We start from the raw sequence: 72089 nt of genomic DNA, 5'->3' as shown, positions 1-72089 counted from the left end.
AGATTCAAGCAACACTTAGGGCCGAATTCAATGTTTTGGACCCTTTCTTCAACAAACAACACTTTAGAGCTCTTTTTTCACATATTTTTCAACTCTTTTCACAACTTTTCTTCTTTTCATTCTATTTTCCACGAATGTTTCTTTTTTTCCTTTTCTTTTCTACCCGTGCCTTATTAAGGACTTTGGCACACACACACACACACACACAAGAATCACTTCCCCCACACTTGTTTTTCTGCAAAAGTTCAACAAAAGGAATTCCTTTTAAATTATGTTTTACTATGCTTCAAGAACAAGGGTATGGATGGTCCTAATCTAGGCTAGGTGAGGATAGTGTGGGTTAACAAAGAACATAGGCTACAAAAGGCTCAACGGGGTTAAACTTAAACACATAATGAAATAGGGCGCAGCAATTTGGCTGTGGTGGTCACTACACAACTTCATCTTGAATATGTGTTATGCAAATCAATAACATGTTTTGAATGAAATAGGCATGAGTTCTAGCATTTGGAACTAAATGATGAAACGCCTTCTAAGTAGCAACCAAGCAAAGAATAATGAGATCATGCAACAACTTTAGAAAACAATAGTGCACAAATTATTAACTCTCCAAATAAAGGTTTAGGCTCAAGTCTCACAAGGTTGTAGGGTTCATTTGAGTTCCTTCCTTCAAGCATGTTACAAAAATTGATTTTTCCTTTATGATTGCATGTGAATTCATAAATTATAACCACAACCAAGCATACACCAAAAAGTAAATCAAATTGTCATCCATGTTTATAACTCTCTTTAATAGTCATGTAATTAAAAACCAAATCCTCATCATTGTGTTGGAAGGTACCCTAAGACACAAATAAACATACAAAAACAACTCTTTTTGGGTTTTTCAAAACAATTTTTCAAATTTTTATGAGATTTTCGGATTTTTATGTCAAAACACACTGAAACACTCCAAAACAGCTTAAAAACACTTAAAACAGCAAGGAACAACACTAGAAGTAAGGGGTGATAAACTCCTACGAATTTCATGCAAAACAACTCCAAAACAGCTTAAAAACACTTAAAACAGCAAGGAACAACATTAGAAGTAATGGATGATAAACTCCTACGAATTTCATGCAAAACAATGGTTACCCCCCCACACTTAAATCAAACATTGTCCTCAATGTTTCAAGCATAAACTCACACAAAAACAAGCAAATAAACAAATAACGAATAAACATGAAAAGTATAGCAAAGTAAAAAAAAAACAGATAGAGTAGAGTTTAAGAACGCAAATCTGGTTTTGGAGATAGATGATCTTGTTGACTTTCCACAGCTTTGATCTTGAACTGGTTTGGAATTCTGAGCGAGGAATATCAGAGTTCCTTGGTATCAAATCAGACTCCTTCTGCTGGGTTGATTTGATTGTGCAGTCTGCATTCTTCTCTGCTTGTTTCTTCTGCACGGCAGGCAGGCACGAGGTAGAGGTGTTGGTCTGTTTCTTTCTTCAATCTTTCCAAGTGCCCACCTCTTGCTTTCTTTCTCCTTGTCCCTAGCTGAGGATGAATTGGCAAATTGTCTCCACATGCTTCGGGGTATCATTTTCACTTCCCTTATCTGTTCCCCAAGCAGATGTGGTAGACGAAGAGGAAGCATAAAATGATGAAGATGAGTACTCGAGAGCAAGGCTAGGTAAGCAATCAGGAAGGGGTTCCAGGCAATCGGTTCCAGATCGGAAGATTGATACCAAGTGCTGGCTGATTGCTCTCTTTCTCCTTGTCCCAAAACAACGACAAGGAGAAGGACAGGGAGAAAACATGATATGAGATACTCTTGCTTTCAACCTTCATGATATGAAATACTTTTGCTTTGGATGAGTTGTTTGCAGAGGTACCCCAAGGAATAAGGAACACTGAGTGACTCGAGAGGGTTTGTTGGAAAGGCATTCTCGGAGAAGAAGAAGGGTTATGTATGTCTGCCTTGCAATGGAGGGTGATGGGTGACAGTTATAGGAATTAATAACCGGTACTATTCCTTCACTCTTGTCAGCAACCGTTGGATGATTTAATAGTAAACTTCATGTGCTTTCTACTTCACAAGAGATCTTCGACAGATTGCCCATAATTTCTACAAGGCTGAGTGTGCATGTGATGGGCGCTGACACGTTTGGAAAAACAAGTGCCTCTTCGATATCTGGAATCGGCGCTTCAATAAACTGCCCGTGATTTCTGCAAAGCTGACTCTGCATGTGACAGATACTGACACGTCTGGAAAAGCGCTTCGACAAACTGCGCGTGATTTCCGTAAAGCTGACTCTACATGTGACAGATGCTGACACGTCTGGAAAAGCAGATGCCTCTCCGATTTCTGAGCTTGCCCTTTAGATCTCTGAAATCCCATCGAGTGCAGAGGTTGCATGCGACAAGTGCGGACAAATCTGGAAAAGAAGATTGGTCGTGTTTTCTGAGCAAGCCCAGCTTTTGAGAAAGCTAGCTCTTCTTTGATTTTTGAGTTGGCCTCTTCAATTTCTGAGCTCGCCTCTTTGATCTCTGAAATCCCATCGAGTGCTGATTTTTATAGAGGTACGCAGGATGTTCAAAGCACACTTGAATTTCTACCTGTAAAAACTCCCTTCTTGCACTTCTACGATCTTAACTTGTCCGACCTCTTCTTTCTTTAACACCTCTGAAAATGTCTGGCCCATTCGACCGTCGTTTTGACTTGAACCTTAGTGAAGAGGCAGTCCCGCCTTCTTTAGACAACATATGGCGCCCATCCTTCATATCCCCTACTGATCCCCTTACCGTTAGGGATTCGGTGATGAAGAATGATATGACAGCTGCGGTGGTGGCCAGGAACCTTGTCACTCCCAAAGATAACAGACTACTTGACAAACGGTCTGATGAGGTGGCTGTTAAGGATTCTTTGGCTCTCAGTGTGCAGTGCGCAGGTTCCGTGTGTAATATGGCTCAACGCCTATTTGCCCGAACTCGTCAAGTTGAATCATTGGCGGCTGAAGTGATGAGTCTCAAGCAGGAGATTAGAGGGATTAAGCATGAGAATAAACAGTTGCACAGGCTCACACATAATTATGCTACAAACATGAAGAGGAAGATTGACCAGATGCAGAAATCTGATGGTCAGATTTTACTTGATCATTAGAGGTTTGTGGGTTTGTTCCAACATCATTTGCCTTCGTCTTCTGGGGCTGTACTGCGTAATGAAGCTCCAAATGATCAACCTCTGATGCCTCCTCCTTCTGGGGCTCCGCCGATTGCTGAGGCTCCACCGACTACTGAGACTTCTCCTAAGCAGCCTTTGTGAAGGCTCCATTTTGTATTTATCTGCTTAATGTTCCTTTCCTTTTTTATGAATGTAAAAATACCTTGCATTACTGTCAGTGTTTCAAAAATAAACCCACACCAAAAATAATTAAACAAGCAACAGATAAAAATGAAAATCATGGCAAAATAAAACTACAGAAAAGGGAAGGTTTTTAGAAACGCAAAATTGATTGTGGAGCAATTCAAAAATCTTCCTTATTTGAATACATGGGTTACCTCCCAAGAAGCGCTTGCTTTAACGTCTTCTAGCCAGACGATACCTCCATTTAAGCTTGTACAGGGCCCACGACATGAAGGGGTACATTCTTCACGACATGCTCCTCAAAGTGCTCACACATTGAATCCTTGAACGGAACGGGACAGTAGTCCTTCCTGATTTTGGTGTGTTGCTTCCAACAATCGATGTACCCTTCCCTACTACCTTGCATTCGATTAGGTACATGCACCATAGAAGGTAACAACCTATTAGTTGAAATGGGAATTGAAATTGGGTTAGGTGACGTACCAATGTGCTGCAATGAAGTGGCAGCAGTATCAACAAATGCACAAGGATTGCTCTCGGTCAGAATTGGAGTTTTGAGAGGTGTGGTCGTGCACTCCTTATTGTTCACTCCAATTTCCTCCTTGATGTTGGTTCGAGGTACTTTCTTTTTTATTAGTGTTGAACGTTTCTGCCCTATATTTTCAATCACATCAATGGTACAACAAAAACGAACATCATTAGTATTCTCAACAGATTCAGGAATATTAAAGCTAATCATATCACCACCAAATGCCATAGTTACTGATCCTTTGGCTACATCAATCTTGGTTTGAGCCATTTTCATGAATGGCCATCCAAGGAGGATGGGCAATGTAGGGGAGTGGTCCGACTCGTCCATTTCAAGCACGTAGAAATCCGCCGGAAAGATTAAGTGATTGACCTGCACTAAAACATCTTCCAAAACTCCCTTTGGATAGGCATTAGAACGATCGGCCAATTGTATAATCACACCATCATTTTTCAATTCGCCTAAGTGCATAGATGCATAGATTGAATAAGGCATGATATTTATAGATGCACCTAAGTCTAACATGGCTGATTCAAAACGAGTATTACCAATTACACAAGGAATGGTAAAACTTCCCGAATCCTTGCATTTAGTGGGCAGTTTATGTTGTAAAACAGCTGAGACATTTTCACTTACCGTGACAACCTCCTTGCTCGAAATTCTCTTCCTAGTTGTGCAAAGTTCTTTTAAAAACTTGGCATACCTTGGAACTTGCTTAATTGCGTCCAAAAGTGGTATATTAACTTGAACTTTTCTAAACGTTTCCAAAATATCCTTTTTAGCCTCCTCCTTCTTTATTGCATAAACCTACGAGGAAAGGGTACATTTGGAGGAACAACGTTAGAATTAATCAAAATTGGAACTTCCTTACCTTTGTTGGCCGAATTGGATGGTTTAGGAGCTTTTGGGGCCTGCGGCAAAGGTGTTTCCACCCTTTCCGTGGGGGTGCTTTACTCCTCCTCTTCAATTATCAACTCTTCAACCTCATTGGAACGTGAATTAGACGGTTGGGGATCAGATCCAACTTGTTTTCCACTCGCAAACTTATGGATTTTGCAGATTCGAATCCTCCATTCGGGTTGACAACGGTTGAACTAGGCAACTTACCTTGCTCTCTGAACTGTCCTACAAACTCCGCAATCTGCCCAATCTGCTTTTCCATTTGGTCCACCCTTTTTTCTTGGTTTTGCATTGCTTTGGCTTGATTTTCTTGCCCCTGAGACAAATTGGTGAGTAACTTAAGAAGTGTCTCATTATCTAAAGATGTACTTGAGGTATTTTGGGCAGATTGTTGTGGGGCTTGTGTTGGTGTGTATTGCTTGGTATAGAAGCCCGGAGGTTGCTGCCTAAAGCCTCCTTATTGTTGGGGTTGTTGTGGCTTCCTCCACCTGAAATTTGGATGGTCTCTCCAACCTGGATTGTACGTATTAGAATATGGATCGTTCATTGGCTAGTTTTGGCCTTCAAATCCAATTGCAATGGCACTTTCCCATCCACCATTTTCAATCAATTGCGGGCACTTTTCAGAGACATGTCATTGGATAGAACACACACCACATACACTTGGTTCTTTCATCCTCATTCCTTCGGCCATCTGAGACACAATGGAAGTAAGATTAGCTAATTGTGATTGAATGTCAGATGTAGAACTTACCTCATTCACTTGCTGCCGTGGGGTGTCCCTTTGACCAACGCCTTCATATTGTTGAGCATTCAATGCTCGGTTAGCAATTAAGGTCTTGGCAGCCATGGGTGTTTTGTCCACCAAAGCTCCTCCCGCTGAGGCGTCTAGCATTTGGCGTTCAATTGGTAGAAGCCCTTCATAGAAATATTGAAGAAGAAGCTCATCCTTCATCTGGTGCTGTGGACATGAAGCAACAAGGGTTTTAAAACGCTCATAGTAAGTGGGAAATGATTCACCTTGGTTTTGCTGAATGCCACTAATCCTTTTGCGTAGTAGAATGACTCGAGAGGTTGGGAAAAACTTCTCCAAAAATGCCCGTTTCATACTCTCCCATGATGTGATAGTTCCGGGGGCTAGCTCATACAACCAATCTTTAGCCTTTTTTTAAGAGAGAAAAGGGAAAAGCCTTCATTTTCATAATGCTCCCATCAACATTCACAGGGGTCATGCTCGAGCAAACAACCTCAAACTCCTTCAAGTGTTTATTAGGATCTTCCATGGACATCCCGTGGAACTTAGGAATGTGATACAACAAACTTGATTTCAATTCGAACTCGTCCGTCTTCCCTAGAGCAGCCATGGGGTATTGGATGCATAGGGGGGTGGCATTGTCCAATCCTGAAGCGGAAAGCTCCTTGATTGTTCGATTGTCTGCTGCCATGTTGGGATCTTTCTCTACAACCTGTGTCGTGGGCTCCTCTTGCTCTTCTACTTTGTCTTCTCTAAGATCTGGTACAGGTTGAGATGGTTGGGGTTCTTGTTGATTCCTTGCTCGTCTCAAAGTTCGTTCAAAATCGTCGTCAATGTCACGGATGTGCTTATGAATAGGTTGAGAACTTCGAGTCATAAACCACCTAAAACAAGAAAACAAGTAAAGTCATCAACTAGGAACAAAAACACATGAAAATAAACAAAAAGAAATAACAAGGGATTAGCAAAATTGCTAATCCTCGGCAACGGCGCCAAAATTTGATGCGATGAAAGTTAAGCACTCAAATTAAACCCTCTTGTTGTCAAATTGTAGTATAAATGCAAGTAGGGATCGTTCTAAATCAGGGATTATGAGGGCTTGCTAAAACCTCTAAACTTACTCAAAAACACAAAAACAAAGTTAAAAACGTTTGAATAGACTCAAGGGACTCAAAACAGATTCTAAAGACGCAAAACAACTTAAATACACTCAAAATTGCCTAAAAACACTTACTGGGCAGATTTGACTCTAACACAACTTTGGATGAATTTAGTGTTTTGGTTTGAATCAAAACACTCAAAAACACTAACGAAATAGAAATTTAACACTTTGAAACAACAAAGTAAAAGGGGGATTTTGGTTTTGATGAATTCGAAATAAACAAGCAAGTTATAAAACTAGGCAGATTATAAAATGAATTTGAGAAATAAAATGATGGATGGATTAGTTAGAGGTCCGTTTTTCAAACATGACACACTTGTACATGAATCGATTTCCAATTGCTTTTCAATAAACTATGATATTCAACACCCCAGATTAACCGTGATGCACAAATTAACCCTCAGATTTTCCTTTACTCATTGAATTGGATGAATGCATGCGACAACCCAAATCATTCTCTAAAAGTCCCCCATATGAATGCATAATAGAGATACAATCAGAGATCATTACGTTCAATGAAAATCATAAGTGTTGACGAGGCAATTATAACTATGAATGCATGATACAATTGCCAAGAATTCAATTAATGTGATTGTGATAGACAACCTTCACTACTCATGAATATAAACTTGTAACGATTAGGTGAAACTCATTTATATTCTAGCATCTAATTCATGCATGAAAACTAAGTATGCATCCTTAATAAACATACAAGAATCATTTATGAATAAAATAGATAATTGAATTGCAATCACTACTTATCAAATCACAATTGGAAGAAATCAATTCAAATCTCAAGCATGTTCATGGCTTCAAACTTCGCCCTAACTAAATAGGGGTTTAGCCACTCATAATTGCAACAAAATTAGAAAATAACAAAGTAGACATTGAAAGCAAGAACGGAGTACACCTAAAACGCTCCAAAGTTCCAAGCTTGAAACTTCAAGGACCTTTGTTTTCACCACCTTGTTGTAACACAAGTGTCTAGGATGTATATGGATATATGTATGGAATGGATTTGCACGGCTAAGAGATGAAAGTGTATGGATTGGTGAGATGTAGTATGGCTAGATGAATGGATGGAGGTCACGGCAAGGAAATTGTGTTTGTGAATGAAGTTGTGAGATGTGAAATGTAGTGTCTTTGGATGATGGCCCCCTAATTATGGTGAAGGGTGGATGTATTTATAGGCTAGAGAGATGAGTGTATGGAGTTGTAATGAGTGGATGTAATGGGTGTAGTGGGTTAGTGTTATGGTAATGAGTGGATGTAATGGGTGTAGTGGGTGGATGTTTGGTAATGAGTGGATGTAATGGGTGTAGTGGGTGGATGAATGTTTGGTAATGAGTGGATGTAATAGGTGTAGTGGATGGATGTTTGGAGAATGGATGTGTTGGGTGAAATGAGTGGATGTAGTGGTAGGTGAATGTGTTCGGTGAAATGAGTGTGCTAAAATGGTTATTTATAGGGAGAGGATGATGCACAAACTTCAAATTTCATCCATTCCTTTTGCTCCAAGCATACGCCATCCACTCCATGCCCAAAAATGCTCCAAAATGCACTTCTTTGCCACATTAACCCTTTGGACCTACAAACACACGAAAATATCTTAAAATACTAAAATAACTACGAACTAACAACATAAATGCTAAGAAACAAGCTAACTAAGTCGCATAAATATGCTCCTATCACTACCCTTGTCCTACTTCGGGATACCTCGTCTGGGGCACGTTGGATCCTGATGCGTTGCAAAAGTTGATTCACCAAGGTTGTCTGTTGTGCAAGGGCGCTCGTCAACTTTATGACTTGTCGAGACAAGTGTTGCTCGCCATTTGGATTGGAAGAGCTTGGAAGGAATGCGCCCCCTTGGGCAGTGGAAGGGTGGTAGACTCTGGGCACGAGATTTGAGTCGGGAAATGTCAAATCCGTGAAAAAATGTGGTGAGAATGCCCCCGTCTCGATGGGAGGTCCGGATGGTTGAGATAGTCTTGGGTCGACTTGGGCTGCTTGGAAAGCCACGAGAGTAGGTTGGGCCGTGAGAGTGGGCTGCTCGATGGGAGCAGGCTAGGTCATGGGAGTGGGCTGCTCGTCGAGAGCAGGCTGGGTCACGAGAGCAGGCTGCTCGGCAGGAACAAGTTAGACCTTGAGAGTGGGCTGCTCGTCGGAAGCAAGCTGGGTCACGAGAGCAGGCTGCTCGGCAAGAACGAGCTGGGCTGCGAAAGCAGGTTGCTCGGCGAGAGCAGGCTGGGCCACGGGAGTGGGCTGCTCGATAGAAGCAGGCTGCTTAGTATGTGATGCATGCGAATGCGAGGCTTGGGCTCGGGCCCGTGCAAACTTGGATGGCATGGCTCGGGCCGTGCTGAAGACACCATGGACCTCACCACAGGTGGCTACCAACCGCGGTGGTTCCCGTGGTGGAAACTCATGATGGTGGTGCTGATCCACTTATTGTCGCATTTAGCCTCACGGATCTCCGCAATCCCGTTTCTTGAACATTAGAATTTTCACTTGTGGAATTTTCTAAATTTCTAGCCATTATATTTTGCTTATACGTTTTATCAAAGAACCTTTGCAAGTAAAAATTTCTAATAATAAGAACGTATGAAAAATATTCAAATGGACTAGAAAATAAAGAAAAAACCTTTTTGTGCGAGAGTCTTCTACGAGTATGGATTTCAACTCTCAATGAAAGCACCAATTTGTGGATGCAAATTTCTTCCTCCTTGATCTTGGAAAAAATTGCACCTACAAAATAAATAACACCTTTGGTTATGGCCACAAGCCTCACGCGCCCATGATGAATGGGGGGGGTTTTGGCCGAAGAACCTCCGATGCCAAAGTTAGAATTTAGAGAGAAATAGTGTTTAGAGAATTTTGGGATTTTTGCAAGAGTATTGGAATTCGTTTTTTGGTGAGAATGGGATCCCATTTATAGGGATCAAAGGTGGCCGGCCATAGCTAGGGTTTTTGGCTTGAATTTGGTTTAATTAGCCCATTTATTTGACTAATTAAACCAAAGGGGAATGTTTTTTGTGGTTATGAAAATGTTATAATGAATAATTAAATAATTGGCTTAAAAAGGGAAAAAAGGAGTAAGGAAAAGGTGGAAAAAATAAAGGAAATGGCCGGCCCCCTTTATGGAGCAGGATAACTGGCCATTAGGGTAGGTTTTTTGGTTTAATTGCTAATTTAATTGACAAATTAATGAGTTTATTAGGTGATAATCCCATTAATTTGTTAATTATCTCAATTTATGTGGAATAATTGGTAGGTTATGAAGTAACTACCTAAAATGTGAATGGATGAGATAACTATGAATTTGTTACCTACCTTTAGGCACTTTTGACTTGGTTTATGGATGATTGCCTGTTGCTCGCGCGTAGGAATCCCAGTATGCCTCAAGGGTATTTTTGTCCTCTTTTACCCAAGAATCCATGTGTTGCCTTGTGATTAATTTTGGCTCCACATAACCGTTTCAAACCCGAAGACCGGTTTTCCCGAAAAAGTTGAAACGATATGACTTATGATACCCCAGCCCTAGTTAGTTATATATACGGATTCATGATATGCATTTGATATGTAAAAGCTCCTTGGGCAGGGAGTTGTTTTTGGCATTCCTAAGACACATTAGCATGAAAAGTTTTAATCAAACATGAGAGATGGAGTTTCAAAGTTTATATGAAAATTTTAGTATTGAGTCGATTATATCATAAGAACAAAACTTGTTTATGAGCTTTAATAAAAAAAAATAAAAAAAAGAAGAGAAATAGATAAAAGTGATCCATTTTCTTAATCTTGGGACCAAAATAGGATAAACCGGTTGTTGGGGGTGTTTTAGGTTGAGGTGGACTTGGGCTTTGGGAACATCCTCTTGTCTCCCTTGGTTTGGTTTTGTACCAAGTCCCAGAATAACTCGAAAGAATTAGCACATCTTAGGAAATATCTCGATTGGATCAATGACTCGAAGATAGCATGATTTAGACAAATAATGACTTGATCAAGAGAAGTGTGGTGTGGAAGCTAGAAGGTCATCAGTTTAGCATGTTGAGAAAGAGTTGGCATGGTTGTATGGTGTTTTCTGTTGGATAATCTAGGTTTCCTAGGGTGGCAACAATGCTTACAATGGTTGGAATACTCATAGGGAGGTTATGGAGAATGCTAAGGTTGCATAGTGATGTTTCTGGGCTGAGTTCCTGGATCCCTTTTAATGGCTTCCGACTCCCCTTTTTTGTAGGTGAATGACTCACATCTGGAGTTCCTAGGGAATTTCTAATTGCGGCATGGTTCTCCTTCTTCTTTCTCCCTAGTTCTCTTGTTAACCCCTATTTTGGTGTAAGGAGGCTAGACTGTAGAACATGCATCGTGTCTTCTTCCCAAGGCGCGAGTTTCCTTGGTCAGCTTTCCGCATGCGCTAATTTTGGTAGCACCTCATGGCTTTCACGCGTTGGTTTTCTACGTGATCTAGGAAGGGAAAATCTGTTTCTCTCTTCATTAAATGCATGTCTGGTTGGCTTTCACGTGGCTCTAAGGCTCAAGGCTTGGTTCCTCCCTAACTAAGTTAGTTAACTTGCTAGGGAAAGGAGGAAACTAGGCTGGTTTTCTCTCAAGCTTACTTACGTGGAAACAAAGGTTATGGGCTTGGACTTTTGGGCTCCCAAGCAACCTAAAGTCTTCCACAATCTTGACTTCATGTAAGCCCAATGAACTACCATCCACACCACAATTCACTTGACAAGCCCCAGACATGTGACTTGGACTTATCTTAGCATGAATAATGATTATCTTAATAAATAGGCATGACGTGATCTGGTTTAATTACCGTAGCATTGCATGTTTGTAAATATATTTCTTACTCTATCCCGCACCTTTGCATGTATTTAGGCTTAAATAGAGGCTTGCATGAAAATTAGGCTTCGAGGCTTGGTTAGGCTTGCGTGTGACATTTTTGGGCCTCAACATTAGCCCTTTGATTATTTGGGTTGTGAAAGACCTTGAGCGGGTTAAATAATCAAACCCAAACCCAAGAAATTTTTGAACGTCCCCTTCATGATGAGACTTTTCCTTTTCCTACGTGGCTGCTGGGGAAATCATGATGATGTGCTTCCATGTGATTTTCTTCTTACTTTTCATGTGCATCATGTGATTACCTCATAGCCTGGTTTGATTACTTGTTGGTGCATGTTTAAGTCGAATTAGTTTTAGTGCGTTGTTTGGCTTGGCATGGTTGATTGGCTGCATATTGCTTGCTTTCGCATGAGTAGTTGAATAGCATGTTTTCCCTAGTGAGGATTCTTATGTTTTTATGGCTTGCTAGCATGACATGTGTAGGGAATATATGTGTTCTGCATGTAACATGTAGGAAAGCTAGTCCCATGTTAAAGGCTTTTATGTGATGGCATGTAGGGAAGCTAGTCCCATGTTGAAGCTGTAGGCTTTTGCGTGAAGGCACGGGCATGTAGGGAAGTTAGTCCCATGTTAAAGCTTTTGGCTTTTGTGTGAGGTGCTTGAACCCTTAGAGATTTTGCTTTCCCTGGGTACATTTGCTTGTTTTTCCAGGGTAGACTTTTACTTCCTATGTTGTCATCCTCTTTTCTTATGTCTATATACTTTGCATTGTGTGATGCGGTGGACTGTAGTGTTTATGACTTGTTGTTCACTCCATTGTAGGTGAATTATGGCCTCAGACCCTCCAAAGTATTTGGTTGTGGTGGATGGGTCATTTTAAAAAGACTACTCCTCAGCAACTTGGATATCTTAGTAGCCGTATCGCTCCTAGCAACATCAACCTCTCACGCTTCATCTACAGCTACCCCATCCTGAGCAGCACTATCGCAAGCCACCCATGCCTGGGTGGCACCATCTTCGGCCAAACTTATCTGGGCAACTTGATCCTCAACTGCTCCACCAACATCATTCCTGAAGGAAAACTTAAGTAGATCCTCGAAAGAAATAGCCAAAAGCTCGAGGTTTTTATCAAAGAACGCGTAGTCAGACGGTATGCCAATGAAATTATCTATATAGCCAATCTTGTAAAAGTCAGCTTGACCTTGGGCAAGGACAGCCTCAAGACTGGACTTCTCGCATTTCATCTGTTTATTCTCCTCAATCAAGTCAGTACGAGCATTCTGCAAATCATCTAATTCATTTTTTAGGTTCTTGTAGCAGACAACGCTTCTTCCAGCTTCATTTCCTTGGACTCAAGTGTACTGACGACCTTTTTGAGTCGAACAACTTTATTATGCATGGTAAACAACTCTACATCCTTGGCACTAGCAATGCTTGGACTTCAATCTCTTTCTCTATAACGCCATACTTCCCCTGGATTGTGCCAAGTTGAGTCTTTAAGTTACTGATCTCTTGGCGAGCGGTCTCAAGTAATTGAGCAGTGAGGGCAAAGACATTAAATCTCTTTAACAAGGCAAGTTTAGACTCTAACTCTTTAATTTATCAGCAGTCAACCAAGCTTCTGTTACCATGGTTGTCGCTATCTCCGTAGCAACCTTGGCGTCATCCTGCTCATTACGCATGTACATGGTTGCCAAGACCACAGATTTCTGCATCATAGATATCAGGGAACCCCTCCATGAGTGAGTTTCATGCTTTGCAAAGAAACTGGAGTCGACAACCTTGCTCAAGCCATCGCCATCAACAAACTTGGCACATGCTTCTATGTCCTTAAGCAGATTGGGCTTTAACAGCGCATGGATCTCAGAAAACTCCCATAAGGCTGGTTTAGCAAGCCGATCATGACTACTCATGTAGGCAAATGCTTCTTTCTTAGCAAGAGTAGCTGGCCCTAGCACTGCCTTGGCAGTGGAATCACCATCATCGCTTTTCGCTACTACACGCACCTCCGAAATTGAATCCGACTTGGGCATGGAATGTTGTCTTGGAATAAAACTAGGCACAAAGGCAATGCAGAATTCCTCTGTTGCGTAATTCTGTCAGCAACAGTTCTAGCAATTGTCGGAGCAGCAAGCTTCACAGGTTCATATCCAGTAACCTATTTCTTCCCTTTGGAAAAAGTTAAGTCAATCATGAGCTTTCCAGCAACAGGCACACCATCGCGAGTAGCAGATGAAGTCTTCAGCTTTTTTCTCCACCAACAGCTTTCAAGCAGGTGACGAAGATCTATTTCTCCCGCATTCACTTGCAACAGGCTTCACAGTGGCGATCATATTAGCAAACGCCTTCTTCCTACGAAGAAGATTAAGTAGCCAACGCCATATGTGATATTCAGCAGGGATACCCAAAGCGATGTGCACCTTTTTCATGTTTGGAGAAGTCTTGGGAGTTGAACCAAATTCTAAATCTACATAAATAGATGACAAGTCAAAAGGAAACTCAACAAAAGTATAAAGTAGCTTGGAGACTAAGTAGTCTACTTATCATTGATGAAAGCAGTTGGAATGCGCAACCGAGATGAGGAGTCGGATTCCCACTTTTGCTGATCTCTAAGGTTCTTTGGACCAATCATGATCGCTTTTGCTCGAGTGATCAAAGAGCCTGTGATGGGTCTTCAGCTGCCCAATACCATCAATAACTTATGTCAAAGAAGTACCAAAACTCGTTGGCAGTTAGGTCCAAGTCAAAGAACCTACTCAGGTTGTGGAACCCTACCATCAAGCAGACCGCATTTAGAGAACACTGAGCAGGAGCACACTTCATAGAGCAGAACACTTATCGGAAGAACCAAGGCATGAGAAAGGTTAACTCTAACACGAAGTAGTAAGGGTGAAATGTGATAGCTTTCTTAGAGCCACACAGTTCACGGTTGCTACTAACCTTGACCCGTTTCATTCGAGCCCTAGATAGAATTGTGTGCTTAAACATCTCGAGGAAGTCTTTGAACTGCTCATCAGAACCTACCTTGACATGAGCAGCCTTGAAGTAACGTAGCTTACTTGCAGATCCACCTTAGCGATACAATGGCAGAATAAATTCATCATTTTTGTGGCTCGAGGAAGTCATGTTCGAAAGAATCCTACAACGGCGCAAGAAAAAATTGTTAGAAGGCTACTTGAAGGAAAAAAAATATTGCATGGAGCAGCACGCCAAGCTGCAGCCCAGCTGGTTGCCCCACAGACCCAACACACTAGGCCATTTTCTCTCTTGACCTGGTCTTTGCGGCCCAACAGGTGGGAAGCCTGTCATCTCCTATCACCCTCGACCCAAATCGCCTTGTGACCCAATTGGAATTGAGAGGGCTGGTGCCCCGCGCCTTATTTTCTCCATTGCTGCAAGGGCCCAAGCCTAGCAGCCTAGTCAGCCACGCAAACCTAAGCCTAGTGGCCCAAACCAGCTCAGCCCGAGTCGAGCCGTACCTAGCCCCAGCCAGCAAAGCCACGCCTCCCACTTGCAACAACATGGCTGCCACTACAGCCCTACATCTGCCTCTTTTTGTCGACCTCATCGAGCCAAAATTCAAGCCTTGAGGCTCAAAAAAATAAAAAAGAAAAGAAAAATTAAAATTTTCTTACCTTGGAGAAAAAGAAAAGAAATGGAACACAATTCTTTGCATGGGCAAGCGAAGAAGATTGCTAGGGGAAAAGGAACAATTATCTTCTAACTTTCTCTCTTTCTTGTGAGGTTTTAGTTGGACTCCAAATTTATTTAATCTCCTACTTGACGTAGACTTAAATAGGTTTTGGTGGCAATTACATTCCCTTTCCTAGAAGAATTTAAATTCCAAATCAAATAGGGAATTTACAACAAATTGGGACACAAACTACATTGCAGCTTTGGATTCCTACACCTCATGCCCTTTTCCTACAAGCAGCCCAATAGGTGTGGGGACATTTGTGGAGCAAAAAATAATCCCAAAAATCATGGAGTTAACACGTGGATTATTTCCCAAGAAAGACAAGGTTGCCCTTATTAAATGAGTAGGAAGCAGTCTCATTCAGCACACGCAGCTGAGGTAGAGCAGGCAGAGATCAACGACTGCTTAAGGCAACCCTGCCCGTAGGAAAAGTCCAAGGTATTTATAATACAATAATCCCTTATTCTTATAAAAAAAATATATTCCTAATAAGAGAATACCTCTTTCAAGAAGTAATCCTAATCCTATTTATTTAGTATATTTACCTAATCACTCCAAGATATTTATTTACACAAATATCTTGGAATATTCTCACCCAAATTCCACCCTAGGGCCGGCTACCCCTAAACCCTAAAGGGTCGGCCAACTTCCTCATTTTCTCCTATAAATACTCCATTTATCTCCAAAATTTAGTAAGCTTTAGCTACCCCTAAAGAGGCTTTTTGCTAGCCACAAACATTCAAACACATTCTTTTCAGAATTCTAACTTTCACATCAGAAATTCTTTGGCCAAAGCCCCCCATTCATGGTGGGCACATGAGGGTTTTGGCCTTAATCTTATATGTTATTATTTTGCAGGTGCATTTTCATCAAAGGAAGAGACGGCGGAAATTTTCATCCACAGCATGCTCTTCCAGGTTTTCCTGGTGCTACTCTTCGCGTTAAAATTCGTTCAGTCGAGGCACCACTCCTGATAGTGTTTCTTCTGGATCTTGGAGCCATTGAATCAAGATGCAACCTGGTCCCTAGTGGAGTCTCCAATTTATGTTAGGGGACTTTTAGATCGAGGTGGACTTGGGCTTTAAGAACGTTTTCTTGTCTCCCTTGGTTTAGTTTCGTAGCAATTCCTAGAATATCTTGAAAGAATTAGCACTTCTTAGGAAATATCCCAGTTGGATAAATGACTTGAAAATAGCATGGTTTAGGCAAATCATGACTTGCCCAAGTGAGGTATGGTGTGGAAGCGAGAAGTTCATTTGTTTAACATGTTGAGAGAGAGAGTTGGCATGGTTGCATGGTGTTCTCTATTGGATAATTTGGGTTTCCTAGGGTAGCAATAAGGCTTACAAAGGCTAGAATACTCAGAGGGAGATTATGGAGAATGCTAAGGTTGTAGAGTGATGTTTTTGGCTAAGTTTTTAGATCCTCTTTAATGGCTTCTGACTCCTCTTTTTGTAGGTGAATGACTTATTTCTAGGGGTTTTAAGGAATCTTTAATTGTGGCTTGGTTCTCCCTCATATTTCTCCCTAGTTCTCCTGCAACCCCTATTCTGGTGTAAGGAGGCTAGATTGTAGAATCTACATCGTGTTTTCCTGTCAAGGCACGGGTTTCCCGGGTCAGCTTTTTGTAGACAGTACTTTTGGTAGTGTGCCTTATGGCCTTCACGCATTGGTTTTCTGTGTGAGCTAGGAAGGAAAAGTTTGCTTCTCTCTTCATTAAGTGCATGTCTAGTTGGCTTTCAAGTAACTCTATGGGTCAGGGCTTAGTTCCTTCCTAACTAAGTTGGTTAGCTTGTTAAGAAAATTAGTGTTGAAGTTCTTTTCGAGTGCAAATATAAGGATAGTATAGTGGCACAAGTAAGGATGTCAAACCACAGAGACTGAGAAACAACTTAGTAAAACCTTTGACTCTTACAAATTAGCATTAGTTAAAGACTCCTATGACTTAAAATGGGGGGTTTGAGTAATTTTGGAAAAGAAATAAAGACAGAAAGAAAAGGGAAAAATTAAAACTATCTAAAAATAAACAAAGGTCTTTATCTAAAAATAAAGACATGGAATAGGTTAGAAACGTTTTTAGGACATAAATCTTACTTCAAATAAACAAAGGTCTTCCCCTAAACATTCTTGAATCAGTGATACGATCTTTTAACTTATCCCTTTCAAATCCACAACTAAGATGTTCACATATCTAGCATGGCATATAACTAGATTGTATGAATCCTCTCTTACTTTGCATATTAGATGCATGGCATATACATAAAACTTATATTTGTAGGTGCAACCTAGCATGGCATATACTTAGATTTAGCACCTAGAAACTCATTAAGAATGAAGAGGATTATGAACATCACATGAACCCTAGAACATGGCATTTATCCTAGATTTTCACGGAATCAAGTTACATGATTAGTTTTGAACCTAACCACATTTTGCTAATGAATGAAATAAGATATGGTACTCATCCTTATCATTCTCAACAGAAAGCAAACGTAAACAAGGTAGCTAAGCTTGAAAATATGTGCTTGAAATGATTGAAACAGAAAACTGATTCTAGCTTGCAAATGAAATTGATAAACTAAAACTGCATCATAACATTAATTCAATCATGTCAAGGGCTTCAAAGCAGCCCTAAGTATCCATAAAAACAAAATACATAAAAAAAGTTAGGAAAGCGAGAACCTAGAAACTGCTCAAGGTTGAAGACTCATGCCCTTTCTCCAGATTCTGTTCCTTCTGTTGAATATTTGTCTCCTATTAAAAGGCTTAGGACTTATCTAACATTTGACACATTTACATCCATGAATTGACTCTCATTTATAACTCATAACAACCAGCTTTTAATATTAGAGTAACTGAAAACTAGCTGTTATCAGAATTTATAACTGAACAGCTCCTCTTTATTCTATCATAACTTCTTGTCAAAACCTCCAAATCACAAGTTGTAAAGACCATCAGAAAGAATACTTCCAGGGCTTTCCAACCATATATGGACCATTTTCTAATTCATTCTGAGCACTTCGGGGAAAAGATCACAAATTGGCTGTTCTGCAAGTGTTCAAAATAAGATTATTTCTTTATGTCCTTACTTTCATCCTGAAATATAATACAAACAACAAAATACCATGTGACACATAGAGATTTTAAGTCAAAAACCTAAGTAAAAGAGGGCATATAAATATAACTTTATGTTCTCAACACATACCCCAAAACTTAGATTTTGCTAGTCCTCGAGCAAACCAAAACTAAAAGAAGCAAAAACAACACAAAAGACAAACATAAGTTAATCTAAGACCAATTCCATTGGTGAGACAAATGCATTCAGCTTATGCATCAAGCCTTTAAACCTCTAGGTATCCCTAGTAGGAGGAGTTGTGTCTCCTAAGGGTTTAATAATGACGGTACCCATAAACGTGTGAAACAACCTACAAAACAACGATTAGAGCACTTTTGAAACAAGATAATAAGAATCAAAGCTCAATTATGCCTTACAATCCTAACTTTGACTTTTCCTTTCCAGCAATCAAATCTGCATCTTAGTGAGGTGCTCTAGCTCAAATTCAACCTGTTACTAAGTTACAAGCTCAAGCAAGGAAGATAAGATTCATCTTAACTCTAATCTCACATATTCACTCTTTCACTTGATTCTTAGGGCTTTCTCTCAATAAGTATATGTGAGTGAGGTTATGTAATTGAAAGCAATATATTCTCACATATAATTCAATTAGAAACAAAAGAACTTTCTGGACAGATCTCATGAAAAGAATCAAATACTAAGAGTAGGATAGCACACATACTTACTAACACCCATGAATATATCCTTAAAGATTAGCTAGGTCTTTCATAAGGTTGTAATGTAAGGTTTTTAGGGTAAGGGCTATGAAAGGATGGATAAGGAATACTAGAACTTGAGATATACCAAAGTGTCTTCCTTGCAAAACCAGCATATTTTCCTCTTGAATTGATCTTCTTTACTAGTTCTTGACGTCCAGGACCCATGGATTTAGAAATTGCATCTTCTTCTTCTTCTTCTTCTCTCTCTCTCTCTCTCTCTTTTCTTATTTTGCAATTCCAGCCCATGTTACCTCACGACATGCTCTCTCTCTCTCTCTCTCTCTCTCTCTCTCTCTCTTTTCTTATTTTGCAATTCCAGCCCATGTTACCTCACTACATGCCACTTTCTTAGCTTAAAGCTTGAGCATTATATTTGTCTTCATCACTTTGGTATTCCCCAAACTATAGGGAATGGCTATTATGGGGTAAAATGCGTAGAGTTTAGTGTGGGTGATGAAAGATATGGCTGTGTTTGGCTTCAAAATGGGTAATGGCTCACATAACAAAGGTAGAGATTTAGGCCATTTACTAGTTAAAACATGCACAGCCTAACATCGTCTCAATGAATTCATTCATGGGTGATGATAAGCACAAGTATCCACAAAAGAGAATAACTCTTAGTATTCAATCAAAAATAAATAATGATATCACTTGAAATGAATTTGAAAGAAAAGGATAGGAGGAGTAGAAACAGTTTAATCCCTCTAAAAGAAGCATTTGCTTCAAAAGGCAGTCTCCACTATCCTTCTTCTAAGGCTTGAACTAGTAACTTTTCACAAGAATTCTCAAAACTGTGAGCAGTGGTATTATATAGTAGATACCACTATTAATTGCAAATAGCTCTAATCATGACTCAATTGTTGAAGTTCTTTTTTAGTGCAAATAGCTCTAATCATGACTTAATTGTCGAACCACAGGGACTGAGAAACAACTTAGTAAAACCTTTGACTCTTACAAATAAGCATTAGTTAAAGACTCCTATGACTTAAAATGGGGGGTTTGAGTAATTTTGGAAAAGAAATAAAGACAGAAAGAAAAGGGAAAAATTTGAATTATCTAAAAACAAACCTAAGACATGGAATAGGTTAGAAACGTTTATAGGACAAAAATTTGACTTCAAATAAACAAAGGCCTTCCCCTAAACATTCCTGAATCAGTGATATGATCTTTTAACTTATCCCTTTCAAATCCACAACTAAGATGTTCACATATCTAGCATGGCATATAACTAGATTGTATGAACCCTCTCTTACTTTGCATGTTAGATGCATGTCATATACATAAAACTTATATTTGTAGGTGCAACCTAGCATGGCATATACTTATATTTCACACCTAGAAACTCATTAAGAACGAAGAGGATTATGAACATCACATGAACCCTAGAACATGGCATTTATCCTAGATTTTCATGGAATCAATTTACATGATTAGTTCTGAACCTAACCACATGTTGCTAATGAGTGAAAGAATATATGGTAGTCATCCTTATCATTCTCAATAGAAAGAAAACGTAAACAAGGTGCCTAAGCTTGAAAATATGTGCTTGAAATGATTGAAACAGAAAACTAATTCTAGCTTGTCGTTGCCCGAGGCTGCTCATGATGGCTCTGAGCTCGAAAGACCGGTTGCCCCAGGTTGCTCATGATGGCTATAAGCTCGAAAGACAAAATCTTGATGTTGCCATTGACGCCGATGAAGCTTGAAGACTTGGTCGAGCTCAGCAATTTGGACGCATGAGTAGAAGAAGGGGGATCGCGAATCGGTTGCTGCGGTGGAATGGTGTTTGGGATCGAGGAATTAGTTTTAGGCTGAAGAAGAAGAAGAATTAGATTTTTCCAGTTTGGGATCGAGGAAGCCTTGTGAAGAGCCTTCTTCTTCAAAGAGAGGGGGCTAAGGTTTGTGCAGAGGTAAAGGTTTTGGGCGAGAGACTATCGGAGAAAGGTGCAAATGCTGACTGGGAAATAACCCATTTATATACACGGGCAATTAGGTCATTTGAAGGTGTAGAAAAAATCCTATATTTGTCATATTAGTCCGAAAAATCCTATTTTAGTCCAAAGATTAAGAAAATGAGTCATCTTTGTCTATTTTCCAATTTACGTACAACACATATGTCATGGTGTAATATAATATATTTTTTTTTGTTTTTACAAGGATGCAAAATATTTATGTTTGACGAACAAAAAAATGCACCTAACATATATAATAATACATAAATAATAATTTAGCTACTAGAAGAGAAAGTATGAAGTAATGGCTTGAAATCAATGATGAAATGTCTGGTTGAGAAACGTACAAAGTAATGGCTTAGGTTAAGGATGGTTTTTTGAGAAACGGCTGATAAAATATGAGTGGCATGGGTGTATGATGTACTAGTAGGTCAACAATGTTTCAATGTGGCTACACAATTTAAATTTGGGCCTTTGTTGAACAATTAAATATACATACGTTTTTATCTATGAATAATGAGTTGTAAGGGCCAATATTTCATGCACCAAAAAAAAACTATAATACGCAAAAGAGAGAAGTTGGAGAGAACCATGAGAGAGAGAGAGAGAAAGAGAAAAAGTTGGTTTTTTTTATTTTTTATTTTTCAAATTACAGATGCAATGATGGCATGTAGTTGAGGTTTCAGAAAAACAATAAAATTTTGTTAATTACACTACTGCCCATATTTTATTTTGTAATAGAAGACGAAATTGTCTTTTTACCATTTTTTGGTTGACAAATAGAATTTTTGTTAATAGGTAGTTTAGATATTTAACAAATAACTTTTGATACAACAATATATCTACACTAAGGGGTAGGAGGGGCAATAAATTGGTTACAAACATGCCATTTAAGATATTCGAACGTTTTTTTATTTATTTATTTTTTTAAGCAAAGGTATGATATTCATTAAGTAAGTAAGAAGTCATACGGACTAAGGACAGTGAGCATAATGGGCCTCGATAAAAACCTTGTCGGGGATTTCAACCAGGTCGAAGGAAAAGAGTGTCCCGGACAATAAGAGAACTATCCTCAAATGAACAATGGAAAAGAATTACAATCTCTCCTCTAGAAGTATATCTTGGATCAAATTTGGGGGTTCCTTGAACCACACTACCTCCTGGGCACTATTAATTCCTATTCGAGCAAGTCGATGGGCTGCCAAGTTCCTTTCCCGCTGAATATGACTAATCATTGACTCCGACCACTCTAAGAGAAGATATTGTAGATCATTGATTATAAGACCAAAGGTAGAGCTATCATCCCCACTCCCTTGCATGGCAACCAACACCAACGCCGAGTCTTATTTGAACTGAACATTCCTCTCCACCGTACAAATAAAGCCCACTAATATTGCAGCTCTTCGAGGTGCAAAGAATTCAGCATGCACAGTAGAGTATGCCCTCTCAATGGGACCAATAGCAACAGTAAGGCACTCCCCCAAATGATTTTGAATCACCACCCCAAAACCTCCCTGGTTACTTATTTGATTCTAAGCTCCATCAAAGTTGTACTTAACCCACCTCTCCACAGGTCTCCCTCACTTCTGATGCACTCGGCTTGCCTTCTTTGCCATTGGCTTATGCCACTTATGAAATTCTTGCATCCAACCCTCAGTACGAAGCACAATTTCAAGCGACGGTAACGCCTTGCCATTCCATAGAATCTCATTCTTATGCTTCTACAAAGACCAAATCAACATTAAACATAAATCAAACCCCGAAGTAGGAACCTTGAGTTGTAAATTGGCTAACCAATTCATGAAGCACTCGCCCTACCCATCATTCACCCGTAAGCCCAAACCTCGAAACCACACCACTTTAGCCATATGATAATCCTGAATACATGTTCTGTTGATTCCACCTGACTTTCACATGCTACACATACCTCATCGATCATCACTTTTCGTTTACAGAGATTCAACTTCATGGGAAAAACGTCTAAACATGCACGCCACACATAAATCTTGACCTTCCAAGGAACATAAGCACTCCACAGTTTCTTCCAAAATTTCTCTCCAACAGTACTAGAAGAAGAAGATGAGCTAGCTGCCACTTCGCGATTAGCTACACTTATCCCCCGTGCAACATGATATGCACTTCAGACAGTAAATTTCCCATGCCGTTCATAATGCTAAACCCTACGGCCAGCATTATCTCGTAGACTTAGGGGAATTCCACAAATTGGATCCACTTCTTCCTGGGAAAATAGCTCATTCAGCAACTGAACGTTCCATTGTTTCCACTCCAACCAAAATAAACCCTCTACCGTGGCCTCCTTATCCCGATGGACCGGTGTCGAAGTCTAAATCCAGAGACAAGAGTCCCTCGGCACCCAATTATCCTTCAATATTCTGACCTTCCTCCCATTACCCATCTGCCAGCGAATCCCCTTTTAGAGTATCGGTCGTGAGGCTGCAATAATTCTCCAAACATATGAGCTATTAGAAGTCACCCGAGCATCAAGAAACTATGTCGCAGGAAAATAACGAGCCTTGACTACCCAATACACAAAAGTCTGAGGATCATGTAGAAAATGCCTATCTTGTTTAGCCAGTATAGCCTGGTTAAATGCATAAAGGTCTCGAAAACCAAGACCCCTCTCATGTTTTGGCTTACACAAAGTCCTTCAGTTGAGCTAATGTATTTTCCTCTTACCCGGATTTCCATTCCACCAAAACTTAGCTATCATCATATTCAATTACTCACAAATCGTTTTAGGGAGCATAAAGAACTGCATGGAATACATAGCTAGTGCCTGAGCTACTGTCTTCACTAATAGTTCGCGACCCGCACTACTCAAAAGCCCCCCTCGCCAACTCTGCAACTTTTTTCCACACCCTATCTTTCACATACGCAAACGTTTCTTTCTTCGACTTTCGAACTAACACCGGGAGCCCAAATATTTATCATGAAAATCCACTATCTGCATACCGAGACAATCCGATAACAACTACTTATCATAAATACTGAGATTGGAACTGAAAGAAACACAACTATTCTCAAAGTTAATCGCTTGTCCAAACGCCAATTCATACATACTCAACACCTACTTAATATTCTGACACTTACCAATTATGCCTCGGGTGAATAGAAAGCTATTATTAGCAAAAAATAAATGGTGAATGCTAGGTGCAACATGATAAACCTTAATCCACTGCAAATCTCCATCGAGCTCAGCCCTAGTCAATAGTGACGAGAGTCTTTTTGCACACATAACAAACAAATAGGGGATAGAGGATTACCTTGCCTTATTCCTCTTTTCAGATGCACATAACCTACAGGATCACCATTCAACTTAAAAGAGTAAGATACTGTTGTAACACATAACATGACCATACTAATCCACCGATCAAAGAATCTCAACCGGTGCATCACAGCCTCGAGAAATTTCCACTCCACATGATCATACGCTTTACTAATATCCAATTTCACCGCCATTAAGCCTAATGACCCCGAAGCCCATTTGTGCATATAGTGAGCAACTTTAGCAGCTACCAAATAATTATCAGAAATCGACCTTCCCGGAACAAAAGTACTTTATGTGGGAGAAATAACATGTGGAAGAATAGTCTTCAATCTGTTCGTTAATACTTTTGCCACTATTTTGTACAACACATTGCACAAACTAATAGGGCGAAGTTGTGTCATCAATGTAGCATCCTTGACTTTGGAAATTAACGTAACATGGGTGTAGTTGATTTTCTAGAGAATTTGACCAGGAAGAAGCATAGACCGAACTCCATTACAAACATCTGCACCTACCACTTCCCAATGCTTTTGGTAGAAACCCGGAGACATACCGTCAGGTCCTAGAACTTTCGTAGGATGCATTTGTGGCACAAGATATTCATGAATAGGCTCTCCAGGGAGTTATTCATATCCTCAGTCACCTTGGGTATGATGTGGCACAAGATATCATCAAAATTCTCCACACCATTTGAACTAAAGAGCTTCATGAAGTAGGACACCACAATGTCCTCCATCCCCCTATGCTCTTCGTGCCAGTTCCCATTATCGTCCATCAACCCATATAAATAATTATGCTTTTGCCTCCTATTCGCCTTATGATGAAAATATTTGGTATTTCGATCACCAAGTTTAACCCAATTTTCTTTTGATCTTTGTCTCCAAAACTGCTCTTTATGTTCAAGCAGTCTGTTTAATTTCCTAATAAGCTCATTTTTCTGCTTAATAGACTAATTAGTGAATGGTTGACCCAACAAACACGTAAGTTTATCCTCCACCTCCTTGATTTTGCGTGGACTTGACCTTGCATTATTACGAACCCAGTTGTTGAATTTCATCCGTGTTCTCTTAATTTTCTTAGTAACCTGGAACATTAGCGAGCCCTTCACATTGTGGTTCCACCCATCTCGTACCACTTCAGCATAACCTTCCTGCATATGACAATTTTCCTCATAACGAAACTGCTTTTTACCTCGAATTAGATTGCGTCTCGACTAATTAAAGTAGTATCGACACATAGTCTGATGACGTCTTATTTAAATGGTGCACTTTAGAACGAGGGAACAACTACCTCCATCTGCCTCTCCTATCTCACATTGCCCACTTCCTGCTCATTGGCTTGGAGAATTTCATTAAAATCACTAATGCATAACCAAGGTTTAGACTCATTGCCTGCAAAAGTCTTCAACAACCTCCATGACTTATGTCTATCACAAATGGTTGGATAGCCATAAAAAGCAATAAGTCTCTAATATAATGTATCTCTCGGATCACCCACATCAAAATCAATATGGTTCTGAGAATAAGATCGTAAACATAACTTTATTTCATCCTTCCGAAGAACACCTAGGCCCCCCTGAACAACCTCTACTGTTAACAGTAAAACAATGATCAAAATTCAACTTGAAATGCAACTGATCCATGTAACGAGAATTATTCTTTGTCTCGCAAAAGAAGACTACAGTGGGATTTTGACTAGATATTTGACGTTGGAGTGCATGAACTGCCAAGGTTCCCAAGCCCTCAGCAGTTCCAACTTAAACAACTCATTGTTGACGGTAGGATTGACCTTTGTCAACCTCCGCCGATGAACTAGATACCACCGAGTTAGGTAGCAACCTTCTTCAACCTGCACATTGAGCTTCCATTTCCTTATCTTCTTGCACCACTCGTTTCCCAAGTGCAAGTAACATTGGGTCTTCATGTTCCTGAGCATTAATCTGCATAGTGGTCGACAAAAGGCTTTTACCTCTTCTTCTTTTCCTTATTTTCCTCTTCTTAACTATCTGATATTGTTCAATAATCGGCATAAGTTCAAACGAATCTGAGCCAAGTCCCAAATCCACACCTACTATTGCAACTTAATCCTTTCCTTATTGTTCAGTCAGCCTAACCTACCCCACAAAGCCCACCTGTTGTCTCAATACAATTTCACTTCCATGTCTGGGCCCAACAGCAGGCCCACCCACTTATACAACTTGGTCCCCTCCTTGTTGCCCATCCAGCTCCATCTGCCATACCATTCCCAGCTGCTGACTCACTGCATACTCACCTCCATATCTGGGCCCAATATAACTGACCCCCACTGAAACAGCTTGATCCCATTCTTGTTGCCCAATAAACCCAAGCTACCCAACAAAGCCCATTTACTGACTTGCCGTTATCCCATCTCCATTCCTAGGCCTAATAAAATTCACCTCAAGCCTAGTGATGACATCTCCTAACCCCTATCAACTGCAATCAATGGAAACTGACTCTTCTCTCCTTTTACTGCAGGCAATACGTTCAAATCAAAATCAAACAAAGTCAACCCCACTTCTTCCCCACTTCTTCCCCACCTAACAGGAATTGTTAAGCTCGCTTGATTGTAACCGACTCTTCCCTTATTCCCTCCGGGTCAACCTTCGCATTCAAATCTAGGAAATTAAAACCATCATTAATGATTGCCTCATCCATCATCGTCCTATGATTTTTGCTGAAAAGTTATCCCATCGCTGCCACCATCGGAATTGCCTCCAATGTTCCCTGATGCTCTATTACCGCACTGTTCATACTATCCTTGTCCTCCATTTGCAGTGGAACTTCATGGACCATCCCTGCAATCCTTAGAATCCAAACCTTCTTTCTTGTGTCCTCCTATAATTATCTCCTAACACGTCATTCTGGAACCACCGTTCATATGGTTTCAAACGATCATCGTCATTTGTACCTTTGAACTGCGCACACTGCTCCTCTATAAGTCCAATGATCCCACAGATAAAGCAAGTAATTAGGAGCTTTTCATATCATAAATTGATTCCAACCTCCGTACCTTGAATTGAAAGTAGTAGACTACGCCGAACGGCTTCGTAACATCTAACTCAACCCGAATGGGTAATATGCTTCCAAATATATCCCCCTTATGTCTGATCAGTCAGGGCATGCACCCCAATCTGGTTGCCAATGAATTGCCCCATATGATGAGTCATATACGCAAGCGGTAATTGTTTCACTTGAACTCAAAACTCCTGCACCCGCAATGGAATACTAACAGGATGTGCCAGACTATCCACTTTCGCTAATACTAGGAGAACACCATCATACAACCATGGCCATCCCTTCTGGACCGAAGATCTCTCTCGAGCACTTTCAAAGTCGAATGAGAATGGCCCCTCATCCATCTCTACTATTGTAACCCTAGCCTTAGGGCACCATAGACTCATCATATGTCGTTTAAACCTCTCCTTGTCAAACACCTTACGTGAGAGCACCATCCCAATAAAAAAAAACCCTATATGCTCGGAGAAAAGTGCTCTCCTTAGCATCGATCACAACTACATTTTGCTCCTCGGTGAGTGCTAATCTATTAGCAAACTTCGTCATCAGATCTTCCATCATACAGTGAACGACTTGCAAACCTAGTCGATACAAGCCACTGAACTTGTCCCCCAATTTTGGTGCTAATCTCAAGAACATCCACGCAAACCCGATTGTCTTCTAGCGACACAATCACCATAGGCCTTCATGCACCGAACCTCTTCAAAGCTAGACGGTCGGCGCCGTAATTCTAGACCCCCCGCTCTTCTAGAGAAACCTAACACTATGTTTGGATGAGGGAAATAAACTTGGAATTTGGTAAAAGTCAGAATTTATAAATTGACATGCACCAATTTCTTTGTTTTGATTCATAAACATAGAAATTTAGAATTTCCACATGGAAAAAAAACTTGGAATTTGGGAACTCTAATTCCCAAGTTTAAATTCCATGTAAATAGGTGTCATTTTCCAATTTCTATGATTGAGAGTTTAAAAATAAAAAATTCCGTATTCAATTCCATTGTTTTTTAGGTTAACCAAACAAGAAAATTCACAAATTCTAAAAATAAAATCCCGTCATTTCAATTTCCATCATTTTAAAATTCATTAGTAATTTTAAATTTCTTCATCCAAACACAGTGTAAGAGAAACCCTAGAGAAATGCTAGAGAGGAATAACTATGAAAAACAGATGATGAACAAGTGATGAACAATACCCCTAGACTGTAGTACTAAGTGACAATCTAACCACAAACTTTAAATTCTCTATATATTCTAGTCAATGAAATCAACACTTGATTATATCCATCAATGTGATCAATAGCTCTATGTATGAGCGGAGTTTGAGTTGATATTAAAATTATGGCTGAAGCTTCTAGCTAGATGCATAATATAACCTTGAAATTAATCAAAGCTACTAAAAATGTTATGGCTAAAGTTCGGAGATGATATGAAAGGAATTTTTTTTTTTGGACAACAATACGAAAGGATCTTTCATGGCTAAAGTATGCAATATTTTTTTTCTGCAAACTGTGTGGAGCAAAAAATAATCAAGAAAAATATGGAAGCGACACGTGGACACTGGGACTCCCACGTGCATGCAGCAGACAATAACGGCTTAATCGAGGTCAAAGGTGACCAAAATGGTATTCTTTCAAACCCTCTCATCACTCTTCATCAAATCCACACCCACAAGGTAGCTTCCAGTTATGCTTTTCAAATTGGGATTAATTACCAAAATTAATTGATTGATTTCCTAATTGATTGCAAGATATTATTTGGCATAATATCTTGCAATTAGAGCCAATTTCCACCATAAGTGGCCGGTTTCTATTTCTCCAAATAAGGCCAGCCACACCACTATATAAGCCCCTCATTTTTCCAAAAACCTAAGTCCAATTCTCTTCTAAAATTCTCTAAACACGTTCTCTCTCAAATTCTAACTTTGGCATCAGAGATTCTTCGGCCAAAGCCCCCCATTCATCGTGGGCGCATAAGGTTCTTGGCCTTAATCTTATGTGTTAATTGCTTTGCAGGGGCATTTTCATCCAAGAAGGAGAAGGCAGAAATTTGCATCCACAAATTGGTGCTTTCATTGAGAGTTTTGATTTACACGCTCGTAGAAGACTCTCGCATTCAAGGTTTCTAATTTTTTTGTTCATTCATCGTACGTTCTTATTTCTATAATTTTTTAAACAAAAATTCTTTGAATAAACGTAAAAGAAAAGTACGATGACAAGATATTTTGGTAACCACAACAAACGAAAATTTCAACGTTCAAGAATTAAGACCACGGCAATCCACAAACCTGAATGCGACGACAAGTGGAGCAGTGGCACCCCCATGAGGCACTACTGTGGTAGCCACCATGGCAACCATCACGGCAGCCACCACTGTGGCAACCTTTGGCAAGCCCATAGCCTACAGTGAGCAGTAAGCCAGGTGTCAAGAGCAGCCTAAGTTGTTGCCCCAGCAACGAGAGCCCAAGCTCAGTGCACAGCCAGGACATGCAGGCCCAAGTCGTACCAAAGGCAGCCCAGTACCTCGTGCCATATCAAACCACACGGGCCCAAGCCCAATAAGCGCTGGCCCGAGCCACAACCCAACGCGAACCCAGCGTGCACCCGAGCCAAGTCCAAGCCTCACATTCACGTGCGCCGCATGCAATCCAGCCCACTCCCGTGGCCCAACCCATTCCCATGGTGTCCCAAGTAGCCCAAATAGGTCCAAGACTAGTTCAACCGTCTCGGCTCTAAATTTTTGGCTGACAATTGAATCGGGGGCATTTTCACCACATTTATCTGCTAATTGGACATTTACCAACTCAAATCTCGCGAGTCTACCCCACTTCCACTACTCAAAGAGATGCATTCCGTCCAAGCTCTTCCAACCCAAATGGTGAACAACACTTGTCTTGACAAGTCATAAAGTTGATGAGTGCCCTCTCACAGTAGACGACCTTGGTGAATTAACTCTTGTAGTACACCGACATGCAACATGACCTGGATGACGTATCCCAAAGTAGGACAAGAGCCCAAGAAGCACCTCTCTAGTAGTGTCTTGGTAAGCAGCCACTCGACCAGCAACGAGGTGAGTGTTCCGGTAGTGTACACTCCTAATTGGTCCCTTGAGATAACGTATACTCTCATCTTAGCGTGCAAAGGAGTGCATTCTCGGTTAAGCCCACCAATGAGCATACACTCAAATTGGGACCATATTCCGATAATCGAAATGAGCAACCTTTTAGATGAAGTGTTCATTCATGACTAGACCCGTAAGGAGCATCCTCCATCTCACATCGGATTAGGCATCACGACGAACGAAGAGAAGCAGTCACTCAAACCGGCTGAAGTTCAACCGTCAGCCTGCAAGAAATCTACTCGCCTGCTAGGGATGTGCAACAAGCACCGCAACGGGGGCATAGACGAGTTGAGCACATAAAAGAGTAGCCTAGACTAGCAGGTCAAGACCAGGGGTTGCCGAGAGTTCCGTTACCTCAACAAAGGTAAATTCAAGAAGAAGTAGAAAGGCTCTTAACCGAGCAATTGTGTGGTTTCCAGCACAACAAGGTCACCGATGGGACATGACCAACATGAGTAGGTCACCCTTCACAAATGAGATTGAGCAGGCAGAGCCTCCATGCAAGTTTAGCATGCCACATTTCACATTTTCAAATAAGATGGAGATCTGGAGAGATACTTAAAGAACTACCAAATCACGATGGTCCTTTATCGAAACAACAATGCCCTTATGTGCAAGATATTCACCACCACTTTGCAAGGTGAAGCGCAAGATTGGTTCCACACCCTACCGCCATGATCAATCCGAAGTTTTGATGAGCTTTCCCTGGTTTTCACCAAAGAATACTCAGCTTATCGCTGGATAAAAAAGAAGTCTGACCATTTGTCCAATGTGAAAAAGAATCCAAATGAGTCACTCCGCCACTACGTAAAGAGGTTCAAAGCAAAGAAGGCGAAGATAGTCGGATGCGACGACTTGATAGCAGGTGCAGCCTTCCAAAAATGACTCTTGATAGACCAATCGCTGTTTGGAGAATTAATCATGAAAGAAGATCTAACTCTAGCAAACTTTTTCCCTCTGGCAGAGAAGCATGCACTTTAAGATGAGGCTCGGCGAGCACACAAGGCACCCAAGCAACCTCGAAAAGGATAGGTAGTAGCTCAAAAGAAGGAGGACGAAAAATAATGCAATAACAAAAGCAGGCAGGAAACCAAGCGTTAGGATCGATCCCCGACTAAAGAAGGCCCGACGCCCAAGAACTACTCAAAGTTCTCGATTCCAATCCACCAAATCCTTCGCGACATAAAAAACAAACCATGGTTCAAGCTACCGAAACAATCGAATGGAGATACTTCCAAGATAGACAGCACAGAGTATTGCGCATTCCACCGAGGTCTCGGTCACATAACCGACGATCGATATACTTGGAAGAATTACTTAGAAAAACTCGTGAAGGAAGGCAAGGTCGACATATACTTGGACAAGCTAACTGTGTAGCTTAGAAGGATCGTAGATGTTGATGAAGAGATTCCTAACAAGACAGACAATTCAGATAAATGGCATCTTCGCCGAATTTGAGCACTTAGGGGCCACTAACAATTTTAAAAAGAGGAAGATTCAGCAGGCACTACTAGTCTCGCAAGTCCAGGCACTCAACACCTAACCTGGACCTATCGTTGGTTTCACAGAGCAAGATGTTGAAGGAGTCGATTTCCCACACGACGACGCATTAGTGGTATCTGTCCAATTAGTCCATGCCATAGTCGACAGAATAATGGTTGACAACGGAAGTGCAGTTAACTTGCTTAGCTCTCAGTAATTCAGAAGATGGACCTGCAAAGCACAATAGTACGCTGAGCAGAGGTACTCACTGGATTCAACGAACATACTTCGACTGTCATCGATCGCATCGTACTTGACGTAAAAACATCGCCTGTTATCTCAAAGCAAATGTTTACGATAGGAAGCGACCCGTCTCCCTACAATGAGATTCTAGGGTGACCTTGGTTGATAAAGTTTGACGCTGTCACTTCCATCAAGTATAAAAAAAATCGATTCCATATCCCGAAGGAAGAGTCGGAGAAATCAAATCTGACCAAGCCACATCTTGACGATGCACTGTGCAAGTTCTGAAAGAATAAAAAAAGAAAACCTTTACCCCCATAGAGGCTACCGAGGTCCAAATGGACGATGAGGCTACCAAATAGCAATTACAGCAAACAGATCAAGAATATGGTGTCATAACTAATGTGTCAGCAGATGAGATGGGATGGAAACCCGAAGATGGTGTCTTGATCCCCAACAGCCGAAGACGACTGCTAAAATTGGCTCACACCTAACCCCGAAAGATATGAAGGAAACTCACTACCTTCTTAGGAAAAATCGTGACATCTTCGCATGGTCACCTTTCGACATGCCAATTATTGTCCCCAAGATAGCTTGCCACAAGCTGCACATCGACTCTACTACCAAACTGGTAATAAAAAAAAAAAGACATTCAAGCAAGTAAGGATCATCGAAACGGAACTTGACAAGCTATTGGAGGCTGGATTCATATAAGATGTAGCACACTCTGCATGGTTTGCCAATGTTGTGCTACCAAAAAAGAAAGAGAAGGGTAAATGAAGGGTTTGCAGAAACTACACCGACCTCAACAAAGCATGCCCAAAGGATCCTTATCCATTTCCCCAAATCGATCTATTAGTATACTTAACTTCTGGGTACCAGCTGATCAGTTTCTTGGACGCATGCTCCGGCTACAACCAAATAGCTATGTACAAACCCGACAAGGAGAAAATGGTGTTCGTGATCGAGCGAGGCACCTGTTGCTACAAGGTCATGCCTTTTGGCCTTAAGAACGTGGGAGCAACTTACCAAAGATTAGTAAATATGATGTTCAAGAAGCAAATTGGAGTAACCATGAAGGTCTACGTCGACGACATCATGGTAAAAGATATGAAGCGGTCAGACCACATCAGCAACTTGGCTAAAACTTTCAACATCCTTAGAAAGTACAAGATGAAACTCAATCCTGCCAAATGCATATTTGGAGTATCTTCAGGCAGATTCTTAGGGTACCTAGTAACCCAACAAGGAATCGAAGCACATCCCAAGCAAATCCGAGCAATCCTAGGGATGAAATCTCCAACTACCTTGAAGGAGATCCAAAGCTTGACCGAACGAGTAGCCGCCCTCAACCATTTTCTCTTGCGGTCTACCGATCGATGCAAGCCTTTTTTCAAGGCTACTAAGAAGGCACAACGAGATAAATGGGATGATGAGTGTGAAAGAGCTTTCCAAGACCTGAAGAGATATCTTACATCACCTTCCTTACTATCCAAGTCGGAAGCAACGGAGGACTTATACATTTACTTGGCAGTTTCATTACTAGCTAGGGTCCTAACTGCCGGTATTCTACACTTCTAAAGCTCTTCTCGATGCGGAAACTAGATATCCGAAGATCGAGAAATTAATGTTGGCACTAGTTGTTGCGACTCGGAAGCTTAGACCATATTTTCAAGCTCATACAGTTGTCGTCATGACTCAATATCTTCTATGATCAATCCTACATAGTCCAGATACTTCTTAACGAGTAATGAAATGGGCGTTGGAACTTGGCCAATACAACTTAGTTTTCCGACCCTGCAAGGCGATAAAGGTCCAAGCTTTGGTAGACTTTATAGTACAATTCATGCCTAGCCTAGGCGACACAACAGAGCGAGCCAACGACGCCCCGAAGGCAGTCAAGCACGCCCTAACCACGCCTCCTTCACCCAAAGGTGATTTCTAGAATTTGCATGTCAACGGCGAATCCAACTACAAAGGCTCGAAAGCAGGCATAGTCCTTGTTACCCCAGACAATTTGATGCTCAAGCAAGCAATCACTCTGAGTTTCAAAGCATCCAATAACGAAGTGGAGTATGAAACTATACTAGCAGGCCTCCGATGGCAAAAGACTTGGTGATGAAAAAGCACCGAGGAGTACACGACAAAGCATCCGAGGATGGCACAATACCTAGAGAAGGTATGAAAGCAACTAAAAGCGTTTTAGACTTACACCCTTACTTAGGTTTCGCAGGCAGACAACGCCCACTCAAACGCGCTAGCTGGCCTAGGTTCTGCCCTTGACCACCAACTTAAACGTTCTATACCGATGGAGTATCTAGACAAGGCAAACATAAAAGCGAAGCTAGCAGCCGAAGTGTCACAGGTTAGTACGACTCCAAACTGGCGATATCCCACTATAGACTACCTGGTCAATGGCATATTCCCCATAGAAATGTTGGAGTCTAGAAAGCTCCAAATAAAGGTTACACATTACTACATATAGGACGACATTCTCGTCCGAAGATCCTACATTGGACCACATCTCCGCATCTTAGCGCCTCTCGACGACCTAGAGGTTTTGAGCTCATCCACAAAGGTGTTTGTGGAAATCACTTCAGAGGCCGATCCATAACACAAAAGGCTCTTAACATAAGCTACTATTGGCCTACTATGCATTAAGATGCTAATGAGTTAGTACAAAAGTGCGACCGCTGCCAATGTTACAAACTGGTACCAGCACTGCTTGCCAACAAGTTACACCCGCTGATAGGATTAAAAGCACATCACAAACACAAATGTCATATTGATTTTCCTTACTAACATGAAAATTTTCAATTGTAGCACATTAAGATTTTTCAATTGTAGACTGACTTACACTTATCTAAAGTCAACGAAATTTTATATGCAAACACTAGACACACAGAGGTACACTTGCACACATGTTTGGGATTTTTGGAGTTGATTTGCTATTTAAATTAAATCGAACAAAAACATGATAGAAACAGATTTTAAGTAGTTCACTAATTAAGAAAAACGAGTTAGGGGAATTGCTATCCACCACCAAATAATCATGCAAACATGTTATGTTTCATTCAAATTCCTTCTATTTTCGGATGAAGATGCTCAAGTTGGCTCAATGTTAGAACTCAACCTATTACTCTTTCTTATGTAGTATGTTAAGCGAATGGCGTTTTCAACTTAACTTAGTCCCTAACATGCAATTTAGAATGGCGTGTTCATAAATTTAACAAGTAGAAATGATTAAGAACGAAAAGAGTTTGGGTCATCACAAGGCATCGTAAGTACTATCGTTGTCTTACTTATCCTAGAAATTGGTTCACATGTTAATCGCAATTAACAAGTACTACTCTGGAATATATGTGGGTCCTCATTTGACAAGGGCAGACACACACATATTCATAGCATAAGAATTCTAGATATGCTTACTAAGTATACATCCGTAGAAAACACATAAAGAATTCATCACTGACATAAGTAGTGAACCAATTTTCATCCATTCATAAAAGTAATTCAACAAAATATCATAACAAATTTGAAATCATATTCGGGGCTTCAAAATAGCCCATAACTACTAAAAAATTAGTTACACATAATTCTCAAATTAAACCAAAAGTAAAACATGGGTTTAAGAAGATAGAAACAAAAGAATCGAGTGAGGTCTCTTCTTCCTTCCTTCCTTCCTCAACGCTGCTGCCTTACCTTTTTTCTTCTTTTCCGTTGCAACCTGCAGCCTTTTTTTTTTTCTAAATAATTTCTGTAAAACTCACCTTTATTCCCTCCCCCAACGTTGCTTTAAACCAATTCTTGCTGCATCATTTTCTTCTCCATAAATTCCCCCACTAATAGCAATTTAGTGATGACAATAAGTGAGAGAAAATGGTAAAACAATTGTAACTCTTTGGGTAGCCTTTATGCCAATTGCTCCCACTTAATCCACATCTTTAATTCCATTTTCTTTGATATTTGAATAGGTGTCAGCTGGCTTGTTCTTGGCTGCATCAGTTTTGGCTGCTAGATTTATTGGGTTTATTGTTTTCATTGCAGTTACAAATTGCTGAGTCTCTTGTGAACCCTTCAATGTTAAAACGGCCATGATTTCTACTAGAAAAATGATATTAATAATCCGCAAAATGCTCCAGAAAATATACATTTGTAGCTTTCCAAGCATATAAGGCTCATTCTCTAATTCATCTATGCTATTTTTCTTTTCTTTGCTTAACAAATCCTACAATACACAAAAACAAAGTAAATAACTCAAAAAATAAGGAACTAACTAAGAAAAGACAAGTGAATTTGATGTAAAATATATATAAATATGAGCTTATCACCCGCAGACGAGTCATTGGCCATTCATGCAATAGGCAATCGACTTGGTAGCGCCAATGCCACCCGCTACTGGAGGCAAAGGCATGATGATCGTGGAAACTGATTACTTCACCAAATGGGTAGAAGCAAAGCCCATGACAACCACGACTCAGACGGACATAAAGCGCTTCATATGGAGGAACATCATTTACCGATTTGGCATCCCTCAATCCATCGTCGCAGACACCACCTCAAGAGTCGAGAATTATCCAGTTGTTATGCAGTCTTTACTTTACAACTAAGTTTTTGCTTGTTTCAGTCATTTTTTAATGAGGAATTTAGAAGTAATTTACAACTAGGCTCGACTACATGTTTACAATAACTAATCACTCCTACACTTCAAAAGAAGACTGCGCCTTTCTTAGGGACTCATTGCAGGAATTGCGCCCCCCCAAGGGACCAACCATGCTCTCTAGTGCGAGAGGCTAAACCAATTCCCCGACACCCACATTGATCCACTCTCCAATGCGGGAGGATAAACTCTACACTAAGGTAGCCTACGGTTTCCAAAAGACTGCCTATAGCTTGCCCTTCAAGCAGTGAGCTGCGCTAAACTTATACAACTGCACATTTTTGTGAAAGGTTAAACAAGTTAGTGTACATATACGAAGCTTTATCCACTGCCGACATGCTACGCAGCCAATAAGCTTCACTTCTACCAAGCTCAGAATGATCATTTAGATGTACAATAAGTCCTAAAGTGTTGTGATACTTGCTACACAACCCATATAATTGGTTACATGAAAATCAACTAGTTTTCTTGAACCTTTGCTTATGAAATTCCATACAACCATGTACTTTTGATAAGAAAGGTTAGCGAATTTCATAACCCAAAAATCTTTAGTACATTGTGATGCAGGCCACACAACTCAAAGGATGGAAGAAAGCCAAAGTTAATAGCCAAGGGGTCATGTAGACTCGTCTGCTTTTGTAAGTAAGGCGTCCGGCTGCTGGCTCTATGGCTAATAACTTTGCAAAGTTCTACACCAAACATATGGCTGCATAAGCTATGTGGGCCTGTTTGCTTACAAAAAAGTAGCACACATACCACTGGTTTAGAAGTCAAAGGTTAGGCATCAACAAAAGAAGCAAAGATGAAGAAAAGTACAGGGAGGAAGTTCACTAAATTTTCTAGCAAAATTGATAAACAACTAGCAAAGGCCGAAAGAGTTCAACCAAAGAAAAAAGCAACAAGGAAAACAAAGAAAATCCTAAAGATGACCTAGAAGACTACTCTTTAGCAGCTTAGACATCCCACAACTACTCGGTTTTCACACCTGTAGTAACCGTGACACTTTCAGCAGTGGCACCATCCGGCACTTCACCCCTGGCTGCTCTCAACCGACATCTCTTGAGCAGGTGGGGAAGATCTTTTTTCCCACCTTTATTTGCAACAGGCTCTACAACGACAATCGGACAAGGTAGTGCCTCCGCCTTAATCCGCTTTATCTTCTCTCTCATGGGCAGCCCACCTTTCTTTCGGCGAAGAGGACTTAACAGCCAATGCCACTCGCTATACTTATAAGGGATACCTAGTGTGACATGCACCTTCTTCATGTCAGGAGAAGTCTTAGGAGTTAAGCTAAATTCTGAATCTATATAAGCAGAGAAGGACAATTAATAAGTTAGTGAGCAGTTTAGTGAAAGCACAAAGCTACCAAGAGACTAAGCAGTTTACTTATTGGAGATGAAAACTATCAGAACACGCAGCTCAGGGGAAGAATCAAACTCTCATTCTCCACTTATCTCCAAAGTCTCCTTAGCCTGGTCATGATCTCCCTTACTCGAGTGGTCAAAGAGCCTATGGCGAGATTACAATTGCCCGACACCTTTAATGTGGCCTATATCAAAGAAGTACTATAATTCGTTAACGGTCAAATCCAAGTAAAAATATTGGCTTAGATTGTGAAATCTCACCATCACATGAATCGCATTGGAAGAAACGGTGCATGGGAAAAGTAAATCCCACCATCAACTCGGCGCACAACGCCCCACAGTCCAAGAATCACCACGGCCTAAAACCGCAGGACCCAGTAGCAGCGTCAGGCCGCACAGCCTAGACTGCACCACCCCATTCAGCCCAATAGGCGTCTCGGCCCAAATCAGAAGCAAGGGGACAGGCGCCCCAGTGCGCCCTGTAGCCTATTCTAGCAGGCCAAGCCCAGTAGCCCACAAGCCTAGCAACTCTCGGCCTCTTTCTCTATCATCTCAGAGTAACTCCACCGTGTGGAGTAAACCCATGGACCGGCAATCAAAAAGGGCCAGATCGCCCCATTAACCAAGTCCAGCCCATGCTGGTAATTGAGCCCGAGGGGGCCCAAGGGATAAGCCCAGCACGAGTAGTTGGCCCGAGAACCCGATGGCCAGGTGACACAAGGCTGACATCAAGGAGACGTTAGCCACGCTTCTGCCATCTTTATGTCAGGCGCGTGCACTTCAAGCGCGTGTGGTAGCACGTCTCCAACACATTTTCAGACATGGGGACCATGGCGCTGTTTCTGAAAGTTACCGTTGGGGGAGGCGACATGGCTTCTTCACGTCCGTTGGATTTCAACAGTTACATATTATGGACCGTTGGATTTCCAATGGTAAAAAAAATATTCAAAACCTCATTAATTTCAGCCGTTGGATTTGAGATCAACAGTTCACGTTATTCGTCTTTATAAATTAAAAAAAAATAGTAAAAAAATCTGAAATTTTATCAATGTGCCACGTGGCACAATGTAAGGGGTTGGAATTCAAAATTTTTTTAATCCAATGGCAGAGATTAATTATGTGAATAAAAATTTTGAAAAAATGTAAAAAATTAATAAAAGTCCGAAAAAAAATTTGAAAAAAAAATGATTTTACTTTTTTATAAATACTTTCTCATTATCTTCTACCTTATTCCAATCTTTCGACCATATTCCAATATTTCGACCAAATACTTTCAACCATATTTTCTCAAACTTTCAACCATAATTTCATATTTTCTCAAAGTTTCAACCACAATTTCATATTTTCTCAACTACTTTCAACCACATTCCTATCTTTCTCTCAAAGTCTCAATCCATTTTTTTCCAGCAAAATGACTAATGATGTAGGTACGAATTGAATGCTTATTAAAGATGTTACGTTGTGTACTAGCTTGGTTGAAGTTACTCATGATCCGATTACGGGTAATTAGATGCAGTTGCGAGAAATATGGAGTCTTATTCATACCAATTATCTTGAGAAAATTGGTGGGAAACCAAAGAATCGATGTCCAATCGTTGGAGAATACTCTGCCAATTGTTTAGTATGTGGAGAGACGCCTTGGCACAAGCTAGTAGTAATCTTCGAAGTGGGGAAAATTTAGCGGATCATGTAACAATATATTATTTATTTGTTTGTACTATACCTAAATTTACATTAGCTACTTTGATTATAATTATTTCTTCTCCCGCATTGTGTAGACACTTCAAGCTCAAGCTTGGTATAATGCCAAATCCAAAAACAAAAAGCAATCATTCACCCAGTGGGAATGTTGGAATGTTGTCAAAGATTGTCCTAAATTCAGAGTTGTGCATGTCGGTCCAGAAGTTGTCATGAACAACACCCATCTATACTCTACGCCCGATCACGCCTCGCATGTTCATGAAGATGATGCAGAAGAAGTGCCGAAAATGCCACCCATGAACAAGCGTCGGGGTCGACCCGTTATCCAATTAGGCCTCAAGGTAAGAAGGCTTCAAAGAGAAAAGGGAATGCTTCCAAGAATGACTATGCAAAGTATATGGAAGAACTTGCTCGCCAAGGTGAATTGAGTTTGGCACGGGAAATGGCTAAATTTGAGGCTGATAAGGCTATAGAGGAAGCAAAAGCTGCAGCTGTTGAGAGAGAATTTCAAGCTAATGAGAGAGAAAGAGAGCTACTTAGGCAAGAAAGGGAAGATATTAGAGAAGAAATAAGGGCTCAACGAGATCGTGACATTATGAACACGCCTTCAGAAGGGAAGTCTCCGAATTATAAATACTTTTGGAATTTAGAGAAAGTGGATATGGTGCGAAGGGGGCGTGTCAGAGAAGCAAGAGCAAGAGGAAATGGTCCTAGCACCACAAGAGAAGATGATCCTAGCACCACAAATTGGTTAGGTGATGATTTTCCATTCACGAGCCCATAATTTTCCAATCACTTTGTTTGTAATCGGAGCCCATAATTTTACAATCACTTTCGGTTGTAATTTCTTATTTATTGAATAGAGTACTTTATTTAAACTAAGAGTATATTTATTTAATTTGGTAATTTATTTAAACTAAGACAATCTTTATTCAAAGGACATAAACACACCAAATAAAATTACATAAAAATACCAAATAATAAAAAACACACTAAATGAACTTAAAAAACACACCAAATAAAATTAAATAAACACACCAAATAAAAAAAACACACTAAATGAACTTCAGTATCTTGAGCTTGTTTCAATTCCCATTGCTGCTCTATCAAGTTAATTTGCCGAGCATTGTGCATATATGGCTCCTGAAGTGCAATATATTGTTGAATGAGCCTTTGATTGTAACATTCATCCCTTTTTAATGGCTCATGTTACACGGGTTCTTCGGTGGCGTCATGAACACAATATATTTGTGTTCTGGAATTGTTCGTGTCTAGCTCATATTCATCAACAACATCATAATCATATTCATCTTCCACAATCATGTTGTGAAGAATGATGCACGTCATCATGATGGATCGAAGCGACTATAAATCAAAAATTCTGGCAGCACCTTTAACAATTACCTAGCGAGCTTGGAGGATACCAAAACAACACTTCACATCCTTCCTGCACCTCTCTTGACAGCTTACAAAGTGTTTTTCCTTTGCACTTCGTGAACGTGGCACTGTTTTTGACAAATGATGACCACCTTGGGTAAATTCCGTCTGCTAGGTAGTATGGCCCATGGTACTTATGTTTGTTGACCCGGTACGTGACTCTTGGTGCTTTTCCTTGTAGGACTTCATTGAAACTAGGGATTGGGCAAGGACATTAAGGTCATTTTGAGCTCTCGGAACCTTGAAAAAGGCGTGCCAAATCCATGTATCAAAAGATGCCACCACCTCCAAAATGATACTGTTTGCTCCTTTTCTGTCCCCATAAGTGCCTTGCCATGCACTTGGACAGTTTTTTCAGGTCCAGTGCATACAGTCGATGCTTCCAATCATCCCAAGAAAACCTCACATCTCGCCCTTCTTCAAAAGCCTTTGCAAGTCCATCTCAGTAAGTCTTCGAAGGTACTTTGCGGTGCAGATAGATTTGATTGCTCTGCAAAACCTCATAAGGGACTCAAGAATGGTTGATTTCCCTATCCTCGCTATCTCATCCACTTAGTCTGCAGATGCTCCATATGCAAGCATTCGCAAGGCAACAATAATATTTGTCTCAGGAAAGAGACCCATAACACCAAATTCATCATTTTTTTTTCACAAAGTAAGAATCATGGTTGCAAACAGCAATCATGATTTTGTTGAACAAATGTCGTTCCACTCTAAAATGACGTCTAAAGTATGTATCAGGGAATGCACTGTTACAGACAAAATAATCATCCAAGGGATCCATACCATGTTGTTGCCTGCTTCTTTCAAAGTTTGAGGAACGGCTGTTGAGTGCAAATAGTTATATTTATATGCCCTCTTTTACTTAGGTTTTTTACTTAAAATCTTTATGCATCACAAGGTATTTTGTTGTTTATATTGTATTTCAAGATGAAAGTAAGGACTTGAAGAAATCATCTTATTTTGAATATTGTAACAAGTGGCCCAAGATCCATTAGAAAAGGCCCTTGCATAATAGCCAACTTACGAACTTTGCCCCGAAGTGCTCATAATGAATCAGAAAATGGGCCATATATGGTTGGAAAGCCCTGGAAATCTTCTTTCTGATGATCTTTACATCTTATGATTTGGAGGTTTCGACAAGAAGTTATGATAGAATAAAGATGAGCTGTTCAGTTACAAATTCTAATAACAGCTAGTTTTCAGTTACTCCAATACTAAAAGTTGGTTGTTATGAGCTATAAATGAGAATGAATTCAAGAATGTAAATGTGTCAGATGTTAGATAAGTCCTAAGCCTTTTAATAGGAAAAAAAATAGAAAAACACAGAATCTGGAGAGAGCAAGAGTCTTCAGCCCTGAGCAGTTTCTAGGTTCTAACTTTCCTAACTTTTTATGTATTTAATTTAGTTTATGGATACTTAGGGCTGCTTTGAAGCCCTAGACATGATTGAATTAATGTTACGATGCAGCTTTAGTTTAACAATTTCATTTGCAAGCTAGAATCAGTTTTCTGTTTCAATTATTTCAAGCTAATATTTTCAAGCTTAGCTACCTTGTTTATGTTTGCTTTTTGTTGAGAATGATAAGGATGACTGCCATATCTTCTTTCATTCATTAGCAACATGTGGTTAGGTTCAGAACCAATCATGTAAATTGATTCCATGAAGTTCTAGGATAAATGCCATGTTCTAGTGTTCATGTGATGTTCATAATCCTCTTCGTTCTTAATGAGTTTCTAGGTGCTAAATCTGAGTATATGCCATGCTAGGTTGCACTTACAAATATAAGTTTTATGTATATGCCATGCATCTAACATGCAAAGTAAGAAAGGATTCATACAATCTAGTTATATGCCATGCTAGATATGTGAACATCTTAGTTATGCATTTGAAAGGAATAAGTTAAAAGATCATATCCCTGGTTCAGGAATGTTTAGGGGAAGGCCTTTGTTTATTTGAAGTCAGGTTTATGTCCTAAAAACATTTCTAACCTATTTCATGTATTAGGTTTATTTTTAGATAGTTCTAATTTTTCACTTTTCTTTTTGTCTTTATTTCTTTTTCAAAATTACTCAGACCCCCCATTTTAAATCATAGGAGTCTTTAACTAATACTAATTTGTAAGAGTCAAAGGTTTTACTAAGTTGTTTCTCAGTCCCTATGGTTCGACACCCTTACTTGTGCCGCTATACTATCCTTATATTTGCATTTGAAAGGAATTTCAACAAAATGGCGCCGTTGTCGGGGACTGCGCTTAAACAACTTTGTAATTCCTTTTAGTTATGCTTATTAACTTAATTTATTTTGTTTTCAGTTGTATGTCTTTCAATCCATTCAAGCAGCCTATTGACTTAGAACAGCTACAAAGGGTGGTTCGATCAAGTTTTGGTAAGAGGCATACACTCAAACCTGTGAGGATTCTCAAAACACAATCTTTGCCAACCTTTCCTTGCCACTCAGAATCACATACACCTAAGTCAGCCTCATCCTCACCCAAGGCTGAATTAGAAGAAGACGACATGGCCATGGCAAACAACAACAACAACAACAACAATGATGACGAGGCTAATCATTCTTTGAAGGAGTATGTGATTCCCAAGATCAATGAGGAGTCTTCATGCATTCATTATCTCGACACCACCGTGGAGAACTTCGAACTCAAATTAGGTATGATCCATCTTTTACCTAAATTTAATGGTTTGGCAGGTGAGGATCCCCATTTGCATATCAAGGAGTTTGTAGAGGTGTGCAATACCATTAAGATCCAGGGCATGACCCCTCAAGAGATACGTCTTAGGCTCTTTCCCTTTTCACTAAGGGAGAAAGGTAAGGCATGGCTTCATACTCTTCCATCTGGATCCATTCAAACTTGGGATGTGCTAGCTTCCAAATTTCTACAACAATTTTTCTAGCTCAACGCACTAACAAGCTTAGGAATGAAATCATGTCAATTGTGCAAAATGATGGAGAGTTGTTCCATGAGTATTAGGACCGTTTCAAAACTCTGTTGCATTCTTGCCCTCATCACAACTTGGAACAATGGTTGCTCATGCAATATTTCTATGAAGGATTGCTTGATTATGATCATATGATGGTGGATGTTACTGCTGATGGTTTGATGAACAAGACAGCTGATCAAGCCAAGACCATGTTTTGAGGATATTGCTTCAAATACGAAGCAATTTAGTTTCAGAAATCGATAAAGATCATATCACTGATTCAGGAATGTTTAGGGGAAGGCCTTTGTTCATTTGAAGTCAGATTTATGTCCTAAAAACATTTCTAACCTATTTCATGTATTAGGTTTATTTTTAGATAGTTCTAATTTTTCACTTTTCTTTCTGTCTTTATTCCTTTTTCAAAATTACTCAAACCCCCCCCCCCATTTTAAGTCATAGGAGTCTTTAACTAATACTAATTTGTAAGAGTCAAAGGTTTTGCTAAGTTGCTTCTCAGTCCCTATGGTTCAACACCCTTACTTGTGCCACTATACTATCCTTATATTTGCACTCGAAAGGAACTTTAACAACAGTTGGGCTTGCAAATCTGAGCCACAGCTAGGATAACTTGACGGGAATGTGAGGCTTTTGCCATTCTTGCTTCGTCATCTCTCCTTCTACACTCCTCATCCTTTTCCATCTCATTTTGGGCCACTTGGAGATTGAACATTCCTTCTGATTGGTTAAACAATTCTTCCTCTTGCTGATCGATTTCCCACATCATCCTTAAAGAAGATGACATTGTAAAAAGGAAGCAGAAACTATGAATAATGATACAGATTTTGATTTTGGTGAAGAAGGAAGCAGAAACTATGAATAATGATAAAGATCTTGAGAAAATTGGTGTGAGATTTCTGAGGATGGATGGTGGATTATATGGAGGATTTAGAAAGCATTAGGTTGTAGATAATGTCATGTGGCATGCCATCATTCGTTAAAAATCTAATCGAAATCTATCCTCAAAGATTGTAAACAGATTGTGACACGTGGCATGACGTGATTGGTTAAAAATCTTATTGGAAATCTATCATCAACGATTCTAAAATGGTAACAATACATGGCACGACAGCATTAGATAAAAATCTTATCGAAATCAATCACCAATAATTGTCTTTTCAGATAGTGACACGTGATGCAACGAGAACGATTAAAAATCTTATCCGAAATTACAAATAAAATTATTTGTACTATTTTATAAATAAATAAAATACTAATATTTTATTGCTTATTGCCAGGGCTATTCAATGTAGAGGTGGAGATGCAAAAGGCAGTTACTGTTCACTGAGTGGATTAAATAGTGAATAGCCCTAGGGGCATTTGCAATGGTGGAGTTGCTCTCATGCACAAGCTCGAGCCTAGGGGCATTTGCAATGGTGGAGTTGCTCTCATGCACAAGCTCGAGCCTAGCCAAATAAAAAAACATAGAAAAGAGGGACGATCCAGTCCAGCACCCATCAGCTTGACCTGAGCCGAGTCGCACCTAGCCCAGCTAGCCACCACCACACCAAGCAGTCCCACGGCAACAACCATGTCGTGGCACCCCAACCAATTTTTCACACCTTCTCGACCCTCATTGAGCCAAATTTCAAGCCCCAAAGCTCCTAAGAATTATGAAGACGAGGAATAATTAATGTTTTCTTACCTTGGTGCGGCGTGAAGACGAAGAAAGCAATGGAAAACGATCATTTGCACAGGCAAGTGTAAAAGATTGCTAGGGGAAGGGGAACAAATATCCTCTAACTTTCTCTCTCTTGTAGGGTAGAATAAATTGCTCTCTGAAGTTGATTTAATAATCTACTTAAGGTAGACTTAAATAGCCTTTAGAAGTAATTTATTTCCCTTTCCTAGAAGGATCTAATTTCCAATTAAAGAGGGAATCTACATCAAAACAAGAAACAATCCTCTGTTTCCTAAAGCAAGAAGATCTCTACACATGCTGCCCTTTCTTGCAAGCAGCCCAACAAGTGTGAGGGCATTTGTGGAGCCAAAAATAATCAAGAAAAATATGGAGGCGACACGTGGACTTTTGGGTTAAAAAGACAAAATTACCCTTGAGTCACACTGGGACTCGCACGTGCATGCAACGGACAATAACGGCTCAATTGAGGTCCAAGGTGATCAAAATGGTATTCTTTTAAACCCTCTCATCACTTCTCATCAAATCCACTCCCACAAGGTAACTCCCAATTATTCTTTTCAAATTGGGATTAATTGATTAATTTCCTAATTGATTGCAAGATATTATTTGGCATAATATCTTGCAATTAGAGCCAATTTCCACCATAAGTGGCCGGTCCCTATTTCTCCAAATAGGGCTGGTCACACCCTTATATATAGCCCCTTATTTCTCCAAAAACCTAAGTACAATTCTCTTATAAAATTCTTTAAACACCTTATTTCTCAAATTCTAACTTTGGCATTAGAGATTCTTCGACCAAAGCCCCCCCTTCATCGTGGGTGTGTGAGGCTCTTGCCCTTGATTTTAGGTGCTAATTATTTTGCAGGTGCATTTTCGTTCAGAAGGAGAAGGCGGAAATTTGCATCCACAGACTGTACTATGATTTTCTTGCTCAGAGGATTTTTACATTTACCAAAAAAAGGATGACGACCACCCGAGTTACCTAACATCACTAATCACCAACGGAAACTGCTCTCAGCTATACACCTTCCCGCCCAACTGCCTTGCCCTATCATAGCACACATTAAAGGAATATGTTAATACTACATCATAATTGTTGGAATCCCACATCCGGCAGAGGGAAAGTAGAGAAGCACTTTAAATAGAATTACACCACTCTAACTAACACCGAAGCCTTTTGTAATAAAACCCCACACCTGACGGATTGGGCAGGTGGTAAAGTGAGGATAGTATTGGTGTTGTTGAAGTGGGCAATCAGTATGTCGACCTGAAAAAAATTCAACATGGTATCAGAGCCAGGGGACAGGCTCATACTGCCACGTGGTTGGGTGGGTCTTCTTTGGCCCCACGTGATAGGTGAGTCCTGGCATGGCTCCACGTAGGCCAAAGTTGCCACGTGATTGGGTGTCCCCGTTTGGCCCCGCGTGTTGGGTGAGGCCCAACTTGGCTCCACGTGGTTGCCGATGTGTGGATCCTTATGTGTAACCCACAAAATGTGGTCTCATGTGCTGAGGCGTGTTGGAATCCCACATCGGCTAGAGGGAAAGGAGAGGAGCACTTTAAATAGAATTACCCCACTCTAACTAACACCAACGCCTTTTGTGATAAAATCTCACACCTGACCGATCAGGCAGATGGTAAAGTAGGGACAATATCAGTGTTGTTGGAGTAGGCCCTCGACTCGTCGACCTGAAAAATTCAACAATAATTAAAGGTTGTGGGTAAAATTAGGTTTTAATACGTCAAATGGTATATTTGACAAGTATATGCCGTCATTGAAGCCAAAATATGCATGACTTGTATAACAAGAAACACAAATCGTCAAAAGGATCATCGACCAGATCGTTAATAGAATCTAAAAGGGGTCCCGTAAAATCCACCAAGTCCACCCACCAACATATTTCAATTGTCTCCACAACCATAAAAAAGAAAAATGCCTACCATCTCCACACTTGTCTTAATTGTTCTCTTCTCTTTCGTGACGCCAAGCATGAATGATGAAGTAGCGTATGATTTATTCCCCCTTATGAGAATATACAAAAATGGTACAATTGAGCGTTTCATGGGTAAACAAAAGGTTCATCCATCGCTCGATCCCAAAACTAGAGTGCAATCGAAAAACGTGATCTCACATAAGGAAAACATATATGCGAGGCTTTTACCTCCCCAATTCCACCACCAATTCAAAGCACAAGCTCCCTCTTCTTGTCTACTTTCGTAGAGGCGACTTCTGTGTTGAAAGCGTATTTTCTCCGCTTTACCACAACTACATCAATTCCTTAGATGTCATGGTCAATGTGGTTGATGTCTCTGTTGAATATAGGCTTGCCTTGGAGCACCCTTTGCCTATTGCTTATGAAGATTCACGAACTGCTCTCAAATGGGTTGCTTTACATTTTGATGGAAAACACTCCAAATAGTGGTTGAAGAGATATGCAAATCCAAGGAGTGTGTTTTTCTTCGGCAACAACGCAAGGATTAACATAGCACACTACATGGCTTTAAAAGTGGGAACAAAGTGCTTGCCCAGGCTCAAGCTCAATGGGAAGTCTTGGTGCATCCATTTTTCTAGTGGACAAAACTTATTCGGGCAGAGTTAAAATTGCCACCAATTTTAAGACTATATATGGCCTGTTTGTGGCGGTTTGTGTACCCATTGAGTAATGGAATCGATGATCTGCTTTTCAACCCGATTAATGATCCGAAACTGAGGAACTTGGGGTGTCAGAAGGTGTTGGTTTTTGTTGATGAGAAAGACACGTTGTATGATAGGGGAAGGTATTATAGTATGGCACTAAGAAAGAGTGGATGGAAAAGGGCTGTAAAGGTGTTGGAATCCCACATCGACCAGAGGGAAAGAAGATAAGCACTTTAAATAGAATTACCCTACTCTAACTAACATCTAAATCTTTTGTGATAAAACCACACTCCTGACAGATTGGGCAGGTGGTAAAGTGGGGATAGTATCAGTGTTGTTGGAGTGGGCCTTCGGCCTATCGACCTGAAAAATTCTACATGGTATCAGAGCCAGGGGATGGGTTTGTACTGCCACATGATTGGATGGGTCCCCTTTAGCCCCTTTGGCCCCGCGCGATGGGTGAGTCCCATCATGGCTCCATGTAGGCCAAAGTTGCCACATGATTGGATGGGTCCTCGTTTGGCCCCGCGTGTTGGGTAAGCCCCGACTTGGCACTTGGCTTCACGTGGTTGCCGATGTGTGGATATCCACGTGTAACCCACAAAATGGGGTCTCACATGCGGGGGCATGTTGGAATCCCACATCGGCCAGAGGGAAATGAGAGAAGCACTTTAAATAGAATTACCCCTATCCTGCCACATGATTGGGTGGGTCCCCTTTGGCCCAGCATGATGGGTGAGTCCCGTCATGGCTCCATGTAGGCCAAACTGGCCACATGATTGGGTGGGTGGTCCCACGTGTAGGGTTCGCCCCGACTTGGCTCCACGTGGTTGCCGATGTGTGGATCTCCACGTATGACCCATAAAAAGGGTCTCACATGTGGGGGCGTATTGGAATCCCACATCAGCCAGAGGGAAAGGAGAGAAGCACTTTAAATAGAATTACCCCACTCTAACTAACACCGAGGCTTTTTGTGATAAAACCCCACACCTAACGGATTGGGCAGGTGGTAAAGTGAGGACAATATCGATGTTGTTGGAGTGAGCCCTCGGCCCGTTGACATGAAAAATTCTACAAAAGGTATGGAAAACAAAGGAGGAGAACCATGTATTCCATTTGTTCCAACCCGCTAATGAAAAAGCTGTGGCCATGATGAAAAGGATCGTTTTGTTCTTCAATTAGGATTTCTTGCCATGGCCTCTAAAGTGAAAAAAAAAAAAAAAAAAAACTTTAGCTGCTACGGTATATACGATCATGTGTGCTGATAAGGTAGGGAAAAACTTTCGTTGTCTTTCTCTTGGTTTTGTGCAAGTACCCTTACTATGTAAATAGTGGTGTACTACAGAGCGTCTAACATTCTGTAAGTTAGTTAGGGGGTCCCAAGCGTCACTTCGTATATATGTAAATACAGAGTTTTAACTTTGTGTAAGGAAATAAGCATGCAACATAATTTGTGTTGTTTTCATATTTTTCTGCAATGATGAGTCTGATTGATCAACTGCTTTTGAGTAGATACATTACTTAGTTTGCTATGTTTATATGAAAAACGAAAAAGAAAAATTCGACAACAGAAACATTCCTTGACAACTATAAAATTGAATAGTATCCGGGTAAAGCATTGTTTATTGATTGATAATAAAAAACAAATACAAGAGTCCTTTAAATGAAACAACTAAACAAACCCTAGATTAAACGAGCAAGTAATTCAAAACTTTATGGACAAGAGGTTAACCCTTGGCCCGCAAGACAACTAATTATAATAATAATAAACTAAATTCCAACATATATATGTTATAAGCTTCTACTAAAACAATTTTGTAAGTGCATACTGATTCCGCTCCAGGTATATATGGACCAAAATTTTAGTTTTGGAACTAATTTCAACACACTATTTTTCTTGTTCTTATGTCTGACTGTTAAGTCAAATACATAAAAAATCAATGGACAAAATAAAGAGAGTATTCACATGAAAAAAAAGGGTGTAAAAACCATTTCCCTTTAGTTTTATGTTGCGCCTCACTGTACATATGCGACTTTTATGACAATTTTTGTAAGAAGTGGGTTAATGTTACTATTAGAAGACGAATATCATAGGAGAAAATCGATATACCATAGTCAACCCTTCTAATCTTGGAGACCAAGAAGTACCCGTATGGAGGCTAGAACTCGTCCATGGAGGATCCAAGGAGTTTTATAGCATGGACGGCTTGTAACAACAAGCGTAAAGCATCCTCAAAGGTATTAACCCATATTTACCATTTCGAGCCAAAAGAAGTGTCATCCTATATATATATGACTCATTCCAACGCAGACCGAACTGAAGCAGTACACACCTTTACTTTAAACGCTCTGCATAACCACACATTTAATTGTGATTAAGTACAATATAACACGTAGCAGATTGAGTGCGATGGTAATGCCACACCATAGGTGATGAATAACCTAACTAATTGATTTCTCCACTCAAACATGCATGTTTAACTCTCTGCATAATTGTGTTTAGCGTTCTCTTAAAAATAGGCAAGTAAATGGACTTCTCTTCATTGAATCCAAGCATGCGTAACGATATAGCCTATGATTTCTCTCCTCTCATCAAAATCTACAAAGATGGTCGAATTGAGCGGCTCACCGGCACAACCAAGCTTCCTCCATCCCTTGATCACAAAACTGGAGTCGAATCCAAAGACGCTGTGATCTCACAAGAACCAGCATTGTCCGTAAGGCTTTACCTCCCCACCAAATCCACCACCAACTCACCCGATAAAAAACTCCCTCTTCTTGTTTACATCCACGGAGGCGGTTTCGTGGTTGAAACTGCATTTTCTCCAATTTATCACACCCACCTTAACGTACTAGTTGCTCAGGCCAATGTTGTCGCTGTCTCGGTTGACTACAGGCTAGCCCCAGAGCACTCTCTGCCAGCTGCTTACAATGATGCATGGGCTGCTATCAAATGGGTTGCTTCCCATTCTGAGGGGAAGGGCTCCGAAGAGTGGCTAAATCGCCACGCAGATTTTCAGCGCGTGTTTTTTGCAGGTGACAGCGCTGGAGCTAACATAGCTCACCACATGGGATTGAGAGTAGGGTCCGAGGGGTTGAGTGGTGTTAAGCTGAATGGCATTGTGTTGGTGCATCCATATTTTTGGGGAACAGAGCCGATTGGGGCAGAATCGGCTCTGCCCCCTATTGCAAGAGAGTATATGGCTGGTTTGTGGCGTGTGGCGTACCCCTTGACAAGTGGATCCGATGACCCGTTTTTGAATCCTGGTAAGGATCCAAAATTGGGGGAATTAGGCTGTGAGAAAGTGCTGGTTTGTGTTGGAGAGAAAGATGTCTTGAAAGAAAGGGGATGCAATTATAGTGAGGTACTAAAAAAGAGTGGATGGAAAGGGGCTGTGGAGGTCATCGAAGCAAAGGGGGAGAACCATGTGTTCCATTTGTTCAATCCCACTTGTGACAATGCTGTGGCAATGTTCAAAAAAATTGTTTCTTTCATTAATTAATCAGGTTTAGGTTTTATTTGGGAAACATTGTCCTGCCTTTCTAATAAGCGTCATTAAGCCATCAAAATGATGTGTTTAAGGAAAAGCGTCATCGATGTGTTTATTTGACTGTCGTGGATGACCAGTTTTGTTGTAGTGTTGCTATTTCACCTTCTTTTATTCATCTATTTACGCTTTGTACTATGTTTTGCTGTCTTATTTGTCTATGTTAAATAAAACAAACTGCTTGGAGGAGTCTGTGTTGAGAGGAATTGATTTCTTTGTTTGATGAGTGGGAGTGGGTTTGGGCCTATAGGGGGTGCAGGTGAGAGACAACGCCTGGGAAAGAGGCGGTTTTGGCGGCGATTACAAGAGGCGTTGCCGCGGGCGAGTTGCAGTGGTTCACTGGGGTTGTGTGAGTCGGGAGGCATGGTGGACCTCGGTTGTTTGGCTTTTTGTTTTATTTCTTTAGATGATCTCTAATTCATGAGATAAAGTATAAATATAAGGAAAATTAATAAAAAGAACTTTAATTTTTTATATTTTAATAAAAAACAATCTATTAACTTTTATTTAATGATTATGACAAAACATAGAATCAAATCAGCCCAATAAAATTGGTCCAATTTTTTTTTTTTATCAAGCTTCCAATTTTACCCCTAGCGTCATGTTGTGGTTGTTTATTTGGTTCGTTTAATTCACATGGAGAGAGTAAAAAGTGATGAAATTGAAGGTTCCACCATAAAACCAATTGATAATATGGAGAGTAGCCCAAGACCATATAAGCACATAGCAAACCTTGTCCCTCACCGATGTGCGACTACTCTCAACACGCCCCCGCAAGTGTGGCGGATTTTCAAACCTACACGTGGACAACAATTGGGTGACGTGGAGCGCGTGTGGCCGTTTGGCATCACATGAGGACAACCCGTTATGATACCATGATGAAATTGAGGTTCCACCATAAAACCAATTAGCAATATGGGGAGTAGCCCAAGACCATATAAGCACATAGCAAACCTTGTCCCTCACCGATGTGGGACAACTCTCAACAAAAAGGTCTATAACCTCAGATTAATTTATGTAATTTTCTCATTTCATCAGCCATCATCCGATCTTCTTCTCCGTCAAACTCTGAAATTGGCAATGAAAATCTTGATGGATGTGATAAACAGGTGCAGATCTCGGTTCCGAAAGAAGCGACGATGTCATACGGCCCAGACGACATGCTTGCCGAATCTACCTTCCGTCAAAGAAATCTAGCGAGTTGGATCATCGCTGTCATACCTGAGGTGCAAGTAGTGCAAGCATCACAAAGTACATCCTTCATCATCTGTTTTTGTCCGTCCCCTTGGATCATCGCCGGTGTACTTCACGGTCCCATGCCGTTTGAATATCATTTATATAGCACCGTGACAGAGCCAATATCAACTGTCGGCCCGACGGAAGTCGATTCTGAGAGGACATTAGTGTTGGAGAAGGTTTGCGCTATCAAATTTTGATTTGGAAATATTGATTTTTTTTTCTCCTAATTTTCTGGTTGTGAAAATTTTTGTTTCTGAAGTTTTTGGTTTTTAAATTAATTTACAAAATTAGGGCTTTGTTGGATGTGTGGACACACGAGAAAGGATAAGATTAGGAATGAGGATATCCGAGGTAAAGTAGGAGTAGCCGAAATTGAAAGAAAACTGAGAGAAAATCGGTTACAGTGGTTTGGACATGTGCAAAGAAGGCCTACTGACGCTCCGGTTAGAAGATGCGACTACGGGACAGAGGTTCAGGGCCGAAGGGGTAGAGGAATAGCTAGGAAAACTTTGGAAGAGACTCTAAGAAAAGACTTAGAGTACTTGGATCTAACGAAGGACATGACACAGGATCGAGCACAATGGTGTTCTAAGATTCATATAGCCGACCCGACTCAGTGACTTGGATTTTTCAAGTCTCCAATCGAGAAGTTTTCCCCACTCGGGAAGTTAAGGGAACACTACCTCAACCTACATGCTCCACTGACAAAGCTTCAACATACAAGCTTCAACAAAAGAAAAATTCAAAGAACTTAGTGAAGAAGGCTTTGGTGTATTTAACACAATATGTTGAAATGAAACAAAGCTTATTTATTGATATCTCTAAGAAGTTACAAATATGTACATATACACGAGTCAAAATAAACAAACATGAGGGAGCCTTCACAAAGGTTGCTTAGGAGAAGTCTCAGCAGTCGGCAGAGACTTCTCAGCAGTCGGCAGAGCCCCAGAAAGAGAAGGCACCAGAGGGGGATCATTCGGAGCCTCAGTACTGGACATCACCCTAGAAGGAGGAGGCATCGGAGGTTGATCATTTGGAGCTTCATTACGCGGTACAGCCCCAGAAGACGAAGGCAATAAATGCCTTTAGAACAAACCCACAAACCTCTGATGATCATGTAAAATCTGACCATCAGATTCCTTCATCTGGTCAAGCTTCCTCTTCATGTTTGTAGCATAGTCATGAGCGAGCCGGTGCAACTGTTTATTCTCATGCTTGAGCCCTCTAATCTCCTGTTTAAGACTCATCACTTCAGCCGCCAATGATTCAACTTGGTGGGTTCGAGCAAATAGGCGTTGGGCCATATTAGACACAGAACCTGCACACTGAACACTAAGAGCCAGAGAATCCTTAACAGCCAACTCATTTGACCGTTTGGAAAGTAGTCTGTTATCTTTGGGAGTGAGAAGGTTTCTGGCCACCACCGCAGCCGTCATATCATTCTTCATCACGGAATCCCCAACGGTAAGAGGACCAGTAGGGGATAAGAAGGATGGGCGCCATATGTTGTCTGGAGAAGGCGTGGCTGCCTCTTCAACAAGGTTCAAGTCAAAACGACGGTCGGAGGGGCCAGACATTTTCAAAGGTGTTGAAGAGAAAAGAGGTCGGACAAATCAAGATCTTAGAAATGCAAGAAGGGAGCTTCTACTGGTGGAGATTCAAGTGTGCTTTGGAACTTAATACCAGCCTCTATAAAAATCCACACTCGATGGAGCTTCAGAAATCGAAGAGGCGTCTGCTCAGAAATCAAAAAGGCGTTTGCTTTCTCAAAAGCTGGGCTGCTCAGAGACCACGAGGGTCGATCTCAGGAATCGAAGAGGCGTTTTCTTTCTCAAAAGCTGGGCTGCTCAAAGACCACGAAGGTCGATCGCAGAAATCGAAGAGGCGCTTGCTTTCTCAAAAGCTGGGCTGCTCAGAAACCACGAGGGCCGATCTCAGAAATCGAAGAGGCACCTGCTTTTTCAGCCTTGTCAGCACCTGTCACATGCACACTCAACTTTGCGGAAATTACGGGCATTCTGTCGAAGATTTCTAGTGAAGTAGAAAGCACGTGAATGTTACTGTTCAATCATTCACTTTCCACACGCAACATCAGCTCACGGGTACCACAGATAACTTTGCCAAAAATCTTTGACAAAGTTTAGACACGTGAAGCTTGCAGCTCCCATTACATCGCTATGACCAAGAAGGGTAAAAGAATAGCAAAGAAACAGCACTAACAAAGTTTAGACACATAAATTTTGAAGGTCTAGCTACCATATTATTACCCACAAGGGTAAAGGAACAAGACCATTGCTGGATAATTAGAAAGTCCCTGTGGGTCAATCTTTGTGCTCCGTGGCAAGGTAGACTAGCAAACAGGCTAACCTTTACTCACATTCGAGAAAACACTCCCAACAAGATTGCTTGCTTCAAGATCGAAGAGGCACCGTCCTCCGAATCTCGAGAGCCAGACTCCCAACATGATTACTTTCTCAAAAAGCGACGAGACACCGCTCTCCGAATCTCGAGAGCCAGACTCCTAGCAGGATTGCTTTCTCAAAAATCGAAGAGGCACCGTTCTCCGAATTTCTAGAGACAGATCCACGACAAGATTGCTTGTTCGAAAACCGAAGAGGCACCGCTTTCTCAACTTCGAGAGCCCCTTAGATAAAGCTTGTCTGTAATCCTCACACCGCTTTCTCAACTTCGAGAGCCAGATCTCCTTGGATAAAGCTTGTCTGTAATCTTCACATGTAACATCAGCTTTCCAGATACCACAGACCACTTTTTCAAAGTGCTCTGACAGAGTTAAAACACTTGAAGCTGGCAGCTCCCACTACCGTGCTATGACCAAGCAGGGTAAAAGAATAGTATTACTCCTTGTTAAGGAGACTCCTATATATGTCGACCTCCATCCTCAACGGACAGGCAGACTTGCAAAAATGTTCAACCCTTCCTCATATCTGAGAGGGCACTCCCAACGAAGCCTCTCGAAATACTCAGCTTTCTTTCCTCCCGAGAATACCTCTGCAAACAAGCTACACTAGAGCAAGAATATCTCATATCATCAGGGTTAAAAGCAAGAGTATCCCATATCAGGCTTTTTCTTGTCTTTTCCTTTGGCCTTGTTCTTACCTGCAAGACAAAGAGAAAGAGAGCAATCAGTCAGCACTTGGAATCAAGCTTCTAGTCCGGAACTGACTGCCTGGAACCCCATTGCTCTCGAGTACTCATCTTCAACATCTTATGCTTCCCGAGAAGATACCACATCTGCCTGAGGAACAAATAGGGCAAGTGAGAAGGATACAAGGAAGCATGTGGAGACAAGCGCAACAGAACACGTGCCGATACATCCACTACTTTGTCAACAGCAAAAGTATCCCATATCAGCAGGGTCGAACGTACTCTATATTTGATGGACTTGTTTTGACCCTCAAATTCTTCAGTCGGCCTTATACTCTGGCGGAAACAAGAAAACCCTCCAGCCCAGTTCAAGAATAAGCCTGTGAAAAGTTACTTCTTCAAAAGCAAAAGTATCTCATATCACCTTTTCTCCTTTTCTTCTCTTTATCCTTCATGCTACCTGCAAGATAAGGAGAAGGATAACAATTAGCCGGAACTCGAAATCAAACTTCTGATATGGGAATGATTGCTTGGAGCTCTGATTGCTTACCTTGTCTGTCACCTCTTTCAGCAGATCCCTAGCTCGGCGACTTGGGGGACTCCTACTACATGGTTTGTATCGCGCTTGACCAAGCTTGAAACTACAAGTAAGCGTCAAGTGAAAATTGATACATTACCTTGTGCATCTCCACCAGTTAAAGATACCACCCCTGGAGGGAGGAAGAGTACTTCCAAAGAAGATGCCACATCTACCTATGAGACAGATAAGGCAAGTGAAGACGATACCACACTTCGGTACTTAAAAGTTTCGTGATTACGAGATCATTCTTCCACAATATTTCCTAATGTCATTTGTACTAAATCATTCACTTGTACTTACTAAAGGAGAGCTTGAACCTATATACTGTGTAAACCCTTCACAATTAATGAGAACTCTTTTACTCCGTGGACGTAGCCAATCTGGGTGAACCACGTACATCTTGTGTTTGCTTCCTGTCTCTATCCATTTACATACTTATCCACACTAATGACCGGAGCAATCCAGCGAAGATCACAAACTTAATATTTAAGATCATATTCTTTGGTGTATGCTTTTCGCAAACGATATAGTGTTGATAGATGAAACGCAGGAAGGGGTAAACGCGAAGCTTAACCTTTGGAGAGAAGTGTTGGAATCTAAAGGTCCTTGCCTAAGCCGACCAAAGACAGAATATATGGAGTGCAAGTTCAGTACAAACGGAGGCCAAAATGAGTTAGGGGTGAGGATCGAAGATCAGGAAATACCAAAGAGCGACTGTTTTCGCTACCTAGGATCTATCTTGCAAAAGAACGGAGAATTTGATGGAGATCTCACCCATAGAATACAAGCTGGATGGATGAAGTGGAAGAGTGCATCCGGCGTGTTGTGTGACCGTCGTAGGCCACTGAAGCTCAAGGGAAAATTTTATAAGACGGCAATAAGGCCGGCAATGCTATATGGTATAGAATGTTGGGCAGTGAAGCATCAACACGTAGGTGTAGTGGAGATGAGGATGCTTCGTTGGATGTGTGGGCACACGAGAAAGGATAAGATTAGGAATGAGGATATCCGAGGTAAAGTAGGAGTAGCCGAAATTGAAGGAAAGAGGAGAGAAAATCGGTTACAGTGGTTTGGACATGTGCAAAGAAGGCCTACTGACGCTCCGGTTCGAAGATGTAGTTTAGGGCCGAAGGGGTAGAGGAAGACCTAGGAAAACTTTGGAAGAGACCCTAAGAAAAGACTTAGAGTACTTGGATCTAACGGAGGACATGACACAAAACCGAGCGCAATGGCGTTCTAGGATTCATATAGCCGACCCCGCTTAGTGGGAAAAGGCTTTGTTGTTGTTGTTGTTGTTGTAGGGTTTCATGTGTGATATGATGAGGAATTTCTTGCTATGTGTTTCTGATTTAATCGTGAACGACGACCCTTAATCATCTCTGATCGCTCTTCCAATTTTATCAATTTCAAAATTTCGTCTAAAATATTTTGAATTTTAATTATGTTCAAATTTTGTTGTTGATTACGTGCCTGCAATGGGCAATATACAATATTCCAATTCAGAACATGGCTGGATAACTTTTGAGAGAAATTATGAGAGCAATTAGTTTGCAATTGTTGTTTAATTTTTGTTTATGGGTTTAATCTTTATTTTTTTTAAATTTAATTTTTCAAATTAAAATTTTTGTTGCTGGGTTTTACGAGAGCAATGTGTGCATGCGCAGATGTCTATAATTGGAGATGTATGCATCTTTCATTGCATATAAAAGTATCAATGGTTGTAATAATGTGTGCTTCTATGTTAAGGGATGATATGAAAATTTGAAATCGTAGGATATCTAATTGACAATTTGACATATCAGGAATAGCTTCGGAACGAGAAATGACTGTGCACAACATGTCAAGAACAGTTTCGGAACGAGAAACGGCTGTGCACAACAAATTAGGAACAGCTTCGGAACAAGAAATTTTCTCTTCAGAGAGACCTATTTCTGAAACGGTGCCTCGTGATTATGGCTTCTTGAGATGTATGTGACCGTAGCGACGCATCTTTCTTAACAGATGCATATAACATATATACAGAATCTATAGTGCATGATGGGTATTTGAAAATCTACATTAGCTTTCTATTGTTTGAAAGGACAAAATGTTGGATAACCACTTATGGCTCACTGATATTGGCCTCTAATTTAATAGATTATACAAGGTTTGTATCGGCCCGGATTGGTGTAATTTGTCGTTGGACTATCAAATCCCAGATGAATTGGTATGAATGTTGATTACAATAGTCTGAATGTTTATGACAATGAATATGCATGTTGTACTTTTCAACTAATTTGGATGATAAGGAATTATGGTCTCAAATATATATCCAGGACCATGGTTTGTTAACCATTGTGGCTTTTGAAAAATTGTTTCTTATTGGAAGTTGGAGAAATCCCTTGATCTCAGTGGATTGGTTTTATAACTACTGCATAACTGTCATGGAAAAATGGTATATTCAAGTGGATTGATCTAGTTTGAGAATTGAGAGCAGTGAAGGCATATTCTAGTGGTTTCTGAAGGGTAAGGCCTTCAAATACATGTATTTGCTTTGTTACATGTGCAATTAGTACTATTCCTTCCATGGAAAAATGGTAAAGTATTTGATATTAAAGATTCCATATTTATCATCTGCAAACTTTGTGAAAGGAGAAAGGCAAAGTTCTGATAAGCATGAGTTGCTTACTAGTACAAGGCCTCATAAATGAGGATGGACTAAGAGAACGTATCTTCATAGTTTTCTAATTTGTAAGTATGAAGAATGATATTGATATTGATAGTATTGAAAGCACAAAATGAGGGAATTGTGGGGCATGGCATAGTCTTCTTTTGGGGTTGATAGATACACTTAAGAAACAAGAAAAAAGTAATTTGTTTTCAGATTATAGTTTAGTACCCGTGTTCAGTTTTAGAAGTATTGCCTAATTTTTTGTTTGGTTTCACAAATAGTGTCTACTTATTGATCCAGTTTCATAAATAGTATTTACTTATTGGTCAAATTTCATAAATAATGGCTAGTTCTTGGTTCAGTTTCATAAATAATGCTTAGTTCTTGGTTCAATTTCATAAATAGTGTTTCTTTTTTTGTCTAGTTTCACAAATAGTTTCAACCTATTGGTTTAGTTTTAGAAATAGTGTCTTATTCTTGATTGGGTTTCATAAATAATGTCTACTTATTGGTCTAGTTTCATAAATAGTATCTCCTTATTGGTTCAGTTTCATAAATAGTGCCTAGATCTTGTTCCACTTCCATAAATAGTGGCCTAGTTCTTGATTCAGTTTCATAAATAGTGCCTAGTTATTGGTCCACTTTCATAAATAATGGTCTTGTCCTTGGTCCAGTTTCATAAATAGTGCTCAATTTTTTGTCCAGTTTCATAAACAGTGTATAGCAATTAATGCAGTTTCATAAACAATGTCTTTTTCTTGGTCTAGTTTCATAAATAATGTTTCTTTCTTGGTCTAGTTTCCTAAATAGTTTCCACCTATTGGTTTAGTTTTAGAAATTGTGTCTCATTCTTGATTTGATTTCATAAATATTGTCTAATTATGGGTCCAATTTCATAAATAGTGTCTTATTATTTTACGGAGGATTATAATGACATACTCTGATAAAAAAAATATACGATCAATAATGGTACCGTTTGACCATTTGACAACATAAGCATATAGACATCCTATTAGTATACATATATCTCGAATTTTACTAAATTTGTCCTTTTAAGTATGACTAAAATAATAAAGACTTGTAACTCAGTTGGTTAAAAGGTAAAAATGTATAAGTAAAATTTACGACGTCGGAGAGAAATCTCGTAACTAGATTTCAAATTCAAGTTGAAAGTTTGTGGCTTAATGTTAGATGAACTGGTATCTGACTTATGGATTCTGAATTCAGCTAAGACTTGAAAAAATGGGGTTGTATTTCACCAAATTGATCAGTTGGCTTAATCAATGTTAGATGAACTAGTATCTGACTTATGGATTATGAATTCAGCTACGACTTGAAAAAATGGGGTTGTATTTCACCAAATTGATCAGTTGGCTTAATCAATGTTAGATGAACTGGTATCTGACTTATTTTATTTTTTTATTATATTTAACTTTTGTCTTATTAATTAAAATTTAAGTCATTTCACTAAAGTTTAAGCCATTTTATTAAATAAAGTTATTAGATGGTACTATATTGTTTATGAAACTGAATAGTACCATATTGTTTATGAAACTGAACAGTACCATACTGTTTATGAAACTACTTATGACATTGAACAGTACTATACTGTTTATTAAATAAAGCCATTTCACTAAAGTTTAAGCCATTTCACTAAATTAAATTTTTTATTATATTTAACTGTTTATGAAACTGAACAGTACTATACTGTTTATGAAACTTAACCACACTGCATTGTTTATGAAATTGAATGGTAATATACTATTTATAAAACTGAATGGTACTATACTATTTATGAAACTGAACAATACTATACTATTTATTGGTCTAGATTCATAAATAGTGCCTAGATCTTCATTTACTTTCATAAATAGTGTATAATAGTTAATACAGTTTCATAAATAGTGTCTCATTCTTGGTCCAGTTTCATAAATAGTGTTTAGTTCTTGGTCCACTTTCATATACAGTGCATAGTTCTTGGTCATGTTTCATAAATAGTGTCTAGTTCTTGGTCCTATTTCATAAATAGGGTGTAATAGTCAGTGTAGTTTCATAAATAATGTCTCATTCTTGGTCCAGTTTCATAAATAATGTCTCATTCTTTATCCAGTTTTCATAAATAGTGTCTCTTTTTTGGTCGAGTTTCGTAAATAGTGTCTCTTTCTTGGTCCATTTTTTTTTTTCAGTTTTAGAAATAGTGCATTTTCCAGTTTCGATGCATCCCATGGCATGAGCAACAACCACCTTCATGATGGTGATGATGGTGGTGATGCCCATGTCCATGATGTTCTTCATGTGATACCCATCCGTTCCTTCTTTTCTACTTTCTCTTCATGAGATACGCGAATCAAACCCAACCCTTGCTACAAAGCTGCAAACTTTTTTAATTACTAGAAGGGTTTCCACTACATAATTGGGATGAAGAATCCATCGTACGATCACAGCTTGAGAAAAGATTTGATAAAAAAAATTTAGAGTTGTACATATATCGGACATGATTGCAATACAACCTACTGTCATTTTTGTGTATATATAATTAGCATGGGGTTCGCAAAAAGAAAGGAAAGTTATTGCCCCTCCTTTGTGTCTAATCCTTAGTTCTGATCATTTATGCTTCTCTTTTAACCCTATGAGATATTTGAGATGCTCATGTCGTAAATTGTTTTAGTATAGTCCCAATTTTGAACTAATTTAAATTCTTAAAAGATCAGTTTAACCTGTGGAAGCTGTAGCTATATATGATTGTTCGCAAAGTGAAACGCAATACAATCTAATGCCTTGTTTTTGCATATATATAATCAACTATAGTATCAGCTGCTATGGCAAAAAAGCAACGGCGGAGTGGAAGCACAAAGCAAGCACGTTCTCTCGCATAAGCTTTCCTGAGAAAGAGGTGAGCAAGAAGTGGAAGGCCTTCTTCTTCCTCCACTACTTCTGCTGCCATTGCTACTTCGGCGGTGGGGATAATTGTCGACGCATCACTATCACAAGGAGTCGTCATCGTCTTTGGCGAATGGGTTCTACAACGAGTACAAGTCGTCCTTGACAACCAAGGCTGCAGCAATGGAACTGAAAGCAGAGAGACTGATCAGTGCTGCTTCCATGGAGTATAAGTCGAGCGACGACGATCGACACTTAAAGAGAAAGCCGTCACAAATTGAAAATTGAAAATTAAATTAGTTTGGTTTTATTTGACTTTTTAGGTTCGATGGCAATTTTGTAAATAATATAAAGTTGTGTTAATAGATTTTGGTTAATTTCTGTTAGGGGCAAAGTTAGAAGAAAGATTTGATGTTGCATGTTGGGCTATGCTTCAGCCCGTGGGACTTTTTTTTTAGGCCTTTTGTATGTTACTTTTGTCCTTTTTATTAAATCTCAAACCCTTTTCATTAAATAAAAGTTGTGTATGGTTTTTGGTTAAGAAAAAATTGTCCCAAACCCTTTTCATTAAAACTCCCTAGATATAATTGTGTTTATTTGTGTTGAGTGATCATCTTGCCTTAGATATAAGCACAACGATTTAGAGATTGCATATGCATATGAGCTAGACCTAGACTTGTATGGTGTGTATGTTTATCGTTTCCAAAGAGCTTAACGGATTGTTGGATGTTAAATTAGACCTTGACCATAGGCTAGTTGCATACAAAAATACTTGACTCTTACCATGACCATTGGGAGAAATCATATTTAAGGGCAACAATTGCAAATTGAGTTGGAATTGTAGGTAAACTTCAAGAATTAAATTTGGAATTGTATTAACGGAGCATTGATTTGAAAAACGTATGATGGAGTGTGGATTCCGAAACCTTAGGCTCACCATCCATAGATTACAATCCTAATTCATTACAATCATTCATTCATTGTCATGTTTTATTTCTTTCATTTACTATCTTGTTTCATCGGTTTTCTTGTTTGCTTATCAATCAACAAAATTGTGATTTTTAGTTTAATGCTTTAGTGTTTAATTGAGTCATATTACGAAAATAAAACAAAAGCAGTCATTTGTTGTACTTTTGAGTTGATAGTTATTATTTTTGCTTAAATTAATCTCGTCTCTATGGGATCGACCCTTACTTGTCATTATACTATCTTATTTGAGTCGTATACTTGTGAGGTTTAAATTAGTGTTTAGATTTTTTATTTGTTAGCGGTCTAATTATTCACACCATTACCTTATAAATGCAGTCATGAACTCACCAACTCCTAACGAAGCTGTATCAAACAGAATAGCGATGCCACCATCACCTAGTTTCGGGCAACAGGCGAAGTTCAAGCGACTCCATTGGATAACCATGCTTGTTTCGCAAGACACGAGATCTGATATGGATATGGACATAATCAGATCCTTAATTATAAGTGTTGGAGTTCCTACAATCTAGGAATAGGCGTGCGCCGCAAGTAATCACAACTCGTAAAAGGGTGCAATATCTACTTTTACATATCCTCTAGGATTCTCCCGGCTTAGAACAAATATTATATCCTAAAAAGGTCCCTCTCCCAACGGTATAAATACACACATCTAAGATTCATCTCTATTAGCGCAATATTTATACTTGAATTCTCTTGCCCACTGCTTGAGTCTAAAATAATTCACTAACTTGATCCTTAGAGAGCCTTTGGCCATCACACCCCACCTTCATCCTAGGCTTGCTTATGATTGTTTATTGTTTTGCAGGTTGCTCGAGTTTGTGCACTTCTTCCACACGCGGTGGTGCGTAAATTTGGTTCCAACAACACTGTCAAGCAAAAGCAAGAGCATGTTGAACGATCCGACCACTTCCATGAGCAGGACAATCGCCCTGGATATACTACCACCTGGCAATAGAGCTTGTTCATAGATGGGTCATCGAACCAGAATGGTTGCGGAACGAGTCTTCCTACTTGGAACGCTTTATAGTTCAAATTCCTAGCTTAAACAACGAGGCACAATATGGGGCCTTTTTAGCAGGTTTACATCTCACTCTGGATTGATGGTGAACAAAATAAATGAAAAGTTCCAGTTCTGAGACGAAAGCATAGGGGCATATGTTAAAGTATCAAAAGCATTGGTCAAACAGTTCTTAGGATGTACCATCTCTCATATCCCAATGACAGAGAACATAGAGCAGATAGCCTTGCAAGACTAGCATCAATATTTGAGGAAAAGATCAAGAGGTCGATACCGACTGAACACCTAGACAAGTCAAGTATTTTGCGACCTCGATGATGGAGATTGAAAAGTTAAATGATTGGATGACTCCTATTGATGCACAAAATCAATGAAGACTTTGGAATAACGTAAAGTGTCAAGTTTGCGACCTTCACTTGGTTGATTTGGTCACTAATGAGGATAATATGTAAAGAGATAGAGATAGGGAAGCAAACACAAGATGTACGTGGTTCACCCTAATTTTGGCTACGTCCATGGAGTAGATGAGTTCTCATTAATAGTGAAGGGTTTACACAAATACATAGGTTCAAGCATAATCATCATTAGTGGGTACTAATGACTAGTTTAAGTACCTTAATGACATTCGGGATTAATTGTAGGAGAATGGTCACCTTTTATAGTTAAGAAAAGTCTCCAGCTTCTGTCTGTGGTCGATGTGGGACTCTATGAGCTTTATTTTAATGTTGACATGTGTCGTGCTGTTATTGGCCTCCTGGTTGGAGGGAAACTCTTGTGCTTCAGCAAGGGTGCCTTACCATGAACCCCTCAGTGAGTTCTTGAAGGTATGACGTTGACCGGTGCTTGGTAGTTTCAAGATTGTTCAAGTATGGTACAAGCAGTGCTCCCCTAAGTTCCCGAGTGATGAAAGTTTCTCGGTTGGGGACTTGCAAAATCCAAGTCGCTGAGTAATCACGAAATTTCTAAGTACCGGAATGTAGTAACATATAGTGAGAGTCCCCTAAGTTTCCGGGCGAGGAGAGTTGCCGAATGAGGTGTCTTGCTAATAGCCAAGTTGTCAAAATAACAAAACTTCACCATTTTCTTTTCTAAGTGGCGGCCCAAAACTTCTTCTCGTATGGTTTTTTTTAATATTTTTTTTTTATGAAGGCTATTAGGCCCAAAGAAGAGGAGGCACACTCTTACTTTCCTTGTTGGCAGCCTTTCTCTCCTTTTTATTAGTTTTTTTTTGTATGTTTATTGTAGATTTTTTGTTTGAATACATAGCTTGAATAGTTGAAGTTATTTCTAGGACACCATAAATTGATTTACTTCACACTATCTTGATCAAGAGTGTGTGAAGCTTTCTACATGCAGTAGTGTTGAAGTCTTTTTGGTTAAGGCTTTGTAGGTGAAGCTTTTTAGTTGAAGTTTTGTAGGTGAAACTTTTTAGTTGAAGCTTTGTAGGTGAAACTTTTATGTTGAAGCTTTGTAGGTGAAGCTTTTTGGGCACATAGCTTGAATAGTTGAAGTTATTTCTAGGACACCATAAATTGAAGCTTTGTAGGTAAAGCTTGTATGTTGAAGCTTTGTAGGTGAAGCTTTAAAGTTGAAGCTTTGTAGGTGAAGCTTTTTGGTTGAAGCTTTGTAAGTGAAGCTTTTAGGTTGAAGCTTTGTAGGTGAAGCTTTGTAAGTAAAGCTTTTGGGTTGAAGCTTTGTAGGTGAAGCTTGTATGTTGAAGCTTTGTAGGTGAAGCTTGTATGTTGAAGCTTTGTAGGTGAAGCTTTTATGTTGAAGTTTTGTAGGTGAAGCTTTTAAGTTGTAGCTTTGTAGGTCAAGCTTTGTAGGTCAAGCTTTTGGGTTGAAACTTTGTAGTTTAAGCTTTTAGGTTGAAGCTTTGTAGGATAAGCTTGTATGTTGAAGTTTTGTAGGTGAAGCTTGTATGTTTGATGCGTAAAATAACTAAACACACAAATTAAACCCCTCTTGTTGACAATTGTAGTATGGATAAGTAGGGATCGTTCTGGACCGGGGATTAGGATGGATTGCTAATCTACTCTAAACTGACTCAAATAGATAAAACTAAGCTTTAAAACACTTAACTAGACTCAAAAGACTCAAAACAAACTCAAAAGACTCAAAACAAGCTAAAAACACTCAAAACTGCCTAAAAACACAAACTGGGCAGTTTTGAGCTCTAAACACAATTTGGACGAAATTTGGGTTTCTAAAGGCTCAAAACACTTAAAAACACAATCTAAGACAAGTTCTAACTAATATGACTCAAAGAACTAAGGTGGGGTTGATTTTGGACGAAAATAAGTAAAACAAAGCAAGAATTAAAACTAAACAGATTTGCACGAAATTTGTTGAATTAGATGGATGATGGGCTAGCTAGAGAGTTCTTCTCCACACATGACACACTTGCATTCAAATTGATTTCCAATTGCTTCTCTCAATAAGTCATGAAACTCAATACTCCAGGTTAACTGTGACAGCACTTTTTTAACCTTCAAGTTCTCCTTAAGTTAATGAATTGGATGGGAAAGCACATACAACAACTCAAAGCATTCTCTAAAAGTCCCCTACGTGAAAAGCACAATAAAGGTACAATCAAAGATCATTAAGTTTCATGAAAACTATAAGCATTGACGAGGCAATTGTTACTATGAAAAGCATGAAACTTTTGCCAAGAATTCACTTAACACGATCGTTTATAAGCGACCTCCACTACTTGCAAATATAAGTTTGTAACTATTAGGTGAAACTCCCTTATATTAAATCCTTGCATGAAAACTAAGTGTGCACTCTTAATAAACATACAAGAATAAGTTATCAATCAAACGGTTAAGCAAATTGAATTCACAACTTATGAAATAACAACTAAAGGTAATCAATTCATAATGCAAATATAATCATGGTTTTGAATAGCCCCCTAGCCAAGAAGGGCTTAGTTCCTCATGTTTGCAAAACAAAGATACATAAACTTAAACATTGAAAACAAAAGAAAGATTACACCTAGAAACGCTCCAACAATCCAACGTCTTGAATGGCAAGCACGTCCAAGGGTCTCCTTCTTTCTTCTTTGCTGCAACACAAGGGTGTTTGGTGATGATTTGTGGTGAATTGTGGTGGTGGATGGATGTAGGTAGGTTATGGTGATGGATGGAATGCTTAGAATGGTCAGCAAGGGCCTTTATTTATAGGGGAAGGAAGGGCTACGAATTTGAAGTGGTTTTAGGGAAGGATTTATGTAGGAAAAGGAATGTGATTTTGGGTCAGAAAATAGGCAAGAAAGGTGCAGGAATTTAAAGAGAAAAGGAAAGGGAAATTCGGCAGAATTTGTAGGACAGATTTAGGAATGTGTTTTGAGGCACAAAATAGGTAAGAATAGATGTAGGGTGCGGCATAGGGTTTTAGGGAAAAGGAAATACGTTTTACGACATAAAATAGGAAGGAGAATCTCTCCCTTGTGCAGCAAGGGATGGAACAAAACTGGAATGTGTTTAATTGCAAGAACTAGGAAAACAAGAAAGGGAAACAAGGAAGGTAAAGTAGGAAAAATAGGAAGGTGGGTGCGGCAAAGATTAGGGATAGGTCTAGGTCTTCTAGAAGCATTTATTTAGTGTCCTAAAATATTTAGGAAGCCTCCTTGCAGCTGGAACATAGGTGAATTAGGATTAGGAAAGTTTAGAGCCAAAGATGGAAACCATCAAGAATGGAAACCTCCAAGAATAGAAACTTCCAACTTTAGAAACTTTGGCTTCCAATTTTGAACTCTTCATTCTTTATTTGTCTTGAATCCAATTCTTCACATCTTCATTCAATCCTACGCTCATTTGATCTTCAATTTCGTCCATCTTCTTAGCTCCAAGCATGTGCAATCCATTTGATGTCCAAAACTGCTCCAAAAGGCTCCAAAATGCATCTTTTTGCATACTTTGTCCTTAAAACCTGAAATTGCACAAAAATGACTTTAAACACTAAAATAACTAAGGAAAACAACATAAATGCACAAGAACAAGCTAACTAAGTTGCATAAATATGCTCCTATCAATGTTGAAACTTTGTAGGTGAAGCTTTTAGGTTGAAGCTTTGTAGGTGAAGTTTTTTGGTTGAAACTTTTAGGTTAAAGCTTTTTTGAACCACAAAAATAGATTTTGCTTCCACAGTAAAAGTGTGGAAGGCTTTTTGAATTTTTTGTTGAAGCTTTTTTTAACCACATAAATAGATTTTGCTTCCACACTCTTGAGCAAGAGTGTGGTGTGGAAGGCTTTTTGAATTTTTTGTTGAAGCTTTCGGTTGAAGCTTTTTTGAACCAGAAATAGATTTTTCTTCCACACTCTTGAGCAAGAGTGTGGAAGGCTTTCTGAATTTTTTTGTAGTTAGGCAAAGTGTGAAGCTTCCTCCTTTCAAGGTGTGGGAGGCTTCCTTCCTCAAAGTGTGTGAAGGCTGTTTCCCTTTAAGGGGATGGGAAGCTCCTCCCCTTGGGTGTGGGAAGCTCTCTCCCTTCAAAGGTATGGAAAGCTCACCCCCTTGGGTGTGGGAAGTTCTCTTCCTTCAAGGGTGTGGGAAGCTCATACCCTTGGGTATGGGAAGCTCTCTCCCTTGGGGGTGGGAAGCTCTTTCCCTTCAAAGGTATGGAAAGCTCACCCCTTTGGGTGTGGGAAGCTCTCTCCCTTCAAGGGTGCAGGAAGTTCTCTACCTTGGGTGTGGGCAGCTTTCTCCTTTGGGTGTGGAAGGCAATCTACATGTTGTAGTTATCTCTTATGTGTTGAAGCTTTGTTGGCCTTCTTCACATGTCATAATTAATAATTAATTAATAATTAACAATTAATTAATTAATTTCATTTTTTTAATAGAGATTTTTTTTTTTTGAACCAGGGACAAGAAAATGTGGGAGAGACCTCATATAGAGATTTTGCTTCCACACTCTTGAGCAAGAGTGTGGAAGGCAATCTACATGTTGTAGTAGTTGAAAGTTCGGAGGAACCATATAAATAGATTTTGCTTCTCCACTCTTAAGTAAGAGTGTGGAAGGCATTCTACATGTTATAATTGTTGGAGGTTTGTTAAACCATATAATACGATTTTGCTTCCACACTCTTGAGCAAAAGTGTGGAAGGCGTTGTTGAGTTTGTATATGCATTTTTCGAGTTGTAAGGCTTGAAATTTTTTTACTGCTTATGAATGCTAAGAATCCACAAGTGCAGGACGTACTATTCTTCCCTAGTTGGTGAAAAGAAGGTAAGTTCTTTCATCATCCATTTGGTGAGAAGAGTGATGAGTTGCCGAGGCAAAAATGTTTATTAAAGTACTAGTTGTATCTTCCACCACCTTGTTGGTGATACGAAGGTGAGTTCCTTCATCACCTAGTTGGTAAGAACAATGGTGAATTGCTGAGGCAAAAATGTTTATTAAAGTACTAGTTGTATCTTTCATCTCCTAGTTGGTGATACGAAGGTGAGTTCCTTCATCACCTAGTTGGTCAGAAGAGTGGCAATATGTCAAATCTCAACATTGTTTATTAGAGTACTAGTTGTGCTCTTCATCACCTGGTTGGTGATACGAAGGGAGTTCCTTCATAACCTGGTTGATAACAAGAGTGGCAAGTTGCCGAAACTTAAAATTGTTTCTTAAAGTAATGGTTGTACTCTTCATCACCTAGTTGGTGATACAAAGATGAGTGCCTTCATCACTTGGTTGGTGGAAAGAGTGGCAAGTTGTCAAAGGATATTAGAGTATGGGTTGTACTCTTCATCACTTGGTTGGTGATATGAATGTGAGTTCCTTTATCACCTGGTTGGTGAGAATGAGGGCAAGTTGTTAAGGCATATGTAGCAAGTGTTGAATGGCAAAATGCATGTTGACACCCCTTCAAAGCTCAGTTGGCTTATATATGAATGTGTTGAAATGTATGATGTTTATGTTGATTGACATGAGTGATGCTTATAAATGTTTTGCTATGCATGAAGGAATCCATTGTTTGGATATGTGAACCATGTTGGTTGTAACACTTAGTTTTACTTACTTTATGTCAAATACGTATGTTGAAGCTCTGAGTTAGAGTATAAAGGTAGGTCAGCATAGACCAAGTGTTCCAATGCTAGGAATGTAAAAGACTTAGACGAAGTTTTCTGAATTCCCTCTTCATTAAATATTTTCCGAATAGCTTATGTTACAAAGGATCTCAAACAGTTGAAGGTTAAAACGCTTGTAATGCGTATGCCTTCTTGTAAAAGCATTTCCTTCAGCACCTAGTCCCCCATTTTGAAAGAGTGAGGCTTGACCTCATGGTCATAATATTTGAAGGTACGTTCACCCCTGGTTGTCTTGATACAAACCTTTATCCGTCTTGTTGTAATGAGTTTGTTGAGAGTAAAAATCATTTCTCTTGCCAATAGACAAATATATTTGGTGACTTAGCGGGTAACTAAGTGAGGTAAGAGAGGATGCAATAGGTGTCTGGATGGCCAAAGCCTTTTCACTTGGTAGAACTTGACTTCTACTCCTTACTTGTTGGTATGGGGTAATCATATAAAGGTTCCCTTGGTATGTCCTTCCCTCATCAAAGGCATGATTGTAAGCTTGTAGCATCACCTCAGAGTAACTCTTCTAAGTGTTAACATTGATCATGTACTTGAAAAAGCATTCACTCATGCCTACTGTGAAGGCTATGAATGTTGTTTTATCATCTGCATCAGCGCAACGAGAGTACTCATGACTGAAGCGACCATCATATTCACTAAATGACTCTTCCGACTTTTGACGAATGGTGTATAACTCATCAGCAGAATGTAAGTAATCAGCTTAGAAGATGTGTTGAGCCACAAAGAGTTTTCTTAGCTCAGCGAAGGAATCCACAGTATTAGGTTGAAGACAACAATACGAATTGAGAACTCCACCAAAGAGAGTTGAGGGGAATATAGGACATTGTTCCTCATCATTATGTCTTTGGTATTCCATGGTAGATTCAAAGACGTGGATATGCTCAATTAGATCTTCAATACCAATACAATTGTAAGCAAAGTTTATGTTTAGTTTTTCCTTGTAGAAGGGTGCAAAGGATCCTCCTTGTTAGAGGGTCTAGCCTTGGTTGATTCCAGTCAGGTATCTCGGCCTGACATTCGGCCTTTAACTTGTTTACTTCCTCAATGAGCTATAGAACAAGGGGGTTCTGGGTGGAGTCATGTAATACTGGAGCCTTCTTTCGTAAGTTTCCATCACCTCTTGGAAGTAGGGAAGTTTGATCAAGGGAATGTGGTTTTTCCTTAGATTCACCATACTAGCTTCTAAGGCATGTTTGCTGGAAAACCTCTGAGTCCCATATACCCTCATATTCCTCTAGGACTTGTCACTTCTTCCCTGGATTGGTAGCTAGCTTGGGCCGTGGTAGAGGACTGAGTCCTTCAGAAACCCTTAGGTCATTGATCTTTGAGCTTATATGGATGGGGTTCTCTCGACGTTGCCTC

General features: G+C 39.9%; 2 protein-coding genes, 1 long non-coding RNA gene and 1 other non-coding gene across 4 annotated transcripts; 3 read left to right on the top strand and 1 right to left on the bottom strand.

Moving 5' to 3' along the window:
- Positions 1-44278: 44278 nt before the first annotated feature.
- LOC114825300 (small nucleolar RNA R71) lies at positions 44279-44385 on the bottom strand. The gene has a single exon (XR_003773942.1). It is a non-coding gene; the product is annotated as a small nucleolar RNA R71 (small nucleolar RNA).
- A 3752-nt stretch (positions 44386-48137) lies between these two features.
- Positions 48138-48856, top strand: LOC114825075 (2-hydroxyisoflavanone dehydratase-like). Its single transcript, XM_029103413.1, has 2 exons — positions 48138-48374; positions 48563-48856. The coding sequence occupies exons 1-2, from the start codon at positions 48138-48140 to the stop codon at positions 48854-48856; spliced, it is 531 nt and encodes a 176-aa protein (XP_028959246.1).
- Positions 48857-51074: 2218 nt separating this feature from the next.
- Positions 51075-52382, top strand: LOC114824810 (probable carboxylesterase 12). Its single transcript, XM_029102082.2, has one exon. It carries the CDS (start codon positions 51157-51159, stop codon positions 52129-52131), a length of 975 nt encoding a protein of 324 aa, XP_028957915.1. The 5' UTR covers positions 51075-51156; the 3' UTR covers positions 52132-52382.
- A 597-nt stretch (positions 52383-52979) lies between these two features.
- On the top strand, positions 52980-59346 carry LOC114824809 (uncharacterized). Its single transcript, XR_003773170.2, has 2 exons — positions 52980-53591; positions 58903-59346. It is a non-coding gene; the product is annotated as an uncharacterized lncRNA (long non-coding RNA).
- Positions 59347-72089: the final 12743 nt, after the last annotated feature.

This window comes from Malus domestica, chromosome 05, assembly GCF_042453785.1.
Source record: "Malus domestica chromosome 05, GDT2T_hap1".
Lineage (NCBI taxonomy): Eukaryota > Viridiplantae > Streptophyta > Magnoliopsida > Rosales > Rosaceae > Malus > Malus domestica.
The sequence above is the reverse complement of the archived record's forward strand: the minus strand, read 5'-3'. Positions and strand labels throughout refer to the sequence as shown.

Coding starts and splice junctions, on each gene's coding strand:
- LOC114825075 (XM_029103413.1), top strand. CDS start 48,138: ATGCGAGGCTTTTACCTCCCCAATTCCACCACCAATTCAAAGCACAAG. Junction 48,375..48,562: donor CACGAACTGCTCTCAAATGG/GTTGCTTTACAT, acceptor CCATTTTTCTAG/TGGACAAAACTTATTCGGGC.
- LOC114824810 (XM_029102082.2), top strand. CDS start 51,157: ATGGACTTCTCTTCATTGAATCCAAGCATGCGTAACGATATAGCCTAT.